Source organism: Lutjanus erythropterus, chromosome 5, assembly GCF_056507025.1.
Source record: "Lutjanus erythropterus isolate fLutEry1 chromosome 5, fLutEry1.hap2, whole genome shotgun sequence".
In the NCBI taxonomy this organism is placed as follows: Eukaryota; Metazoa; Chordata; class Actinopteri; order Lutjaniformes; family Lutjanidae; genus Lutjanus; species Lutjanus erythropterus.
The window spans coordinates 9,730,377-9,801,658 of NC_139321.1; the positions used below are offsets into that span (position 1 = coordinate 9,730,377).

Consider the following 71,282-nt stretch of genomic DNA (forward strand, 5'->3'; position numbering starts at 1 on the left):
ATCTAGTTAGCTGGTGTTTGCTAACAATAGCTATGAGATGTAACTAGCAAGCTACAGAGCAAAACACTACAGAGCAAAAATGCTAGCTAAGTAGCTAGCTAACAATTGCAGAGGATTAGCTAGTCAGCTAGTTATCTAGCATTTTGCTAACTTAGGATGTGACTGTATACTATATATGTTATTTTTCCCCCCAATGACATCTTTTAACAATCTTCACAATCTGATTTTCTTTTCAACATAGATGAGCCTAGCAATTAGCATATCTAAGTACAGGAAACAGGAAGAGATACTTGACTGAACTTCCAAAAGGGGTGGGACTTGGTAAGGGTTAAATGCTCAGTTCTAATTGGTTGATTACAACAACAAGGTTGTTGCTATGGACACAGTTTGATCTCGACTTCATCATGGTTTATTTCACAATGATGAACTGCTCGCTGTACACAATTATTGACTTTCTCTTGAAAGGAGTTATTTTTTCATTTTGATTTTTGTAATAGAAAACCGTTTCTAGAGGAAGATTCAAGTATGTTATTTCTTCAAAAGATTGTAGGTTCGCATTTTTTTTAAAATCCCACAGTTGCCTTGAGATTATAAGTTTTCTTTTTTTTTACAGTGTGATAATGTGTTCTCAAATAGGAGGCTACATGTTCATGCTAATGGTTTGATTGACATGTCAATAGGCCAATAGGCTTAGCAGGCTGAGGTTATTGGGAGGAAGCAGAGCTGTTTGTACATACCCATAATGCTCTGCTTTAGCACCTCCCCTCACTACAGCTGACAAGGCACAGCTGAACACAGATTAATAATAATAATAAAAAAAAACATACTGAAAAACCGTACACATATTTATAAGCTGAGTGAAATGTTGCTTGTTTTTTTTTTTTTTCCTGGAGCAGTTCCAGGTCAGTCTGGGTCCAGGTCTGGGTTTAGCAGGAGGCCTGAGGTCTCGGGTAGAAACGATGTAAAGCTGCTACTGCTGTGCTTTCTTCGCTAAAGCCTCGGCCTCCTGCAGAGAGAAACACAGAAAACGTTTCAGATGTTTTCAAATGCTTCAAGTGCAGTTCATTTTAATTGTGTTCCTTTGTTTTAGGTTCTCAGAAGACAAGAGGGTTCTATGTGAAAACCTCTAAAAATGATATGTATAGGTATAGGGATCCTGGTGGAACCTGGGTGGATTGAAGATGAAAAGCTTGGAATATAAAAAGGTTCTCAGCAGAACCCTCTGGGTGGGAAGGAGGAAAGGTTCTGGAGGGAATACCGGGAGAAGGTTCTGGATTAACTATTACATCATAGAAGGATCTTTTTTAGAACCTCAAATAGCAGGTTAGCAAAAAGGCTACTTTTAACCCCCCTGGGTGGGTTCTAGATGAAACCTTTGGAATATAAAAGGGTTCCTGGTAGAACCCCCTGACTGGGTTAAAGAAACAATGCTTTTGAATATAAAAAGTGTTCTCAGTAGAACACAGTAGAAAGTGGAAAGGTCCCAGAGGGAATCCCCAAAGAAGCTTCTGGTTGGAATCATAGAAGGGTTCTCTGTAGAACCTCATATAGTAGGCTAGAAAAGGGGGTATTTTTAGACAACCACAGCTGGGTTCTGGATGAAACCCTTGGAATATGACAGTGTTTTTGGGAGAACACTCTGAGAAAGTTCTTGTTGGTACCCTTAAAAGGTGGAAAGGTTCTGGATAGAATCTGGGTGGAACCATTACATGATAGGAGGGTTCTCACTAACCTTCCATAGGGAGTTCTGGGTGAAACCTTTTGCAAATGGTCCTGGGTGTACTGTTTCATATTGGGTTCTAGGTAGAACCTCCTAAAAAGGCTACCTGTCGAACCCTCATAAAGAGTTCTACCAGAGAGGGTTCTCCTATGGGGAAAAACACCATATATGGTTCTAGCTGACACCTCTTAAGTATCTTTTTTTTCTAAGAGTTTGGAGAGAAACAGAAACGAGGAGAAAATAGAAGAAAAGGGAGACTGTTATAATAAAATGGAGGATATTGGTTTATATATCCAGAGGAAAACCCCTCTGTTTCTATGGTAACTGGCACACCTCCCTGCAGTTCCTGTTGCGGCAGAGAGGAGGCGCCAGTGTGCAGGAGCAGTGACAGGAAAGGGAGAAAAGGGAGGCCTGTTCGGGTGTAAGGATATCATGAACAGATGTATTATGTAATATGTGTGTTTTCTGTATGGAAATCACACTGAGAGGATAAATATATATTTAGGCTCATAAGCCGCCGTTACAGGAAACATGGATGAGTCTGTAGGAATGCGGTTCAAAGAGAGGACAGCTATCCAGTGCGTGTTTGTGTTCATAAGCTTACCTTCGAGCCCGGGGGAGCGGTCAGACCCAGAAATGCATAAACAGCGTTGTCCTCTCTGGCATCGAAGAAGGCCTCATAGTTCTGAGAAAGAGGAGGACACACACACACACACACACACGCAGAACTTTAGATGCAGATCGATCAGAGGATGAGCTCGTCTGAATCTGAGCTCCAACCTGAGGAGTGATAATGTGGAACAGGCTTGGGCTCAGCGCCCGGGGGCAACAATCTGAGCGGTAAAGCCACATGGAGAATTCTTTGTGAGCAACAGACGAGGTTGTGTTATTTGTCCAGGGACAGGCCTCCTCGGCAGTCAATCTGATAGGAGGGTATTGTCTTTGAGAATGTAACCCAGAGTAAACAAGCTGCCGTTTACTGCACCCTCTCTCATTCTTGATCCCTCGCTCCTTCTTGTTCCTTTGTTTTCCCTCATTTCTCTCTCCCACACACACACACACACACACACAAACAGCTGCGAGTATCCTGGGAAATGCTGTTCTCTTTGTCTGTGACATTCAATACAGCCCATCCTGCATGTGCAACTTCACTTCCAGCCGTCCATTAGCCGCACAGCGTGACACATCAGAGCGCCCGGGCTAAAGGTCTTTCTAATGGGAGTAAATTAGCATCTGCTAACACAGTGCAGAAGGCTGGGCCACATGCTAGAGCATCTCTGAGCAGAGCTGCAGCCAAGATGTGACAAGTACTGCAACCCCTCCCCTCTAGAAAAAAAGGTTACTCAAAAAAAAGACTGTGTGAATTCATGATTGATCACGGTCAGTTCTTTAAGGTCTATCTAACATGACGTTTAAAGGAATAGTGTGACATTTTGACAAATACACTTACTGACTTGTGCAGAGAGTTAGATGAGACGATCAATAGCGGTCTTATATCTGTCCGTTAAACATTAAACCAGAGCAAGGTGACGGTTAAATTAATCTAAGTTAAGCACAAAGACTGTAAGCAAGAGGAAACAGTTAGTCTGGTTCTGTCTGCTCTGTATATCGTGTTTCTTTCATCTTTACAAAAAACCAAAGTGAAAAAGTTGCCGTTTTACATGGGATTATGTGTCACCTTTAAACAGAGCCAGCCGAGCTGCTTTACCAGCTTCTGGCTCCGGTTCAGGCTCAGAATGACAATCTGGCAATTCTGGCAAATGCCAGATGGGTTGGCTCGCTTAGTGGGCTGCAAGGTCACCACCCGCAACGTGGGAAAAAACTTGTGGGAAAAAAACATGTGTCCTGCCCATCTGATTGGGGGGTTACATGGTCCCAAAATTGTCAGCAGGGTACCTAAACTGTGAGGCAGGAGGTGGAAGTGGTGCTGACAGACGTCTTCTCCTCGCATCCCTTCGAGCTGATCCGCCCAGCCATGTAATGTCAGAGGTAGGAAATAATCAAATGAAATGACGCCAGAAAGAGCAGAGTTCAAGTCGAGAGCACAGATGAAACGGATAAAGGGCTGAAAAAATGAAAAACTGGAGCAGAAAAGTTCAGAAAGAAAATCTGAAAAATCTTGAGGCTGATCAACACATTAATTAAAATCAAAAATAATGTCACCAATGACAGAATTCAGCTGGTGTCCAAAAACTGATTGCTGTCTGCTTTAAAGATACTGTAGTTAAACTGCTAAAGTTGCATTGGTTATAAACTTGGGCACAGAGCGGGTAAAATAATGCAGATCATTGCATCAGTCAGCATTTCTTTATGTTATAAAGAATATGTTTACAGGGGGGATGGGGCCGATCCAAACGAAAATACCTGTTCCAGTTTCATATAATATGGGGACTCTCGTTTCCTGAACGTTAGAGGCAGTGAAACAAGCTAACATGTTAGCAAACAGTTTCAGTTTCTTTTATAAAATCAGGCAGATATAGAGAAACATTAGCATTCTGGTTTGTAAATTCAATACTCCCTCTTTTAGCTCTGTTTAGTTCTCACTCCACCAACTCACAGAGGATGTATCTGAGCTCTTTAGCTGCTGATTACTCCACTATGTTCACCAGCTAGTTGCTAACTGTGTCTGTCTACACCAGAGGCCTGCAAACTGCAGCTCTGGAGCCGCATGTGGCTCTTTTTCCCCTCTCCAGTCTTATTATTTTAAGAACTATTTTTGTCATTTTAATTTTCACTTTTATTAAATTATATTAAATTGTAAAAATGTGTAGCCTATACACCAAGTGGATTTTTTTTAAAAAAATATTTCACTGACTATAATGTGCGTCATAGCCTGTATCTACAGCTCAATGTCATTTCTTCAAAATTTTGCCGGTGGCTAGTCCTGAGTTTCAGTGAGGCTAGATGGATGTCCGAAAAAAGAAAAATCTCTGCAGTAAATAGAGAATTAAATAGTCGCTGCAGCAGATAGATTTTTTTTTCTCCTTTTTTGGCCAAGAATGGCTCTTTTGATAGCAAAGGTTGCTGACCCCTGGTCTGCACACTGGTGCTGAGCAATTAGTGGACAGTGAGTTTTTTTTGTTGAAATCATTCTGCTCTTGAAAACGAAGCTAATGAGAGCCGTGAGAGTGAAACAAAACAGCAAAGTTGGGCGCCCTAAAACCAAAACAATGACCTGACATTTCTGTGGAGCTGACTGGAACTGCAGAGTTGCATGATAATTCCCGATAATTAAAATAAAAGTATTAATTTTTGCAGCTTTAAACATATTTAGCCTAAAAGTCTACCATGCATTAGGCTTGTCACATGATAGGAGGTGTTACAGGTGTTACACGGTTTAACAAGTGGTGGGAAAATTTCCTCACTGTGGCCTCTTTACCATGCATGATTTGTGTGTACCGAGGACCTGAGCTGTATGTCCTCACTGGGAGCTGCAGCTATCAGAGTAGTACTGTAACTGCATGAACATGTGCCAATTACTCTGAGTATCTGTGTGCATGTGTGTCTCACCCCGCAATATTTGCTTTCATTGAATATCTGTGGGGGGAGAGGATTCCCCGTGGCCGGCCTGGACTCCTCCGGAATGTTCTCTCTCATCCACTTCCTGTTGGCCTCGTTGGCTGCGATGTCACACTCCTCGAATTCGATCTTATTGGCCGCCAGGAAGCCCATCACATCCTGCTGCTGCTTCTTAATCTGCGTGCGGGGGGGAGACGAGAGAGGACGACAGAGGGGAAGTTGTCAGTTAGATGTGTTAACTTCAGCCTTATGAGGAAACATAAGGGCCTCGGTTCACCATACTGTCATCAGTCTGCCGCAAAAATAAGGACGCTTTTTCTCTGCTGTGAGAAATAACACTACAGAGATCGCTGGCCGCTCTGTTACTAAGTTACCACTCGTTTGCTGACGAGTGAATGAAGTGACAAAAGAGTATTGAAGAGGGTGAAGGCTAAGCAGGGACACATTGTGTTTTGTCTGCAAGTATGCCAGATAGTGAAGAAGACAGGACTCCCATTCTCCTTATATTTAAACAGATTTCACTTTTAGGGAACCATTTCTAACACATTTCTCACATGCTGCATTCTTTCATTGTGACAAACTGTCAAAGCCAATAATATTTATACAATGAGCAAAAAAAGACTGCGCTGGCAGTCCCCAAATGAGAGCTGCTGTCGTTCTCGCTATCTGGGATTTTCATGCAGATGTGATTATTTTTGAAAGGTGCTTTATTTTCACAAAGGGCTGTTCTGTTGCATTGGCACAAAATCATATTTAACGCCTTAACGTTTGTGACACTTTTAGAATAGTTCATCCTGCTCGATGCAAAACAACAAGCTTTTCATCTGAGAGGATGCAAATAACCGTCTCTACAACTCAACAGGAAATAAAAGTGAATGAATAGAGACACAGTGACAGTGCGCTACCAGGTGTGTCCTTAAAGAGATAGTTCAGGGATTCTGAAGTGTGACCTATCCATAGTCAGTGGAGTCCCAGTGAAGGAGGCTAAGCAATGTACTGCTGTGGACAGGGTCAGCAATTATATTTTAGCCACCTAAAAATAGTCTTGCCGCAAAAAATGAGTAATAGTTTAAGGGTATGCTATATTTAGAGCATTTTCACTGCTTTACCTTGCAGACCGACAAGCTTTTCCCACAGGAAACAGCTGTTATATAAGCCAAATATTGCTCTGGCCAAAGCCACCAGACTCCTTTAGCAAAAACAGCAATTTTATCTTGCAGAACCTAGAGGTTGCTGGTCTACCACTGCCTCAGTTGGTTAGTTTGTTTGTGTTTTGGTTAGGGATGCACCGATTTCAATTTTGTTGGCTGATTCAGATTTTGGCCGGTTCCAATTTTCAGTCTTTCTAAGAACTGTAATTGACAGCATTCACAAACATTTTTGCAACTTTTCTTGTAAAAATTAAATTGGATGTTCATAATAAGACACTGACTATTAAATATTCATTAAATACTATTTAAATTTTCTCCAAAGTCCTCCAGGTTACAGCCAGGCCTTATTACAGTTTTATATTAAGATTATGAATCGGGTGAACGGTGGAATGGAATCTCGCAGGATTTCGCGGGACACGATTTCCCATAATCTCCTGTGGAAGCAGATATAAACAAACCAGAGACAGACGCTGTGCAACAGTTTACTGCAGTAAAACTTTGCTGTGAGAAAAACAGATGCACAAGTTAAACGAGTCTGGATGAGAAAATGTTTGAGGAGACACATCAACACAGGTTGTTTATTCTTCAGCCAGAACAGGAGGTGAGATTTTAACTGTCTCTCTGTGAACAGCAGTCTGCTGCTGGTTAACATTAGCCTGAAGAGCTAGAGAGTTTAAGGCTGTTCTGAGACACTGTCAGCTGCTCTGTCTCATTGTAGACTGTCTGTCTTCTCTTTATCCTGTACTTGGAATCCGTCGTTGACACCATCTTCAAGCAAGCATGTGTCTGAGTGTGTGTAGCTGTCATCAGCGCTGTGGTGATATTACGGTCAGTTTGTCTGCTGCGCGCATGACGTGACCATCGTGCAGAACACGCGTATGACAATGAGCAGCTGGTCACCGGTCAGGGCATGTCATGTGAAAACCGGCCCGATTCTGAGCATTGCCGATTAATCAGTGCAAGTCTAGTTTTGGTGCAACTTCAGTGAATCTGAACTACAATGAAGTCAGCCAATAATGAGGTAAAATGTTTTTGTTTGTTTTTGCCAAAGGAGTCCGGTAGTTGTGGATCAAGTGATATTTGGCTTGCATAACTGTGGTTTCCCATCAGAAAAGGCTGTCTGACGGCAAGTTAAGCAGCGAAAACATTCTAAATATGGCGGAAATTTAAACTGATAGTGATTTCTTTTAGCCGAGCCTTTTTTTTAGGATGCTGAAATACGTTTTGCTGTTGACCCTGTCCAGAGCAGTGCATTGCTTATTTTCATACACTGGCACTCCTACTGTTTTCCCAAACTGGGGGCTTACCAACTGCCATCTACTGTAGGTAATAATTTATTGATTCTTGTTAAAATGCACTCAATCTGAATTTGATGCCTGCAACACGTTTAAAAAAATGGGACAGAGGCAAGAGATGACTGGGAACCACTTGTTTGAAACATTTCCCTGGAAAAGAGGAGAACTGGTAACAGGTGATTATATCATGATCGGGTATGAAAGGTTCATCCTCAAAAGGCAGCAAGGACGGCCCAACAGCTTAAGAACATTTCTCAACACATAACTGCAAAGAATTTAGGAATTTCACCATCTACAATCCATAATGCCATTAAAAGATTCAGAGAATCTGAGGAAATCTTTGCACATAAGGGGCAAGGCCAAAAACCAACATTGAATGCTTGTGACTTGCTTGCTGTGAATGTGGCCATACTGGTCCAGATTTTAATTTGTTTTTGGAAATGACAACCATTGTGTCCTCCGGGCTGAAGAGGAAAGGGACCATCCAGATTGTTACCAGTTCAAAAGCCAGCATCTGTTATGGGAGTCTGTTGGTGCCCGTGGCATCATGGGTAACTGTCGCATCTGTGAAGGTCCCAGTTAATGATGAAAGGTACATACAGGGTTTGGAGCAACATATGCTGCCATTCAGACTGCATCCTTTTCAGGGACGTCCCTGCTTATTTCAGCAGGACGATGCCAAGACACATTCTGCATGTGTTACAACAGAGTTCAGGTAGTAGACTGACCTCCCTGCAGTCCAGACATGTCTCCCACTAGAAACGTGTGGTGCATTATGAAGCACAAAATATGACAAAAGAGATCTGGGGCTGCTGAGCTGCTAGGTCACATATCCAGCCAGGATGAGAAAGAACTTCCCTTTCAAACCTTCAATAATTAGTGTCCTCAGTTCACAAACACTGACAGCGTGTTGTTAAAAGAAAAGGTGATGTAACACAGAAGCAAACATCATCCTGTCCAAACTTTTCTGAAACATGTTGCAGGCATCAAATTCAGAATGACTGTATATTTGCAAGACAATAAAGTTTGTAAATTTGAACATTAAATATCTTGTCTTTGTATTCTATTTGACTGAACTTAGATTCACAAATCATTGCATTCTGTTTTATTTATGCCACAACTTTTGGGGGTTTTGTACCTCATACAACCCCACTTTAAAAAAAACAATCTACCCCTTTAAGTTGTTATCACAGATTTTCGCAAATACAGTCGCACACAGCAAAATAAAGAAAGATAAATAAGATTCACAAGGGATGGAAATGTGCGCTTGTCTGTGTGTGTTGTTCCTGCTTCTGCCTCGATCTATATGTGTGTGTGTGTGTGTGTGTGTGTGTGTGTGTGTGTGTGTGTGTGTGTGTGTGATTAAGAGTATGAAATTGTGGTCCAATGAGGTCTCAGTGGGTGTGTGTAAGAGGGAGGATGGCCCTACAAGGCCAGACGGAAACAAGAGCTCCTCTGGGACTCGAGAGGAGGTAACTGGTCAAACACAAGCCAAATAAGGCCTGCTGCATGGAGACACACACACACACACACACACACACACACACACACACATCCAGCCTCAGCTGCACACACACACACGCACATTCACACACCTACAATCAAACTAAGCCAACTTCATAGTAAAAAACAATACAAGCTTCTGTGGACAGTTATCAGTTTGTTGTCTTTCTGTCAGTCCAGACACCTCTACGTGAGATCTCCTCCCAGGGCCGACCAGACAGGTGGATTATTGAGCAGCCATCTGCTGGAACAACACTGAGGCATGGAAATGAGGGAGCGGACAATGCTGGCAGATTAGCCGTGGTGCAGTTTGAATCATTTAATGGCAGTTGCACTCCCGGGGCCAAAGTCCTAAAACCAGCTCTTTCCCCACCTGCTCTGGAAACCAGCGCAGGACGAAGCAACGGAGTGGAACGCACTTTAACTCACTCTGTATCTAAACACAGACCTCAATCCTCTTTCTCCCTCTGCCTCTGACTTACACTGGCTTAGTACACTTAAAGCTGGTGCTTTCCCCAAAAACTTTAACTTTATCCTTTATCCTTTTAAGTCGCTAAAATAACAAGTTTAACACAATGATCCACTTTCTCCTCTTTCCTCCTTTCTGTTGGTGCACTCTGCCCGTTCCCCCAGTAAGCCTCATTGTACTGTTGCCAAGCAAAATTAATTTGTAGGGCAAACTGGCCACATGCCATCTGCCCCTAACTCTAATTGCACAGTGACAGTTCCCAGCTTTGCCTCTTTTAGCCCTCTGCATCGCTCCCCTGTGTCTTGAGTGTAGCTCCTGATTTTAATAAGGAAGAAGACAGACTGACCCTAGTTCTGGGTGTGGTAATAAACAACCACTATTCTCCTGTTGCACTGCATTATTATACACCCCTTATCTATTTCTCTAGAAGTTTACTCCTCAGCCCTTCCGAGAAAGACAAGAGAGTGAGGGAGATTAGCCAGTGTCAGACCTGCAGGACTCAAGTTTTGCTTTCCATAATCGACGCTTACCTAAATCTCTTGCCTCGGTATGCAAATATATACTGGCATTAATGCAAAAGCAGGACAGGTTGCTTCATTGCTTCATGCTGTTTGTCTTGACTTGCATCTGGCGGTAGCTCTTAGGTGGTTTCAGCCATGCTAGCTGCGTGGCTCCTTGGATGGTAACACTGGTTGGACGGTCGACGACTTTGGACATATCTCAGAAACTGCTGAAGGGATTTCCATGGAATTTAGACCCACCATTCATGATCCAAAGAAAATGAATCTTTTGGTGAATGACTTTGCTGTTTTCCTGACCCTTCCTCAAGCACCACAATTTTCTGTTTCCTGTGCTAAGATATGCTATGTGCTTGGTGTGTCTATGTTGAAAATAAAACCAAATTTTGAGGACTAAAAGATGTTTCTGGTGGACCTGTAAAAGCAACATATATGTAGTCACATCTTATGTTAGATAATGCAAAATGCTAGCTAACTAGTTAGCTAATCCACATCAATCATTAGCTAGCTAGTTAGCTAACATTTTGAGATATCTATCTTCAAAATGTGTTTTTCTTTTCAACACAAAAGAGCCTAGCACATTACCTGTCTAAGTACAGGAAACAGGAAAGGGGAAAGCTGACTGAGGTACTAAACTTGGTTAACTGCTACTGGTGCACAGACCAAAAAAAGGGCGGGACTTAGGAGGGGTCAATTTAAATAACTTTGGTGATGCCGAGACTACTCATACAGCACCATCACCAGGTCAAGTTTTAGAGTCATTTGTGCACTGCTTTTGGTTCATGACCAAATTTTTAATGATATTCCCATCAGTCTCAGCTGTGCTTTGTGTAGCACTAAGTAGCAACAAATGCTGACATGCTGAAGTGCTAAACTAAGATGGTCAACATGATAAATTTAATGCCTGCAAAATATGTACATGATTCACATCGTCAGTGTGGGCATGTTAGCATATTAGCACATAGCTCAAAGCACCACTGCACAGCCCTCGCAGAATTGCTAACACAAGTGTAGCTCTTTCCACACAGAGATTGTGCAATAGTCATTTGTCTTGTGTAAAGAATTGTGATCACAGTGTGTGTCACCACATAGAACCTCACTGAATTCAAATGTTTACTGCTGGTTTTAGGACACTGACACAGAAACTGAATGAAACAAAAATTTGCAAACAGTATTTAGCACCAATCTGTTGTTTTTACTGCACGCTGACACAAATCTTTTTATCAGCAGTGACCCAGTCCTCTACTTATGTGTCAGCACATTCTCAAGACAGGCCATGTCCACACCCATAGAAGAACAGAAACAATCATATGATTCAGTGTGTCCACTACAGTGAGCAGTGTGAAATGACTGCAATGTGAAGTCATCAGCACACTAAAAAGTTAAAGTTTATAATCAACTTTGAACAACAATTAATATTTAATGTGCTTACTCTTTTCAATAAGATATTATAAAGGACTAGATCTAAGTTTTATAAGGCATATTTTGGTGAAATATATTTCTGCATGGATCATTAATTTGATTCCAACTAGAAGGAAAACTGCAGATGTGGAGAAAGAATCAGCAACATATGGTCTTCAGTTTATATTCCACATCATCATGATCATCATGATCACCATCATGTGAGAGCTGTGACGGAGCAGTGACATCAGATCCAGACCCGATCAATCTCTGAAAAAGGTCAGACCTCTGGCAACAGCTGCCAGACAATGCCAGTCATTGATTGGACACGCTCTGTGCACAACAGCGGAGACTGATTCGATCAGTTATGTCGACTCGTCGTTGAGGTCAATTCACTCAGATGAAAAGGAAAAGACATTTGAACTGATGCTGTAAGAACTTCTTCCAAGACTAAATGAGCTTTCTAATGCCTTTAATGGCTCCGGAATCCAACATTTAAATGCAGGAAACTCCACTTTGTGGACTAAAGGAAACATGACTCAGCCCCCAGCCCTGTGTATGTTTTGTAAGGGATGAAGGTTTCGTCTTGATTAGATCAAGTCTGATTTGTGCTGAAAACAGACGTTCGCTGGAAATTCAGCAGCAACAGTAGCCTCCACCCAATCCTGAGCTCAGTCAGCATTACAGCATTGTTACAAAAGAGCCTTACACTGCTGCTCTGGCTGGGTTCCCTCACGGCTGCCTAAAGCTGAAACAACGGCAAAAAGTGACCTGACTGACTCACTGCAACAGCCGTCCAAATCAAGCCTGACCTATAGACCCTAATGTCAAACCTGCAGTGGAAGAAGAGAGCAGAGTATCTGTTCATGCACTATTACTGATTCTTCTTGCATTTATTGTGGCAATGAGGAAATTGTACAACAGCGTGGCTGCCGAGCATAAAGTGAAATGAGGCAGTAAAAGTTCTGTAGTGCTGGTTAATGTTTTTGGCTCTTTCCACAGACTTCCTTTCAGTTGGCTTAATGTTGCACAGCCTAGATACAAAGCTACAGGTGAGTATTTACATATGAGTACTTTGAAAAACCGTCTAAAAAACATCCTCATCCACTACTTTGGTATTCAAATCTAGCTTCTATGTAAACTTAGAATCATGTAAAACAAGAATAAATAGTAATATTCTCTCTAAAGTGCTGTATTTGTACAAATATCACAGTGTATTCTTTGCTTTTTGGCACAGTTCAGGTTAAAATAAGGATATGAGAATGTAGCATGACCTAATCTTTGCAAAGCCATTGACGGTAACACTAGAAGTCTCCCTGAGGAATTCACGGCGAGTCACAACACCATTACTTCAGGTGACTCAAACACTCTGCTTCTCATTACTGGGTGGAAATATGATGATGTCACCGCTCATTCACGACCAGCACGGGTCAGGGGTCAGGGGCTAAGCTGGCAATCAGTGCTTTGCTCAAGAGCCCCACAATAACTGTGGCAGGGAGTACACCTAAAAAAAATAATACTTTTCATGGCTTATTAGTTACATAGTTTACACAGTTGTTTGTGGTGTTTTGCTAAACAGAACAGACCAGGGGGTTTCAAAGTCTGAGACTGTGGGCCTCCACACTGGCAAAGCTTGGAAAAAGCTGCCCCCTCACCACCTGTAGTTTACTTACTTACGTTCGCTCAATTCCTGAATGCCCACAGGCATAGACATTCGACAATTGAGCAAGGATAGCCTAATGTTTGTGTTTGACATACATTCAGACCACACCAAATACATAAAAAGGTCCATCCAAAGGTCTTAATAAGTTTGTGACTCTGATAAAAGGGAGAAAAACAGCCAGAGTCCCACAAACTACTGTATCTCTGCGCTATCTCTTTAAAGGGGTTGTTATTATTTGATGTTGGGATGTATAAAGTAGTTATTAATAGTCAGTGTATTACCAACGGTAGATGTGATCCCAGCTAAAAGAAGCAGAGAGGGCCACCAGCATGGAAGATAAGCAATGTACTGCTGTGGACAGGGCCAGCAACTAAACATACTTTAGCCATTTCGCCAGTTTGAATGTATGCCCCATGTAGAATATTTTCACTGCTTTACCTTGATGACAGACAGGCTTTCCCAAGAGGAAACAGCTGTAAGCCACCTATCACTCTCTTCAGACTAACCAAACTCCATTGGTGAAATCAGCAGCTATACCTCACAGCTTGTTAGCTGTTTTATCTTTTTTATGTTATTGTGTTACTTTGTTGAATCCAAACTATGCTTTTAACACACCAAAATCACACAATAAGACAAACAACCTAACAGATCAAGGCAGTGGCAGACCAGGAACTCCTGTGGTCTGAGAGGTAAAATTGATAATTTTGCCAATGGAGTTTGGTTGGCTTGGAGAGAGTGAGATCTGGCTTGTATAACTGCGACTTCCTGTCAGAAAAGGCTCTCTACCTATAAAGTAAAGCAGTGAAAATATTCTAAATACAGCAACACAATACATTTTTTGGTTGACCTTTTCTAAGTGGCTAAAAGACATTTTGTTTCTGCTCCTGACACGTTCCACGCTGGTGCCCTTCTCTGATGGTACCCTGTCAAGGCCTGCCTCCCACTTTGAATACCTCTGTCAAAGACCCTCTTCATGGCAGCCATATTGATATGAAATAGCGAGGTAAACACAGGTGTTAGTAATAATACTACTTAAGGGCCAATTCACTTTAGTGTAGCAGAGCCTTTCTGGTAAGTCAAAATGCACCCTGACTTTGTTGGACCTGAATGGAACAGAACCTTAATTAGGTATTTATGTTATATTCTTCTGAAGACTACAGCATCAAGATACCATTAATTGCACACCTATTATGTTGGACTGTAATAAAAAATACACACATCCACACTTGTATTTACAGAGGACGAGCCAACAGGCACGTACACCCAACACCATCGAGATGTTCACTTCTTCGTTATCTGTCATTTGTATACAATACTTCTCTCTGACCGACCGACCTTAATGCATTATTAAGCATCTTCTGTCAGCTCTGGTTGTTTTATATGAGACACTACAGAGTTCAGCCCATTAAACGTTATTGTCCTTGAGATGTTTACCTGTATTCATGCTTCACAGAACCATTTCTGATAACTTTCGGCCGTTACATGGATCTGATTCTGCATAAAAACCGATACGCATTAAAGCTATAAATGTGCTCTAACATGAAACAGAACTTTACATCTTTAGAGAAAACATCCGCCTGAATAATGCTGACTATATAGTAACTTGTCAAGCGCTGAATGTGATACATCCCTCCGGCTAATTTTACGCTGTCTCTCTCTCTCCCTCTCACTGACCTGCAATCGTTTCCTCAGTGGAGCAAAAGCTTTAAAATATTGCTTTTCAAAATACTCCTACTTGTCTGCCTGTTTTGGCTGTGGCTCCATTCACATGCTGAACTAGATTGGAGTGATTAATGGAGCAGCAGACACTGCCAGAAAGTGGAATGCAATCGCATTGTTTTGTCGTCACTGATGCAATCGAACTGCAAGCTTGAGGGAAGAGGGTTTCGACCGCAATTTGTCACTCAGCAGCTTTTTACTGGCCTAAATGTCGTTTTACTGGTATTGTATTAAAAATAGACTTGACACAGTGAGAGATTCTAGCATTAAAAGCGTGCAACTCAGACATTAAGAAAGTCCTATAAACTCTGTCGTGTGAAACCGTACATATCGACATACACAGCACAATGACACAAAATGTGTTCGTGGCACTTTGCTTTAGTCAGTAACACTGCTGCTTTTCCTCCAACTCTTATAAAGATGTCAAATGAAGATGATAATATGAGTACAAGACTGGGTTGCACCAACAAGGATTAATTTTTAGACCAGATTAAATCATGGTTTAACTTTAAATGTTAAGTGTATGTTTTACTTACTGTTTCTAACTTTTAAACCAGGTTAAAGGCTAACTAACTTTTTAGCTAGGTGGCACACAATCAAATGTTTTGTTCAATGTTTTGTTTTGTTCATTTTTAGGCCAGGACGATGTTACAAACAATGTAACATTTTGTTAACTTTTTAGTTCAGTAGAAACAGTGTAATGTTTTAAGGGATCCAGAGCAGCTGAAAATGAATGGTTTCCCCCCTCCTTACAAATCTGAGTAAGCAAGCGTCTCCATACTGCTTTAACTCTATTTAATTCTGGTATCTGTAACCTTGGATTAACTAAACTTAAATTAGTTTTTAATTGGGTAACAACATTTTAAATCTGGATTTACAAAACCTAGGTTTGCTAAACTCTGATTAGAGCGAATCTTACATTAAATTATTCTGTCTTGGTGCAACCCAGTCTCAGTCTGTCTTTGCAGCCTTTAAGAAGACATAAGCATGTCCACGTCTAGTACACTCAACTCCAAGACAGATCAATGAGAGGTAATGCATTTTCCCAGACAGGCTCCAACACAGTGACGGCATCACTGGCTCTAAACTGTGAACACTCTCTGACTTTACAGGAAGCTCCTGTCCTGTAAGACTGCTGCTGAGCTTGTGCAAATGTCATTTACTATATGGGCAATAAAGTCACTCGACTCTCTGCTGTCCAACTGAAAAGAGGCTCTGCTACCCTTGATCACTTCCTCTGTGTGTGAGCTGTGAAAGCAGGCTGCTCAATGAGGGTAAATCATCCTCAAGGTGATCTTAATCTAATGGGATGACAAGGCACTTTAATTTCTACAGTAACAACAAGGAAATATGGTCTTTTTAAGCACTTTACTAGATTTACAGACTAGTATTTATGTGCCATTTCCATTAGACACAAAGTGAATGTTAGTCACTTAAAAAAGGTACACTGGGTCATCATAAGGTAACAATTTGTCCCCAAATAAAAAATACATATTTTTCCACTAGCCTGTAGTGCTATTTATCCATCTAGACTTTTTTGGAGTTGCAGAGTTTTATCAGTATTGGTATCTGCCTTCTCTCCAAAATAATGGGACTAAATGGCACTCGGCTTGTGGTGCTGAAAGCACAAAAAAAAAAAAAACATGCATTTGAAAAATTCGAAACCAGTGTCTCTTTCCAAAAATCACGACCCGGTTACTCAAGATAATCCACAGACCTTGTTGTGAGATGTAGGAACTACTGTATTTCTGCAGTAGAATCTACCGGAACTACTTTCTTTTGACTAGAATCAAGTGTTGACTATTTATTTTTGACTCTGGGGTGAACTGTCCCTTTAAGTAATTCCAACTCAGTCATTATTGAGTCAATCCCACGAGACGTTTATAGTTAGACCGACTCAATTAGTTTGGTAAAACCAACATGATTTGCTTTGTCCGCTACAAGCTTAATTAAGTTGAACTTCATTTTAATTGAAAAGTTTGCGTCTAATATTCAACATCAGTGATCTTGCTGAGAATCTTACAGCAGCTGAATGCAGCTAAATGACTTATTTCATTACAAGAATGGGGTGCTAAAGCCACAATTCAAGCTTCAGTGCATATTTACAGTGGATATTTGTATATTCCCACAAATCCAGACCTCTAACAAGTCCTAAACAGAGCATAAAGTGTTCCTGGGCTGCAGCTGCAGGTCTAAAAGGGGGCCCTGGAGAATTGCATCACCATCATTCCTCTGCACTCTGGAAGAAACTGGCAAGAGTGGAGCTCAAGGTCCTCTTGTCTGCAGGGCAGTGAAGGCAACACTTTCTAGAGCAAGTCAGATCTGCCCCCCCCCCCCCCCCAGACTCTGTGAACCACCCATATCCTGGCATCAGGTGACAGAACGGACCATTTTAGGTGCATTTATGGATTTTTTTTTAACTGCACGCCTTTCCTGTTGAGCCTGCTTTCAGCTGCAACAACACTCAACTGTCACATCAGGAAATACTGACAAACCACAGCTGAGAGAGAAGTGTGCCCTGCTACAAACTTCCTCTCTGTCTTCTTGACACAGTGACAAAGTTAAACAAGGCAGGGAGACAGAAAGACAGAAAAAAGACATTGAGGGACCCCATCTGGCATCCAAAGTCTTGAGGAGGACAGAGGAGCATGCTTACTGATGAGTCAGACCCACTCCAGACTGAGAGGATGACAGCCTGGACATCAGTTGGTGAGTTCAATAAAAGTTCAACTGCCCGTCTAATGCCTGACAAGCAGCTGGATGCTGCACGCGGATCCAGCTCGAAACCTCACATTATTAAAAAGCCATGCTGTTGTTTTATCTCTTACCGAAGTGGATCCGGAGGACGATGCTATGTACACTTTGATCACCATGATTAGATCCCTGATGCTGAGTCCGGTAAGCAGCGGTTGGCTGGTTGATTGCACGGCTCCTCCTTGCAGACACTTTGCAGGCGAGACGAAAAAAAACACCCAACAACAACAACAACAACAACAAACTTCCCCGGTTTGAAATGCTGTGTGTCTGTCTGTTGAAGGCAGCGCAGACTATCTGCGCAAATGCTCCAGTTCTCAGCTCTGGATGGAGCTTTGCATTCCTCCTCCGCCTCTACTCTCTGCCTCCCCGCCCATTCTGGTCTCCCTCTCCCCTCTGTGTGCGTGTGTGTGTGTGGAGAGAGAGAGAGTGCACACACACACACACACACGGAGACACGTACACGCACGCACACGAGAGGGAACAGGCCTATCAGGACTGCAAGACAACAGGGTTATATTGTCTGAATATTTCAGCTGCGACCCCATTGTCTGCAAGCCAGACCGTTGACACATATGAGCCAGACATGTGCTATTGTTCTTTAAACGCAGCACACGTGCACAGATGCAGGTGTTCAAACTAAACGTGAGTATAATGACTGAATGATGACGGGGGTGAATTTAAAAATATATATATATATTTAAAAATGCTGTGATTTTTCAACACTTGGTGGCTGCTTTTGTGTATCTGAAGCGCCGGCTTGTGCAGCCTCATTATTACACGGGCTTTGTGGGCCCCCTGCAGGCGTCTGGGGCAGATGACGCTAAGGCTTTCTCCCTGAAACGAATTTAGGAAAGCCGACTGACAAACAAAAAAAAAAAAAAAATGTGTCGGAGAGGAGTGGGCGCCATATTGGACTCAAACACGAAGTGAAATTATGGTGAATTTTCTCCGTGCTGGCCGCTGCAGATGTGAGCGCCGGCTTTTTTAGGCGAGCGTGGAGGATGCACGGCTCTACACCGGGGCATGTCGCCCTCATGTCGGCTGTCTAACGGTGCATTCACGTTGCCCGCACGGCCTCCTCCTCACTGTGATTAAACACACCCGCATGAGGGGCGACATGTCCTCGAATGCAACCCCCTTTCATTCTTGCAGGCTTCCTCCCATCTCTCTCCCTGCAAAGAAGGAGCCATTCGCGCAGGCAGACCCCCAGATCATCACCGGCTCCAAAAATTCCAAGTGTTCTGCAGCCCCGAATGGCGTCACCTGATTGGCCGAGAGCCTATCAATCATGACTTTAGCCGCACCCCTCCCCCCATTCAACCACTCGCCTCTCTGTTCCAGTGTGTTTACTACACTGCCGAGCATAAGGGAGACACTCGTCTTCACATGCACTGAACCCACCAAGAAAAACAGTTTTTAGTTGTATTTGTAAGAAAACCTCCAAGAGCTCAACATGCCCAAGAGAAAGGTACGTATTCTGAAAAAAACAAAAATAGTTTGAGGGGGATATCAGCTATTAATGCAATGCAAACGATTGTGAAGACATCCCTCTGAGACATTACTTAATTATAACGCTATGTATAACGGTTTTTTCGTGCTGGTAATTTTTTGCCTATTTTCTGTATATAATATACATTTTTTATGTGTTAGAATTAATATTTTCCTGCTCGCACACGGCCTATAAAACGCGTTTTCCTCCGAGTGCCGCTGTCCTTTGGAGAGTCAGAAGTCTCTTTCGGTCTCCATGCAGTTAAAGCACAAGCAGCAGCCATGCTTTGCAGCTCTTGTCCACCTTCGTCGCCGACCTACCGAGAACAAACGCTCCACGTATCGCCATTTCCCCACCGAACCGGCCGAAAACGCCACCAGAAAATGCTTTAGTGCCTTTACTTTGCATTTTGGCCGCAAAAGCAAACATTCGCCGTCGCGTTTCGATAAAATTGTATATTTTCTCTCTTTGTTCATAGTCCCAAATGGCTGCGATGGCGCGGCTCGGCCGCCTGGTGGCGCCCGCGAGCCTTAGGCAGGTCCCTCCCCCTTCTCCAAGACTCCCGCGCCAGCTTTCAAATCTGAGCTCCATGCATTGAATGAGAGAAAGAGATGGGGGAGTGAAAGGGAGAAGTGGGGCCTGGGCCCTCAAAATATGGCTCCAGAGGCCCACATGGCAGAGCTGTCGCAGCCCATTACTGAAATAATCGATTATTCCAACATTTCTGGGCTGTAATCCTTAAAAATGACCTGTATTAGAAATAATTTTTTGTTTTCGCATGAAACTAAAAAGTTTTTTCAGCAGGTCTGTAATTATTCATAATATGTGCCTGAAGCATTTAGCAACTGCTCCCTGCTAATATAAACACAATTTAAACTCCTGATAATGTTATTTTTATTTTACTCTGTTTTAACTTGTACTGTTTGTGTTTTTCAATCACAGGACAGAACAGAGGGAGGAGAGAAGGAGGAGGTAAGAAGGGCCGCCTCATACGTGTGATTAAAATGACATTTTAATCAGTATGTGAGCACATTATCAGGAGGAAAGTGATTAAGTGTTTGAATTCAAAGGTGTGTTTCCTGAATACAGTCCAGATCAAAATAACAGCCCTGTGATAACGCTCTTTGTTCTGTTTCAGCCCATGAGGAGATCAGCCCGGTTATCAGCGGTAAGAAGACACACACACAAACTCAGCCAGCTCATTTACATCAACAGATTCCGTTAAGAAAACATTTAAAACATGGCAAAATAATTAAAAGTAGTAACACACATGTAACTAACTAGATAAAGCAACACTTTGCGTTTAAAGAAGCAAAAACAGACTGAGAAATAGGTTTTCTTTATATAATACACCCACATGTGATTCCTAGCAATTTAAAACATCAAAACATGTATTTCTTTTACCTTGTGAAGCTTAAAATTAGTTAAGATTACAAATATAGTGAATTGGGTAGTAATTAAGTTGTCAGAAATACCTTAAAGCTAATATAATGGCTTATTACACAAATAAAACATGTTTTAGAAAGAGTTTAGCAAGTAAAATGTCTTACACAATACGTACTAAATACCAATAGACAGTATAATAAAAGCTCTCCGGATTATTAGTGTATTGTAGTATCTTAATATGTCCTAAATTCTGTTATTAACCTAGTTAGGAGTGTCATATTCATGTTTTAGACTTTTAGACAGTGTCTTTATTAAAAGAAGTTGTTTGTAGGGCACATTTTAAGGTTTCATTCTTAGTTCTCCTTTAAAAAGTGTCTTGTAGGAACCAAAGTCTTCCAGTATCTTCAGAAGAACGAGAAAAGTTATATGTTGGTAAAGAGAGTGGTATTGTATTCAACTGTAGCATGTTTTTAAACCCCTTTCTCCTTCTTTTTGCAGAGACCGGTCCAACCCAAGCCGGAACCAAAGGCCAAGAAGGCAGCAAAGGTAAGAGAAACTGAATGCACCACAAAGAAGAAGATGCACATCGTGTGAGTGAATGTTCAGCCTGTTAACACTCTTGTTTTGTGGCCCCTGCAGAAAGAAAAGGCTGTGAACGACAAGAAGGAGGACAAGAAGACCAAGAAGGCGAAGGAGAACGCAGAGGCAGAGGCAAACGAGGAAAACCACTCTGAGAACGGAGAGGCCAAGACCAACGAGGTGGGTAGACTGAAAAAACTAAACAGAGAAGTTTTGGTTATTTCAGCCTTCACATGTAAGGGATCGGCTTCAACGGTTCAAAGTTTTTCACCTTGTCCTGTCTTGGTTTGTCCCCGCAGGTGGAGGCAGCCCCTGAGGAGGCCAAGGAGGAGGCCAAGTCCGAGTAGCACCACTGCCCAAGCCTCCTCCTCCTCCTCTACGATCCCTCCCCCCCTCTGAACCCCCCAGCCAGCCAGCCAGCCCCCCAAGTCTCTCACATGGTTTCCCTCCAAGGCGTATTGTTAACAGAGGAATATTTTTATCAATGATTTTATAAGTATCCGTACAGATTTTTAGCACAAAAAGCAAAGCTGATTATGGAGCGCCTTGCAGATTTGCAGTGGTCATATCAAGTGTCTGCAAGCAAGATGAACACACTAAAATCTTTTTTAAATGGCATTTCATGATTGTTGAAGGCTTGTGTGGTGTAGAAAGTGCGTCCCTGCCGGATTGGCTATGTTGTGAGTTGTGTATTCCTGTGTTTTTCCCCCCCTCCCACCCGTCCCTCCTCCTCCTCCTCCCCTCTTCTTCCTCCACAGATTAGACCTTCCTCCCCCCTACAGTTCAGCCTTTATCCATGTTTTATTAACGGTTCAGCCATGTTAATGTGGGTGATTTCTTTTAGACCTCTAAATGTGCAGTGAGTTCCCTTTGCTTCTGTCTCTTGTTTTTTTTTTTTTTTTTCCATTGAAAATCGTGTTTTAAGAAAAAAAAAAGCGTGTTGAAGTGTGTTGTCCACATAAGAAAGAGGAAGATGAACATGTGAAACATTCCGGGAACAGCGATTGCCTCCTTCGACCTGTCTCCTAGACGACCCTGCGTGTACAAAAAAAAAGGAAAAAAAAAAAAACAGCTCCTGCTCCATCCACGCTGTCATGTCGGCTTTTCTAAACACTCTGTTTTTTTTAAAACGATCGAATTTGGAAACCTTCTCTGACAAATGCAGGTGTCTGGTCCCTCTCTTATGTTCTGAAATTCTCTTAATAAAAAGAAGTCCTGGGAATTTTCCTCGAATCGTTGTCTTGGGTGTCTTTCTTTAAACGTGTTTGTGATCTCAAAATACAAAATAACAGTGTTTATTATAAAATATAACAAAATTGTAACCCTGAAGTTTTTTTTAAGGTTATGTTTTTGTAAGGGATAAGACAGAGAAATGGATGTTTAAATAGACTGACAAAGAAATTTCAGCTTCCAGATTAATACCACGAGTAAGTAAAAAAAAGGGGTGGATGCTGTAAACTTTGTAAGCCTTCAAGATTCTGTATTGTCATTGTACTGCTGTAGACAACAAAAATAAAAGTACACTATAAATGAACAAATAATCTGCGGTATGTAAGTACTAGCAGCATGTATTTACTGTAAAAAAAAAAAAAAAAAAACATCTCCTCAGCCTTAAACTCCAGTTTTCATTTTGCAAGTAAATGCAACGCTGTATCACCTGGAAGTCTTGTTCTTAGCCTGCTTCTTATGCAGCCTCCATTATTAACCACACGTGAGAGCTTTTCTGTGTTCATCTGTACATGTAGATGTAAAATCAGGCCTTTAATGCACAAAAAACAGGACTCAAGACTGTTTGGCACGACCTCAAACATGTCTGTAATGTAATTTCTCTGTAGACAAATCCAGCGTTTCCGTTGAGACGGGTGCTGCAGGATACAGATTCATCCTGCTTATTTGCTTTGTCTAATTAAACTGTGGAAGTTTGTTGATTCTCCCAAAATCTCTAGGTTGGCACTTGTTAGCCGAGGACTGAAACAGACACGATTCATCCTCGCAGGTCTGCGTGTTGCTGCTGATCCATAGGTGGGGGAGGTCAGGTCAGCAAAAGGTCAGCCATGTTTGGGGACACTATTCTAGGACTCCCTGATAGGGAGTGTCTGTCTTGCGCCATCCTTACAGAGTGATTCACCCCTGTTGTGAAAATGTTTAAGTCAAGGGCATGATGAAAGGCCTCTGAGTCCTTTATGCTCCTGTTTCTAGACATCACAACACAGATTGAAGCACTCTGTATATCTTTACCCACAGAGGCCTGCACCCACTGAAGGAGCAGACAGTGTCTATCCACCCCTGCATCTTCATTCCCCCTTCAGGCTTCACACACTCTGATTTAACTCTCCATGAACTCAAGCGTGAGCGCCATGACCCACATTTACCTCAACCCTCAAACAAAATATCACCGATTTATTTAGCAACATCATATAAAGGGGGCTCCATATTTAGTTTGTGCATACAGAGCTGCATGTTGGAAGCCTGGCAGCATCGGGGCAGGCATGAGAGAATGCATGTAGTCTATTAAGCAAACAGTGGATGAATGGGCTACTTTTCCCTCAGCTTTGTGTGTGCATTTGCCTCCAGCATTGACACTGCGTGAATATGAATGTGAATGCATGTTTGCTGCGCGCTTTCAAGGCTAAACCTCACTTTGAAGCACTTTAAAATATGCAAAAGAGTGTTTTATGATTATGTGGTGCAAATGATTTTCAATGCTCTGTATAAAAAAGGGGCTTAAATAAGATTTGATTGGCTGCAGCTGACTGCAGCAGGCCTCCTTTCTTAAAGACTGACGCACATGTCAGCGTTCATTCATTTAACTATAAATTACAGCCTGCATTTTGCACAGAAAAAGACGCTTCGTTGTGCCCCCTCTGCTCTTTTGTGTGCAGCAGTTGCAGCCCCTCTGACCTGCATTGTCATGGCCGAGCACCGGGCTCCATTTTGTCGATATTTTGTTGTGTGCACAACGTTATTGCGCCGCACTTCCACTAGATGGCAGCCTTGCATTATCTTTATCCCTGCAAAGACACAGCAGCTCTGCTCATGACATCCTGGCGAGCTCTGATTAACCTTACAATTTATTAACTGCTGTGTTATTATTTTTTCCTGAGGCATGTTTCTAGAAATCATTGAATAATAGGAGACAGTTCACACATTTCATCACTTCAAACAAACACTCCAAAGTGGATCCCTGCAGGCTTTCCAAAAAAAACCTTCCTCTTTCATTCACATCTCCCATCATACTCTCTTTTTATCCTCTGTCACCATCATCTGTTTGATGCTTTTCTATTTAATCTGCATTCAACCAGACGGATTCATTTAAGAGAAGATCCTCCAGCCCGAGCTGTGAATTCAGCATCCGCCGTGTGTGAAATCTATTGATGAAGAGGACTGATGTGAGGGGGGAAACTAAAGGAAATACATTATTGATCAGACAGAAAGTTTCTGATCTCAGCCATGGTGGCCTCTCTCTTTTCCACACCACCTTCTTTCATCTGTGTGCAGTCCTTGTGATGATCCTCAGCTCCTACACCTTCATTGATCCGTTCACTCATCCTGTCTCCTGTGATCAGCCCTCTGACTCGTTAACAGCTTTTGATACTAAGATGCACAAACACACACAGCCCTCTCCTGAGGCATCCTGACATCAAAGAGCTAATTACTCCAATATTATTTTATCTTTCATCTGTGCATGTTTGCTGCTTGAACTGAATGTTTGTCTGCCTGCTTCGCTGTCTGCCGGACCATCTGCCAGTCTGCCTGCTCGTCTGCAGTTCATCCTCTTCTGTCTCTTTTCTCTCTCTAGTAGGGGAGACTGGGGACAGTTGCAACATTTTCTCTCAGTTACTATTTGGACAAGACCAACAAAATGTTTATATATTAAACTTACATCTGTCTGCTAATTATTCACGCCATTTTAAGATGGTTACATATGAAATATTTAAGTTTATTTGAATGGAAGCAGGGAATAGTTACAAAATATTGAAAATATATCTGCTTTCACTAATTATAGCTAACATATGTCACATTTCCACATTAAAATATCCAAAAATGTTACACATGTTATGTATTTAGTTGAGTTGTATACTTAATAGTAAGTAATCAATGTAGATATAAGAAATGGTTCCATTATGTGCACAGGTGCATGCGTGCATGCATGCCTCCCCTGCACAAGTCAGTGCCCCACTTGGGCCACCCCAGTCAAAAAAGTCTGGACACACACCTGCTTACCAAACCTTAACTACATTCAAGTCATGTGACTTAAGTCATGTGACATTAACCACGTGGTTTATGTTGTAAAACTATTGCGCTTTGAGTAGGTTTGGTCAACAAAACTACCTGGGTAGGGTTACAAAAAGATTGTGGTTGGGGTTCAAATAACTTAATGATGGAAGTGATGTCACTCAGGTGGAGGTGATGCGACAGAAGTCGTGTATGTAACAAAACTTGAGTCACTTAAAACTTTAAAGATACTGTAACGCATAAATTAATGTGTTCTGAGTTTGTCACTCGATGGAAATGTGTTATTAACGACCCAACCAAATTCTAATTATTAAAAAAATCACTAAGTATATAAAATTAGGCCTTAAAATCATGAAAAAATGAGCAGTTTTCTCTGCTCTGAAACACTGGGGGCATGTCTGCTCTGCTGTCTCAATGTGTAACACCCCTATGACTTAAAAATGACTTGAAACATAGACACTTATTGGATATGTCCCAACGTGTTTGAGCCACCACAAAGGAGGTTATTTTTGTTTCTTCTGTGTCAGGTTGTTAGAGCTGAAGTGATCCGAAGTGAACTGCTGGGCTGATTTGGACTGAGAGAGTCGCCGAAGGTATGTTCGTAACTGACCATTAGGGAGGGTGAGGGGAAGTCATGTCTCAGGTCCACCCAAAATGTCCTGAACACAGAAATCTTTAAATTCCTGTGTTTGTCTGACTTATCCACCCACCCCATCTGCTCCAGTGTGGACTTTCTTGCTCTTTATATTTCTCCTGTCATAATTATTCTGCTCATTAGAGGCTGCTGCTTAACAAACAGAAATATAAGTCAGAACAAGCTCCTTGCACATTCAACAGTTGCTTTTCTGGTGAAGACGGGCTGGCAGTATGAGTATCATTACTCAAGCATGTTTCTGAATAGAGGAATAAGACTTGTTACAACTGTCCCTTGTTGCAAGCGTCCCCATTCTACCCTACTCACAAGGGAGTGGTGCCGCCAGCCTTGCACATAACCCCACCCAGTGTGCACTCTCATTCTGTCCTCTCTGACTCTCTGATGGGATATGATATGTTGACTAAAATAGCCCCATTTCCTTTTTCAAACATGTGCATATATATCCTGTTCTGTCAACCCACGCATTTCCAGCCGCTGTCTCCTCCCCACACTCATCCATTCACAGCCTCTGTCCACATCACTCTGGTCAGGGACTCGCACGCAGGGTGGGGGTGAATGAGTGTGTGTGTGCGCATTGGTGTGTGTAGTACAAGGAGGAGGGGGGGTGGAAATTCTCTGCGTAAAGGATGAGGATGACCTTTTACGAGGAAGTGATTTAAATGATGTCCTGTCGTCACCAGGGATACCAGTGTGTGAATGTGGATGAGCATTTGTTGTGGAAAGAACGTCACACTTTTGCACATGCTCACACACACACACAATAGCAAGAGGAGAGCATGCACACACACGCACAAGTTGCCAACAGGTACACATTGACATTTTGTGTGAAAGAGCCTGAGTCAAATGTCCTCCCTGCAGACGGGACCTTAGTGATGCTTGAAATGAACAGATGTTTAGTGGCAAGGTTCTCTAATATGCTGCTCTGAGAGGATGTTGCTGTCTGGTTGTCTTAAATTGTTTGTGTTCGACTGTCTTGTTTGTCTGCAGGGCTGGCTGCACTCTATGGGGGTGGGATGTACGAGAGCCAGTGAATGGGAAGAGGCAGGTTGAGGAGGAAAGGAAGAGAAAGTACCGGGAGGTGAGGAAGAAGAGGGAGAGAGGAGGGGAGGCAGAGAGAGGAGAGGAGGAGAGGAAGCGTGCAGGAGAAGAAGAGCTGGATGCAGATGGGGATCTATTCTCTCCGCGCGCAGACAAGATGGAAATGAGTGGGCGTCTGTGACGTCAATCAGTGTAGACACACACACACACACACACACACACACACACACACACACACACACACACACAGACACTCCCCTCCTCTTCCAGTCCCATGCTAATACATGCTTCACTGCAAACAGCAGCAGTGCCACGGATCACAGGCATAAACATCAGCACACACAAACAGCAGCCCCCCAACCCAAAACAAACATGAGCACACACACACACACACACACACACACACACAGATCTGGGACTCATCTCTGACCTCCTGATGATGTCAAGCTCTCAGTCCTGTCATTCATAAAAAAAAAAGAAGAAGAAAACCAGTTCTGTGCCATGGGCAGAAAAATTTATCATCATGGCAGTCTTAAAAGTTTTCGCAAACATGTAGCATCATTCATAAGACAAACGGCCTAAGAGTCAGAGATATTTATGGTTATTATACCTGTCTAACCCACAGTGATGGAAGAGGCACCCAGATCTTCTAGTCTACTACTACTTTAGTATCAATACAACACTGTAAAAATACTGCATTACAAGTAAAAGTCAGTATTATCAGCTAAGTATACTTTAAAGGTCCATTACGGAAGATTTAGAGGAATCTCTTGGCGGACTACGGCAAAAATTGAATATAATATTCATATGTTTTGAGTATATTTTCATTAGTGTATAATTACCTGCAAATAAGAATTTAGAAATAAGTATTTTTGCTACCTTAAAATGAACCATTTATATCTACAGAGGGCGCAGGTTTACCTTGCGAAGCAGCTGGATTCACGAGATATCCATCTTGCCAGGCTTCAAGTCATCGGTTTATCATCTGAGGAGGGACAGCTGGCAGGTACAGGTGTGATTTTAGGTGTGACGACAGCAAGAATCATCCACGGAAGCACTGGTCTGATTGGTTGAAGTTGGTCAGTGTTAGATGTGATAGACGGACAGTTCAGCCAATCACCTGCCAAGTGCTTTTTTTGTTTTTTGAAAGAGCCTGCCCTTTTCCAAACGTTTTCTAAGGATGGTTTTGTGTAACAAACCATCTGGTGTGTCAGGTCTCCTTCCACGAGAGTCCGCCATGCTTCTGCGGCGGCACAGACAAACCAAACACATGGCTCTAGACACTATTTCCCTTTGAAGTGTACTGAGTAGAATTTGATCAAATAAAGCACTTCAAAACTGTACTTAACTACAGCTCTTGAGTAAATGTACATGATTACTTTCCATCACTGTTAAAAGCCACTGTGCTAAAGTGATATTTCAACTATTTTCTAATGCAGCTGCATAAAGTTTCGGGACTTGGGAAGGACGGATTTAAAAATAAATCAAACAAAATGGTCAAAATTGAAGTAGCAGAGGCCAAGAAATCCAGACTTATAGTTTGTTATAGTTTCCAGTGTGGATCAAGCATCAATAACACTACATTCCCCATAATGCATCAGGACAACATCTTCACTTAAGGTGTGCTCTATGGGACCTTACTTGTTGTGCCACATATTATGATGTTTGCAAATTTAAAAGATAATTTCGTTTAGTTTTGTGTGAAACTGCTCAGTGAACTACATCTCTAATCTCGCCGAATATATGTCACCAACTTGAAAATCGCTGTCGCTTGTAAAGTTGTCTTACCAGCGACTCCCGGTCCTTTTATCAACCAGGAATTGAAAGAACAAGTCAGTAGTTAACATTGGCTTTTAGAGAGAGGAAGTCTTGACATGTTGCAACTATTTTTCACCTTGTAAAATAGCTTTTTAAATTAATAAGAATCATATGTTTGATCTACCTGGTCAATGTCAACATCTTTCAAACTCCACACCTCCAGCTTTAACTCTCTGTCAAAAATGCAAAGACTCAAGCCCAAGTAGAGATATAAATATAGTGGCACACTGGCTGCTGTGTGAGCTAAAATAATTGGTAAACTTGAACACCAGCCAGCTGCATGTACAGCTGTGCTGCCTTTCTCGGTAAACTGTACTTCTCACTGTGTTGTAAATCTGCCTTTCCGTCCGCCTGATTGATCACCTCTTATGTAAGCGTGTGTCTTTGTCACATGGCTACACATTACGATCCATTATGCCACATTTAGTTTGCATAATTAATAAAGTAAGGTCTCAGTGACCCGCAGGTTCCTGAATGGATTTGATGCGTAAGAGACGAGCAGACGGGAGGCACAGACACCATTCAGGAAACACAATCGTCCCCCACTTCGTCCTGCATCACTGCACAATTTTTGGATTGATGTAAGAGGACTTAAAACACTGATGGTTAAAAAAAACTGAGCCAGATGGGCTGAAGTTGTACCTGGAATAACAAAGTAATGTGATCGACAGGTTGGATTCCTTGAGGTTTTCTGATTCAGGCTCCATGCATGGCATGTATTTAGCAAGTTCGCCTTTAAGAAATCATCCATCCATGTCACAGAGTCGTGACGACACAGACTTCTATCTAGAGAAATGAAAAACTATTTTTGAAACACTCCTCACTGCCTCCCCATTTTTTGCTGTTAAGGATGAATTAGCGGATAAAGTAAGAGTGCATCAATTTCAATGTGGGGGTGGTGTGTGTGTGTGTGTGTGTGTATTTCTGATGAGTGGGGATTGGAGGTGTGTGTGTAACTAAAGATGCAGCCACTTGCCTTGCCAATTGCTCTATTTCTTTGAGTAAAATGGTTTCTTGGCTGTTTTTCATCAAGGTTTTTATCCTCTTGTACCCTCAGCTGGAAGAGGACTGAGTCATAGCAGTCAAGCAAGCAGGTGGGTGGGAGAGTATGGGTGGGTAAGGAGGTGGGGGAGAGAAAGCTAGAGGATGTGGGTGGTACGGTTTGTGTGTGTGTGTGGGGGGGGGGGTGTAGTGAATGAAACAAAATTATGAATGAATACTATGGATCCATTTTATTACCTCAGGATGTATTATAGAAACATCCTAACATGCAGATCCTATTTTAACTGTTTGGTAACCATGGTAATTCGGGTTAGGACCTGATGTAGGCAAGAAGCCATTACAGATGAACAGTCCCTAAGTCAATGTTCCTATCCTAAATTAAGATAGCAAAAGTGTTTTACACAAACTTCTCAAAATATTAAATAAACTCTCATAACTTAACCAGTGAGCTGTCCTTACTTTCACTTTTCCACCTGTAGTGTTAGCTAACGTAGTAACTAGCTAACAGTAGCTAACACAAGTGTTAGCTAATGGCATCTGTTTTCTTTTAATTGAAGCAGAGTTGTACAACAATATGTGGAAATACAACATCAGCACTAGACAGTACACTACAAAACGGAGCACACAAAATAGAGCTAGTTGTGTCTTAATACGTTAATGTTTTAAATGAAGACTTTACCTAAAATTAACGAGGTATTCAGCAGCAGTTTAGTTTTCTTACCCGTAGCTATGATTCCAAATGAGGTATTATTTCTGGTAAAGTCTGACGGAGAAGATATTTTTGGTTCTAATCAATCATACATGTCACAGCAGAAAATACTGCTATATAGACAAGAGAAGTGTGAGCTAACAGCAGCTAACGGCAGTGTTCGCTAAAGGTAGCTAACAGCAGTTTTAGCAAACAGTAGCTAACATAGTGTTAGCTAACTTGTTCAATCCATATGGCTGATTTTTTCTTGCTTTTACACAAGGGAGGCCGAATATGGCAGAGACTGTTTGCTATCTTAGCCCACTCAATTTCTTATCCTTCAAGTTAGCACTGTTATAATTTTTCCCCAAAACAGCATCTTTGGATTTTTTTTGTACATTTCATTTTGTGTTTCAGTATATTTCAATGAGAAAAAACAAATATAAAAGTTGATAAGCAATCTTGGATTGGGTATTTAGGATTTCCTAACCTGGGATAAGATAACACATTCTCATTGCAACTTGTCACATATACCAATGATTTGTAACCACGCTTTGGTGGCCAAAAGCACAGTTTAGTTAGGTTAGGCACAAAAACCTCTTGGTTAGGTTTAGGATTAGAGATCATTTTTGGGGTTGCAATAATGAAGCGAAGGTAATAACTAAGACACATTACATACAACATGTGATGTCACTTTAGAAACTCACAACATGAAAGTCTGTGACAAAAGTCACATGACGCACATAACATTATGTGCCTCACAACTTTTAATCATGTTTTTGTTTCACATGGGACACAAACTTCAGTCTCCTCGATGAAAGTCCTGTGTTTTTTTGAGCCATTCATCCACCCGACCTCCTCCATGTGTGGACTTTTTATACAGCATCAGCAGCTCCCAACACCCTGATGCGCTCATTTTAGCCACGAACGGTACCGTCAACTTCTGTCGCTGAAAGGTGGGAATGAAAGTAGGAAGACAGAATGAAGTAAGGTGAGTTAGGATTCCTAAATTCAGTTAGGATTTGCTTCTGCAATAATTGTTATGAAAAAAAAAAATCCTCTGTTTGACTTTTCCTATCTGTGAATTTTCTGTAATTCAGCCTCTGGTGTTCATTAGTCACAGAAACAGCAATTTTGTTTTCAAAGGAGCATTAAACCCTCACAAATGATTTCTATTAGTTGTTTGCTGCTAAGTGTTTTATAATAGGAGGTTCAGTAACATGGCATTCAATAAACACTACTCTCACATGAGACTTTAAAGTGGCTGGTAATCGACAGAAAGTTACTGAGGAATTAATTTGGACGACAAGATGAAGGCGGATTCAAATAAACTGGCCGGCAGCCATAATTATCTGGATTCACACTTCAGATAGAGCCACGTGTTTCATGCCTCAAGCCTCTGCTAACCCCGACTTGATGCCTTTGTTTTCATTTATACTGCAGAGGCTGCATGTGCCCACAAACCATTCCTATTTTAACTCTGAGGTATGACAAGAAAACCGCCTTTAACTTGTTTGTTAAAACCTGTATAAGAGAGTGTGAAATGATACTGAGGAGACAGTTGAATCAAATGTATTGGCCACAGAAAGACAGATGTGTGGGTGATATATTCTCTTTTTGTCTCGGCAAGTTTGAAACTGTTTGCTGAGGGTGGACGGGTGGGCAGGCCATTAGGAAAATTGATGTGCGTGTGGCTGTGTGTATGTGCGCGTGCTCATACGTGTGTTTGTGTGTGCGCCTGCTCTAACATCACTGCTGTCGTCACTGCAGCCACCTCACAGTGACTCCCCTGTGACTGAAGTCCTGACAACCTCCCACGCTCTCCCCCTCAACTCCCCTGCTCCTGCTCCTCTCGCCTCGCTTTATCTACAACCTCACCCCTCACACTCCCCACACCCTGTCCTTTTGCTTTCCGTCTCCCCCTCAGCTTTATTTTCTCATCCATCAATCCATCCCGCCGTCCACGATCTTTCTCTTTCGTTTCAACCACCTCCTTTTTCTTTTTGCCTGTTTTCATCTCTCGCCCCCTCATTTGGTGTGTGGGTCTTCCCTGTCTTTCGTCATGCTCTCTGCGCCCACCGTGCTGCCTGTCTCTGTCTCTATGGAAACCCCGAGTGGACAAGAGTGGCTCAGAGGTCTGCGAGACGCTGATACAGACCCTATTAGACCACACACTCGCCTTCTCTCCTGGAGAGCCACATGCTTGCGACCTTGCGCACACAAGTGCAAGCCTATACTGTGTGTAAATGGATGGTACCTGCCATCACTGAAGCCCCCACCCCCCTGTGGAAAGAGATGCCCCATTTCCCCTTGTGCCCACGACTTATCGGTGGAGTGAAGTGGGAGGAAATGATGGAGGAGGCAATGAGGGAGTAAGGAGGCAGCCCTTTTGTTTCATTATACTGTAAGTCTCTTCAGTTACTCGATGGAGAAGGGGACCACCTGATGCCGCCTCTGCACATAATATTCCCATCTGAACACACACACACAGAAAGACACACACACATACTCCTCACTCTCTGGCCCCCTCCTCTCCCCTTTCAGTCTCACACCTCACGAACCATATTCTCCTCACATTTACACATTGTTGAGCCTGCTGTGTTGCGTAGACTGTGCGTCATTCGGGTCCAAACACATCCAAAGGACAGGTGATTTGCGATAAGAGGCCTCACACAGACAGAATTTCACAGCTTTGGGTCGCTCTCCTGGGCACCATCGTGATTTGACGGTCACGCTTAAGTGGATCATTGCGGAGCGCAATCATGGGGAGGATACGTAGGCTGCACAGCATGTCGATTTTTGGGAAGAAGTGGAAGGAGTGTGAATGAGAACAGAGCAAAAAAGAAGAAAAAGTGGTCTTGGAATTCTTTTTCTCCTCAGAGAAACAGTTCACCCCCAAATCTTATCTGTAGTACTGTCTGTCCATCGAGATTGTTTTGGTCTAAATTGCAGAGTTTTGGAGATACTGGCCATAGAGATGTCTGTCTTCTCTCTGATATAATGGAACTAGAAGGCACTCAGCTTGTAGTGGTCAAAACGCCAAAAAATAAATTTGAAAAACTCAACAGCAATGTCTCTTTCAGGAAATCATGACCCAAGATAATCCACAGACCTTATCGTAAGCGGTTTCATGTAGGAACTGTTTTCTTCCTGCCAAATTACATCTGGCAGTGTGGGATGCAAACATTAATGGCGAAGAAGTGGACAGAACTTCCAGGTCTTAAAATGTTTTTATAAACATTATGTGGTGCACTGTTCAGCTGTAATACAAGAACGATCGGTGCTCATAATGCCAAACTCGAAAAGGGTGAGGTGGCTACTAATTTACTGTCCATGGCTGTAACCTCTCCTCCATGAGTAGATGCACACTTCCTGCAAACACAGTTAGTGGGTGTAATTCAGTGGAAACAAAATAGTTATTCAACTGCCCACAACAAGGTCTGTGGATTATCTTGAATAACCAGGTCATGATTTGACATGGTCATGAAAGAGATATAGCAGTTGACTTTTTCAAATGTATTTTTTTGGTGCTTTGAGCACCACAAGAGTGCCATTATATTTGAGAGAAGGCAGACATCTCTGTGGCAGATATCTCCAAAACTCGGCAATTCACACGAAAACAATGTAGATGAATAAACAGTACTACAAGCGAGAGGAAAAATATGTATTTTTGGTGAACTGTACCTTTAAAGTTAAGGCTTAGCTGCTTTTGAAAGAACTCAGTTTCTCTCGGATATTAAGGTTTGTTGAGTCTCCTCTTTATTTTTTATCAAAATGTACATGAATAAACTACAACAAAGGACTACATTAAAGAAGACATCAAAACGGGCAGCAATAACAGGGGTCAACAACTGAACACACACCCAACCCAGCCCCAGGCCCACCCCATAAACACCCCCAGTGCAGTGAGATAAAGACATGCCAATGATGTCTCACATTTAGGCACTTGATTTTTCCCTACCGAACCATCTTTGGTCATAGTTGCTGTTGCACGGCTTTGAACTTAGATTCAAACAGGTTTGAGGTGGATTTGAACTTGTCTCATGTTGAATTAGAGGATGCTTATTCATGCTGAGAGGAGTCACACAAGTTTCGATGTAATTTCCTTCGGTTTAGACAGATCTGCGCCTGCCATGTTTAGAGATGACCCAAAGATGGTTATAACCTGACCACCTCCATAGAGTAAACTTTTAGCATTAAATAAATCAACACTAGATGGTACAGTACTTCACATGATTACAGAAAAGACTCCACAAGGGAAAGGAATCAAGCACTACATCTTAACACAATTTACCTGAAAACAATGTAGTGTATCCGCACACGATATACTGTAATCAATACGCTGTACAGTCTATTGCAAAGGCATTGTTGTTGGCATTTTTCTGTAGGAACTAACCAGTCTGTTTACCACTGAGTATTATCTTGGAAAGTCTTGCAAAAATAGATCAATTTCTATTAAATTAAAAGCCTTTGCTTTGACTTCAGGATGTGATATACTGTATATTTAGCTACTCATGCATGTCTAACTTGTGTGTGCATACAGTATACTGTATGTTTGTTTGCGTGTGTGCATGTATTTGTGTGTATGTGTTGTGCATGCATGTGTGTGTTCTGATGACTGTACACACTGTCCCTCAGATTTTTTTTTTTTTTTCGGAATACACCCCTTCAGTAAAGGATTAACAAAGTTACATTAAACTGTTGAAGAAGCATAGTAGTCACACAGTATTTGGCAGTGAGAGAACAGTCCTAATTTATCCATGCACAATATCAACCACAGGCAAGGTCCACATTCTGAACAAACCCATTAAGAACAACACAGTAAGAACATGAAAAGAGTGTACAAGAATTCAAGAACCTGGAAGTGTGTTTTATGTCTGTATGGGTGTGTGGTGTGCTGTGTGTGTGCATGTTTGTATGTGTGTGTGTGTGCGAATGTCAACAGCTCAGTTGGTTTCCTAGGGAGACCAAAGGGCTATGACTCATGCAGTGCATACAGCATTTTCTGGAATTTTTAACAATATCGGAAGAATTATTATTTCCCCACAAAGCCCAGATAATTAAATATAATCATGTTAGAACCTTACAGAGTACTCTGGGAGTTTACTGTAAAAACCCATTGAATCCCACCCCCACAGGTCTATTATAGACCAAACAGTTTATCCCTGGATTATATTTCCATTCTCCAGCTGTTTCTTCATGGAAAGCACCTTCCCCTTGCTCGACTGTGTGTTTTGTGTGATTACGTGTGTGTCTGTGTGTGTCTCAGACCAGTCCGGTCTGTGTGTGCAGATGCAAGGGGTACGGTTGGTAAAGGAGAGTTGATCCCCCTTGTGGTATGTAGTAGCTGCAGTAGCTGGGTTCTGCTAAATAGGGGGCACTGTGCTCGGCAAGGTATGGGGCAGGCTGGTAGAAGCATGTCACATGGTCTGTGTTGGGGATAATGTTCTGCTCTCCCAGAACCTTCAGTGCCAGCACTGTGATCATGTTCAGTGTCTGACGCCTCTCGTGTCCCATCAGACATACTGTGCTGTCGTCCACCACGCGACGCAGCGTCATCAAGTACTGGTACTTGCTTCTCTCCTCGCCGATAAAGTGGTTCTTCAAGTAGGACAGGATCTTCCTCTGCTGCTCCTGCACATCAGGGAAATCGATGAAAAAGCGCGAGCACATGTAGCGCTCAAGTGTCTTTATCTGAGTCTCACTGGCCGGCCGGTAGTCCCTGACCAACAGGTTGCTGTATTTCAACAAGCCGCCACCTCGAATCTCCTCGGGGTTCCTGGTAGCAATTAGCCGATAGCGCAGGTGATCCATGGCAGCCTCAAAATCACCGTACATGCTCTCTGCCAGAACCTCGACAGCAGGGGCTGAGCCGGATGCCTGAGGACCGCTACTCTGTTCAGGCATATCTGCGGTTACCTCAGGGACCTCTTCGTTCTCAGGCACAGAGTTGGATGCCTCATCTGCTTTTGGAGGGCCAGATTCCCCCGGGCCTCCAGACTGAGATGGAGGCAGCGCATGCGAGGTGGAGCTCGGGATTGTGATCGGAAAAGAGACAGGCTCTGCAACCCGAGGCAACGATGAGATATAATCTTGTTCCTTTTTATCCTCCAACTGTAGGAGAGGAATTCCTGGCTGTGGGGAGGACTCTTTAATCTGTTCTTCGCTGTCTGTGTTCAGTATCAAAGGCTCCATGTCTGAAGATACCTGAGGTACAAGGTCCTCTGACTCCACCGGCGGAGTGAGGCAGAGGAGGGGAGGGCTGAGGCAGAGTGGAGGAGGGCTGAGGCTAAGCATAGGAGGGGTCAGGTAGGGAGGTGAGCTGAGGCAGGAAGAGGTAGGGCTGAAACTCAGGGGTGGAGAGCTTAAGCTGGTAGCGGGGCTGACGGTGCTCAGCATTGGAGATGGGAGGCAGTGAGACGGAGGGGTCAGACACGGGGGAGGGCTGAGACTGGGTGGTGAGGGACTGAAGCAGGGAGGGGAAAGACTGAGTACGGGAGGGGTGAGACAGGAAATAGGAGGGGTGACGCAATGGGAAGAGGAGGGCGAACTTAGTGTGGTCTCTTGTGGGCTGCTGTTTGGCTGATTCAAGTCTGTCTTTTTGGTCCGTAGTTCTCTGTTTTCATCGTCGTCACTGAGCTCAACTTCTGAGGTATGTGGCGGTTCTTGGGTGTCTAAGCTGGATGTATCAGTGTGTGAAACTGACATGTCCACTGAGTCAAGAGGCTCTGATTGTTTGGGGGCGGGGACAGTTTCTCTAGGGGACTCTGGGGACTGGCTTTGCTCATCAACAGCCTCATGTGTCGACGATGTCTCTTTCAGGCTCTGAATACTTGTCTCACATGAACTCTCTGTGATTAGCTGAGAGGATGATGGCTCTTGAGGTAAAGCAGACACAGGATCAAGAGCGGAGGTGGAGATTATATGAGGGGCTGGATCAGGAGCTGAGGTAAGGTCTAGGCTTGAAGGTAGGTTGGGTTCAGGTGCAGGGTTTGACGCTGGGAAATTGGTCGTTGGGGTGGTTGCAGTGTCTAAACTGGGAGCTGTTGGTGTTGGGTCAAAGGCTATCTCAGGTTCAGGGCTAGGGCAGGGGTTTGGATCTAGACAGGGCGCTATGACAGGTTCGCTTTCAGAGACTGGACTGGGATAATGATTGGGGGCAACCTTCCGACACATCCTCCGCGGAGGTTTAGGAGAGGAGTGTTTGAGCACCACCATGTGAGATAGTCTCTCTGAGGCCTTACAAGTGGGTGAAGAGGAGGTCTTTTTGTCAGAAACAAGGCTGGGTGGTGCAGGTAAAATATCCTGAGTATCTGGAGGGCCGACGGCATCAAGTGTGTTCAGCGTTTTATCTGAGTTGTGTAGTGTGCTGTGAATCTCCAGTGTATCCTGTGTGTTGTGAGGTGTAAGAGATATGGAAGAGGTGGGGCAGGAACAATCAATACCCTGTGTGTCTTCTATGTTTTTTGCTTCTGATGCTAAAATCTCTTCTGTCACTTCACCTTTTTCCGTGTCGTTTTCCCTCTCTGCTTGCTCGCCTGTCTCTGTTTCAACTTTTCTTTCATCTGCTAACTGTGTCTCTATCTTTGCATGTGAAGATGTGCTGGAGTCTGGAGCTGACACGTGTGTTTTATCTTTCTCATTGCCTCTCTGATCCTCACTGAAACACTTAGAGAAGTCTGTACTGAGCTGCTCTCCTGCCAGGTTTAAAGACCCCGTCTGGTTTGAGGTTTCTGGTGGCTCGGACTGTCCCAACTTCTCTGCGAGATTGTTCCGTTCATCAGGAGTTTTTGCACGGTCAGATTGTTCTTTCTGGGGAGAAAGTTCCTTGTGATTTAAATGTGCTGGTTGTTGTTTGCCATCACAGGGCTGGGTTTGCTCTGACTGCTCTACCTTTGTTGAGCATTTGGATTTGTCAGAGAGCTCTGACTCATGTCTGAGTTCAGTCTGAGTTGCTGGTTCAGCTTCCTCAGAAGTTTGTTTCTTTTCTGACAAAAGGTTTAGAGATGTTGGGTCAAAGGAGTCTGTCTCTAATTTTTCTCTGTGTTCTGACACTTCTTTCAACTCTGCAGGTGCTTTCTCCTCAACTTTGGAGTGTTTTGTCTGGTTTGAATGTTCGGTTTGTTGTGAGAGTTCTGTCTGGGACTCCTTTTCATGCACCTCATCTCCCTGTTGTGTCTGGCTGATGTGAGCCTCCTCTTTGCTGGACAAGTCTCTAGCAGTCGACTCCTCTGTTTCTGTAGCAGTGGCCTGTTGGAGCAGAGAGGGAGAGTCTTTACTCTGATTCTCTGCAGGCTGGTCTTTAAGATCAACAGTATTATTTTTGTGCTGTGACTCCTGCTGCATGTAGGACTCCAGCAGACGATCCAGGATTATCTGGAAGGAGTCGACGCTGAACTCAAACTGCCGCCTCAGCACACTCACAAATTTGAGCTCCAGGTTTTTGCCACTGTTGTTTGACAGTGAGATGAGGCTCCAGCGGTCGTGCTCATTGAAGACCTTGACCATTTTCTGGACGTAGGCCTCCTTCATTGTAGCGCTGCTGATCCGCTCCCTGTTGACCCCGGCAGGTAGGCAGTCCAGCAGGCAGCCCAGCACTGACTCTTTGATCACCTGGGAGGACAAGAGGTCAACAACATGACAGCTACAACTAATGACTGCAATCTGAATGCATTTCTGCTTGTATCATTGAACTGAATATTGTGATGCTCTTGCGGTTTAGTTTCTGTATAATGCAATTAAAACATATTAAAACCATTAATATTGATTCAGTCTCATGGTAAAATTATGCACAATAAAATTAGGGGTAGGATTACGATATCATTATTATCTATATATCATCTCTAAAGTAAATACTGCAACACCCTAGAGAAAGTAAAGATACAGCATTGCAGATAATATGGCAGAATGAATGTTTTTTTAATGTCAAATCAGGTTTCATCATGTAAGGCACTTAGGAAATTTGTTTTGGCAAGTGATGTATGAATAATATTATGTATACATTATAGGGATGTAATGATACCAGAAACTCGCTAATACCACGAAGTCCATGACAAGATATTTTATACTACAGCTATAATGTCTGTTTGATGAGTTTAGGGCTGCAACTAATGATTATTTTCATTGTCAATTAATCTGTTGATTATTTTCTCAATTAATTGATTAGTTGTTTGGTCTATAAAATGTCAGAAAACTGTGAAAATGTTGATCAGTGTTTCCCAAAGTCCAAGAAGGTGTCCTAAAATGTCTTGTTTTGTCCAGAGCCAAGAGATATTCAGTATACTGTCATAGAAGAGTAAAAACAGAAGAAAATATTCACATTTAAGAAGCTGGAATCAGAGAATTTTGTCTTTTTTTTCTTAAAAACATACTCAAACTGATTAATTGATCATAAAATTTGTTGATTATTCATTAATTTAATAGTTGTTCCAAAATATTTAATCGATTATTTGTTGCAGATCTAGTTGAGTTGTGCACTTATATTATCCCAAATGTTTCCAACAATGGTCAAGCCCATAGAAATCAGGTAACAGTGTGTTTCTGTGCATTTTGAAAAGACGATTAGCAAAAATGTCCTTTATTAAATAATAAATCTGATGTGTGCAGCATTTTTTGTTTGCATAAAATTTGTTTTTCCTTTTAACTTAAAGTACATCTGCTTTCCTTCTTTGATAAAACAAAATAAAATAAAAGTAGCCAGGCATGACCTACACGTGCAAAAAATGGTCATGAATTGTCTTCAGTAATGAATCTTTGAATTAGCATAACAAAAACAAGGCAGCAGTCAGTAGAAGTCTTTTTATAAAAGAAAATAGAAAAATTTTCCATGTAATATCAAGATAGATATCGTCACAGTCTGTGACAGTACTGAGACATTTTTTTATTGCGATATTCGATATATTGTTACATCACTATAATTATGATATTAATGCAGTTGACTGAAAATCACAATCATACCTGGAACTCCTCCTGACTGGGCAGCTCCACTCCAAAGATGATGTCCAGGTCCTTGTAGCTTGTTCCGTTGTCTCGGACGAGGACGTGGCTAGCCGTGGAGCCGTTCAGACGGACATCTCTCACTGTGATCCCCTGCTTCTGCAGCCTGGCCCGCACAGCTATGATGATGTCTCGGGGTCGCAGCTCCAGCGTGGGAAAGTTCCCGCGGCCGTGGATTGGAACCACCTCTGACAAGACCTGATGGAGGACCTCCACCTGCTCAGCATTCAGGCTGTGGAACCGCTGGCTGGATTTGGTTTCAGACATGCTGCTGCCCTGAAGTGGGAGGGACAGGAGGATGACAATGAGAGCTTATTACAACTCCCAAACAAAATGTGCTATGTGTTTAACTCTCTCTTTCTCACACGCACACACTTAGCACTCACCCACACTCATATGCACACTCCCTGCCAGTCTGCTGTCTGCAAGTCACAGCTTGGCTGACAGCTTTTCCACAATGCTAATGTAACTGCTGTGTTGACAAGCTGACACATGGAGCGATCCACATAGATGTGCTTTGCATAAATATTCTTCCACTGCTCAACCAGATCACAACAAATTAACAGGAATGTGTTTGAATGGAATCACAGAATCTGAAACACATTACAGTATTTACCACCCAAGACTTTTATCACATCAATTAGACCCTTTATTTACACTCTGAGTCAGATACAATATCCAGTTCAGTTCTTTTGAAAGCATCACAATAATAATGGTAAAAAATATACTCAGTTATTTTGTATAATAACAACAACAACAACAATAATAATAATAATTATTATTATAATTATAATAGCAGCATGTAAAGGCAGAGTAAGTCTTTGTTTATTGATTGTTTCCACCAGAGGAGCAAGGGTTAAGCTGAATGAGTCATCACCAGCAGACTGCATTAATCACACCAACGTCACTAATTAAAGACACACATCTGTTTTTGTGTCCGTGTGTGCAGCACATGATGTGTATACATTACAAACAATGACTCCCACACACATTCATGTGAGTGCGCACAAGCTTCTGCAGGACACCTTTTGCAAACTGTAGCACAAATTGGAACAAAGTGGGATTTAATATCTGCCAATTATTCCTGTTTGGCTCTCACATGTGTAATCCTCCTGGCACCCAGCCTCTGCATCCAGACTCTATCAATCAATCTATACAAACAAGACGTATTTTTTAAATAAACCAAACAACATTTGCCTAACCGAATCAGCCAGAGGAGTCTCTCTTATGTGACTGATTGTGTGATTGTTGGCACACATAAAAGTGTTTCAGGGAGTGAGTGCTTGCGTTTGAGTGTGCAACTGTGGTTCATAGCAGCCCATTATGATCTATTGTTTGCTTTAATCAATAGATGTCACTCAGTGCTACAGCTGAATGCTGCTGATTGCTATGATTTGTCAATACTAGAAGGGTAAACATTGGGATACTAATGAGCAGTAATGGGATGCTTTCTGGTAGTGGTTTGTCAGACATCTGAGGGCTATAGTCTGTGACAACCACAAACAATCTGTTATAGGGAGTGTTTATATATCTTGTAATTTATGTCACACACATTTCATCTGATACTGAAGGACAACACTTTACCCTACAGCATCTGTAAACCCGCACATTCGAAAAGAACTGAGTAAGCTTACCAGAAGGCAAAAAAAGTTGAGTCTGAGAAAACAAAGCTCCTAAAAAACTGCATCTGCCTGAGATCCGGTTTAACAAGGTGAGCTTCAAACTGCAGAAAAATAGCAATCATACATCCAGAGGCGATAAACACAGCTCCGGATGGTGACACTGATCATATACACAAAGAAACAATGTGTTGAGGAGGCAGAGAGGCACTGCAGGACTGTTTTCCAGCGAGCCCCTGTGTCTCCCCCTCCCCTTTCGCACTCTTCTGCAAACTTGCAGCCTGAGTGACTCATCCAGGCGTATCGGCTCAGCTCGCACATAATCTATGGCCATTGAAAAAGGCAACAAATCAGAGGGTCTCGTATACAAGGTAGATATTTATTTATCATTATACAGCACAGGGTTGTATATTAAGATTAAGTTATAGTTTTCTTTTTGCTACTCACAATAAACTGTATGCAATAAACATTTATACTGTAGATTGGTTGAATACAATGGACTTAATCATAAACAAACAACAATGCTTTGTAAACTTAGGTTGCTTTCTCTATAAAATAAAGTAGTACATGCAGTGATTCTGTCCTGTGGATAAAAAAATTCTAAAGCCAAAGTAGCCCTATGTTTACAGAGTCTTTTAAATTATATAGTGATCTTTTATGTATCTAAATTAAGACTGGGTGATATGGACAAAATCAAATATCATGATTTTTTTTTACCAAATGCACAGATATAGATATTTTTACAATACTGTAAAGATAATGATGAGTGCTTTCACAAAATATTAACACAATGAGACTTTAAATAAATAATGAGTGATGTGGATATACTGACTAAGTTGGTAATGGTAAATAATAGAACAGCTAGAACAGTCTGGAAGATCAGATTCATCACTTTATTGTAATGCAGCCTTTAAAACCAGGAAAAGACAGCACTTATGCCATATCAAGATATTCAAAATCTTAGATGATATCTTGTATCATATTATGATATTCATATAATACTCTAAATATCCATTTTCTCTTGCGTCAGTTATGATAATCATACAACTACAGTCGCATGAACTATGGTTAAACAACTTAGTATTTCTTTTATTACCATGAAAAATGTAATTACAATGTCTGCTAACCAGATATTTTGCATAAAATATCCTAAACTCTCCCTGACAATACTTTTGTGAAAAATAATGAGAGTTGTTCCCCCATAAAATAAACACCAACTGGGGTTTTTTACTTTCCTGTTTCACAGTCCATCAATACTTAAAATGTGCTGGAACTGCTCCAGAGCCCTGCTGAATTTCACTCTGCCCTGCTGGTCTTCACTCTAATCACCTAATCACGCACTTACTCACTCCTGAGATACCAGGTGAGGCTAATTAACCGCAATTAAGTGCCTGGCAGGATAAAGGGCAGATGTACTTCTGAGTGCCGGGATTTAAAAAAAAAAAAACACATTACAAATCGGTGTGTGTGTGTTTCACGCAGCCACAAAAAAAGTGAATTAACTTTACAGCCAGGCTTCTTACCTGTTGCTGTGGTATTTGACGGAGCGACTGGCTCCAGGCTTGACAGACGAACAAAACCTTGAGTATCCAGCGAGCTTCGGGTCCGGAGTGTCTCTTCTTCGTTGGTTTGTTTTGCTTCTCAAGTCCCTACCCGCTCCGGTGCGGCTCGCTGCTGATGCTGCTCTGTCCTCTGTAAGGCATGTGAGGCAGGAGTCTGTGCGCGAGTTCATCCGGGCGCTGTCCAGGAGCTCGCGTGGTGCTGAAATGAAGACTGAAATGAGTCCTCGCGCTCTTGTTTTCTCCTCCGGCCGCCCGGAGCGTAACGCAGTTTCCATAGCGACCTGCCGTCATTCACTTATGACTGGGGAGTGTGTGTGCGCGCGTGTGTGTGTGTGTGTGTGTGTGCGTGCGCACGCGCGTGTGTACAGCAGTCTACGGTCACAGCAGTGAAGGTGGAGTGGTGTGTTGTGGTGGTGATGGCTCAGGGGGTGTTAACAGGTGTAATATAGTTCTAAATATGTGCCTCCGTGTTTTAAAAATAAAAGTTTACGAGCTAAATTAAGAAGAGAGAGAGAGAGAGAGAAGGAAGCCCTGGTTAAAGCCTGTTCATTGTACTGCCTGAATGACCGACTTTACAACCGAAGTTATAAAAGCCGGCTGGATGGAGGAGCACTTTATTGTGTGCTTGCTCTGGTGTTTTAGTCGTATAAATGGAGGATCAAATGGACTAGAATCCCTCAAGTATTCCCCATGGCGGTGCTGAGGTTGAAGCCAGGATGTTTGGGTAATGAAGCCACTGTGGCTCAAATCTCAGGGAGACAGCCATTAAAGTGGCCATATAATGCTTTCCATTTCCTTTAATATGTTATATTAACCTGAAACGCCGGATGGCTTTTTTACACAGAACCATCTGGGAAGTCATCCTTAGAAACTGTTTGGAAAAGGGCGGGCACTCCAAAAAACCACATGGTATGGACCATCTGTCTTCAACCAGCCAGATCAAACTCTTGCGAAAACATATTTTTCATCTCCTCTTTCAATAAAGAAATACACTCTCCAGTTCTGATATAACTGGTGCTATCGCAGTATCTACGCTAACCTCTTCTGCAGCCGCCATTGTTTGTTCAAGATGAGTCAGTTCCATTGATGCTTACCACTGTGATCACACCTAAAACCACACTCCGTAGCTGTCAAGTCGTCCCTCCTCAGGCGCTGACTGGCAGGAAAGATGAATTTCGCGCGTGATCTTGAGAATACAGCTGCCTGACAGCATAAATGGTACACAGCTTTTTGTTTTAAACAGGTCTCAAAGTTACGAAGACCAAAGTCCATGTCAAAGGGATTTACTCATGCCTACAGGAAACCGTTATCCAGGCTTTGTTCCGTTATTTGGTGACATCACTATGTCACACATTTGCATTACTGCTGCGTTCGGTGGAACTCGTGAACATGACATGAGACAGGCGTTCAAATGGGTTCATCTCGTAAGCACGACACCATTTGAATGCACCATATGTACAGATACTTTGGAATACGCGATATGTCAATTCTGCCACTAGGGGTCTCTCTAGCATTAAAACAATAACAAACGCATAGTTTGGTGACGCTGTGAATTGGTGTGGGATCACAGGAGTTGTCATCCTCACTTTTAAACAACCACTGTAGCTGATGAAAATCTAAATGTTCACAGACTAAGTAATATTAGTTTCATTCACGTGCACCATTATACTTTCGCTTTCTTTGACATATCCAGTGAATCATATGTTTCAGTGGAATTTATAGCAACTAGCTAGCAACGGCTAGCAGTTAACCCGAATAAATTACAGATTTGTCTGCGTTTGAACACTGTTGGAAACATTTGGGATAATATAACGATAAGTACACGATATATAACACATGGCTAGCATTTTTTTTTTAATTTTAATGTGTAAATGTTACAGCTTTAAGAAAACAGAGGGTGTGGTGCTGCAGCTATGGCCAAAATGGGGTGGGGGGTATTTTTAAACATGAAAGCATGTAAACCTATTCTAGTAGAAGCCCAAAATAAAAATGATTTTGAAAATGGGCACTTTGAGCCGCCAGAGAACATGAAGGGTAGTTTATAGAAAAATTTATGAAACACTTCTCATTCACTTCTTCACTCTCCCTCACGCACACATCATTATATCTAGTGCTGTGTCCATACAGACTATCAGCAGATACAGTATGAGTCATCCATGCTGCTCCCTCCCCCTGACCCAGCCGTTAATCCCCCCACCCCCCCAACAACCCCAGCCCCCTTCGGCTGGCCGGTGCACGCACACACCGGAATCCTTTTTTCTCTCTCTGGACAGCCGATGATCCTGTTTCTCCTCATGCTGCATTTTCTTGCCGTCTCTTTCATCTCTTCAACGCCTAGCCTGAATCCCTTTATGTTCCCGTCAGGTCACAAACCCGTCCAGACTACCTTTCTCTCCACGCAGACCTCTACCAAACAAAAAAAAAAAAACGGTAGATGTTTTATTCTCGTTAATGCATCATAAATAAAGTGAAGGAAACATGACTGAAAGCGTTAAGTCAAACAGCGAGTGGCTCAGTAGAAAAGGTCAATTTACTCCTTCACCAAAAAAGCACAAATGACGTCACTAGACGTGTACCACAACCCACCGATACCGGGTACAAACTATTTTTAGCCCGCATGGAACTTGTCTGCTTTGGACACGCGCGCTCGTCCACTCCTCGAACAGGCGTGACGTAAAAGGCGCGAGCACGCCATGTAAAATCGTGACCGTTTGACGACGGTGAAAGGCAGTCAGAAGTGGCTTGTATCCAAAGACGAGTCAAGTCAAGATAATTCATGTCTCTCGGTCTAGCCACATGTGTATTAGTCCAGCAGTCACTCCAGCCAGTCGATTTGCTCGTCCAACTGGGACGGCAAATCAAAACGAACATGGACCAGTCTGTCTAATATTATGTTACTCATTCATAATCAACCAATAGGCTAGAATTACAATGATTACAATATAGTTAAAACTCATGTGTCATATTGCGCATGCGTATTGCGAGCATATAATTTTCAACGTTTTGTAAGCGGTTGAGAAAGTTTGTCTTACCCGAATGAATTGCAAAAGCTCCCCTGGAGGATAATATTTTCCAAAAATTACGGACCAGTCGTTTTGACTGCGAGAGAACTAAAAAAAAAACTACGATTCGTGTTTTTATTTCCTCGAAGCAAATGCGGAAGTAAGCTGACGTAAGTCCTCTCGCCTCGCTACAGTGACGAATGTGCGCTAGCTTGCTACAAATCAAAACAAACATTTGTGAGTGGCTCTAGATGCTACTTTGTAGCCATGTGCTACCAGAGTAAGTGTTATTTGTCTCAGAAAGAGACTTTCATCATGTCGAGTATGGAGAGTATCCTTTTCTATGAAGTATAACATGTATAACGGCACAGTTACCTAGCGATAGCAGTAGCTGGTCAATTTAAGATGGGTTTGTTAGCTAATCTTGGCATGCATTAGCTTGTTGTAACTTCTGCCCAGTCATTCCATGATAAAAGAAAATAATAATAGCTAGTAATGGCTAGCTAGCACATCTGACCAACTTGATTACTCCTTGGTTAAATCTTCACTTGTTTAGGAAAAATAATTTCTCTTGCTCATACTGAGTTGGCCTGAGTTAGCACAGTGTTATTGGGTGCTTCAGGTTGTAGACAGCTTATATTTTACAATTTCAGTTTCTTACCATAATTAAAGTGAATCATGCCTTGACTACCCGTACAGAACACTTGTTCAACCTCAAGTTTGCTGCCAAGGAGCTACAGCGCAACTCCAAGAAATGTGACAAAGAGGAAAAGACAGAAAAGGCAAAAGTGAAGCAGGTTGGCTTGTTACATTGTGAATTTAATAGAGACTCGGGAGTGGGTGAATCAATATTATACCAATATCATGATATGAAACTAGAGGTCTTAGATTTTGGAAATCATTATATCTTGATATGGCGTAAATGTTGTCTTTTTCCTTACAGTAATTTTCTAAACTTACCATACTGTTCTAGCTGTTCTATGATTTGTTTTACCTACTTAGTCATTATATCCACATTACTGATCATTATTTATTAAAATTCTCATTGTGTTAAGCTTATATTTTGTGAAAGTACTAATAGCCATCACCACAATAGCACCACAATATCAATATTAAGCTATTTGGTCAAAAATATTGTAAAAGTTACACTTTGGATCGGTCCTCAAAGCATCGATACTACAGATATGAAGGTCTGATTTGAGCGTTGATACTAGCATCAATAGGATCGATACCAAACAATGGATCCATCACATGTTAGATGACATCCTGGGCACATGAACATTATCCTTAGTGCTTTATTATTTTAAACTGTGCTGCTGTTGTGTTCATGAATGCAGTGATCATTCATATAATAAACATTTATTTATTTACCATTAAAGTGGTTTAAAAATGCACATAATTAAGTAATTAACAGAGAAAAGTAAAAACAAATGCCCCATGTGTTATTATGAAATGATTTGCTGCCTTACATGATAATACGTTGGCTGCTTTTAACAATAAAAAGTATTAATTTTGTTATTGATATTGGTGATCCTGGCACAGGTATTGGACTAAAATTCAAATTTTGTCATTATCATTCACCCCCTACAAGAGACCGGGATTCAGGAACAGGCTGGGCTATAGTGCAGCTATAGACTGTATAATGTTTGTGTATGTATTCATCTTTCCCTTGCTTCTCAGGCTATCCAGAAGGGGAATATGGAGGCAGCCAGGATCCATGCAGAGAACGCCATCCGTCAGAAGCATCAGTCCATCAACTTCTTGAGGATGAGTGCACGTGTGGATGCGGTGGCGTCAAGGGTCCAGACTGCTGTCACCATGAACCAGGTCAGGACTGGAGGTCAATGGTTTGTAGATGACTTGCTTTGCTTTCTGATGCTACTTAAAGCAGGTAAATGACAGCCCTTGAAAAGCGAACCTAACATATTCACTGCAATTATTTTCTGCCTTTGTTGGATCGCAATAGTAGAAAGTGATTAACAGAAATGAGGGCAAGAGATGGGCCACAAAGGCTACGTTCACACTGCAGGAAAAAGTGGCAGAGATCAGATTTTTCTTTTTGCTCATATGTACTCATATTTTTCATTCCAGTGTGAACAGCACAAATCACATGGAATCTGATCTTTTCAAAACTGATTTGGGACACTGTCATATGTTTTCTTAAATCAGATACAGTTTTTTCTCTGTAGTGCGACCTCGGTGTGGACAGTCTACTTTACCTGATCAGATGTAGTTAAAAGCAGCCCTTGACATCCTGAAAATTTTAGGATGAAAACTCTTTCTGTGTTGCCATTCACGTCACGATCCCACCACTCCTGGCTCCAACTCCGCAGCCACATACACCTCCGTACAGAAGTAGCAGCCATTGCTCCAGAAAAAGCCATTTAAAGCCAATTAAAATTTTGGCTCTCTTTCCCCTCATCCTCGTTATCATCTGCTCACAAATTTGCTGGCTTCCACTGAACATCGACTTATAAATGAAACTACAAATCCTGACTTCAGTGACCTTCATGTTTACTTCTGTCTGCTGTGTGTCAAGTCTTTGTTCTCTTGTGCACGGAGGTGAATTTACACTGAAATCTGATATGGAACACATTTTAAGTCTGTGTAAAGAAAAAGGGGAGTTTTTCTTCTCACCACATTACACATGTGAGAACATAGTTGCTGAAAAGATGTAAAAAAAAATGAGAACTTTGGAGTACTGAATTCTAGAGTTAGAACGGGTGACTTTTCAGGTGGTCCTTAAACATGGCTTGGTGGTGTGCTGCAGCCATGGTCCCTTAATACTATATGAGCCCCATAAAGCGACACACAAACTCTCTTAGTCCAAAACACCAGCAGTTCACCTCAGCTCACTTCAGTTCTGACAACCCAACAAAGAAGAAAATCGATGCCATCTTGTCACCGTCCTCTGGCTCTGGTGGCTCAAACATGTCTGGACATGTCCTATAAAGCTGCTAGACAGAGCGTCCATGTTTCAGGTCGGTTTCAGGTCATGGTGATGTGTGACACTGAGACAGCAGTGCAGACACGCCCCCAGTGTTTCATAAGAGCAGAAAAAAATTAAATTACATTTAATTTAATTTTATGTACTTGGCAATTTTTTTTTGTCATTCAAATTCAGCTGGATGGTTAATAACACATTTCTGTGGTGTGACAAACTCAGAATGCACATTTATTGGTGCTTCACAGTATCTTTAAAAGATAATATGAACAGCCAAAAAAATAAACAAACAAACAACAACAACAACAAAAAAACAGATCTGAGTACTAAATCATAATCGAGAGCAGTGAACAGCCTAAGGCCCCAGTTCAATTTGGAGATGGTGACGTTGTTCTCCATGGTCAGCGTCATAGTGAGTGTTAGTTAATGTTATTTTTAAATTTTATTACATTACAAGAATACAATTGTGTTACCAAAATTGAAAAGCCCTTTGCGATTCCTTGCATATGTTGGCTCTATTGTCCAGAGGGAGTGTAGCTTACTGAACATCTACATTTGAATGTATTGTCTCTTCCATCATAACTCTGCAGGCTAATAACAGGAATGACAGACACCATATCTCCACTACAGATCATTAATACAATCATGATTACAATTCAAAATAAAATCCAGCTCTATGCATTTAGCCTTACAAGTTCATACAACATGTTTTCTTTTCCTGCACTTCAGCTGCAATGAAAAAGTTGAAACTAAAAAGCAACCAAGGTAACTGAGATGAGGCTCCTGTGCATCGTTTTGGCTGCTGAGCAGAGGCATATTACACAGCTGCCTTTATGAAAACAATAAAATACAGGCTTGTATAGCATAACAGTGCATCATGTTTCAGCGTGCAATTTATGAACCAGTGAGTTTCTCCACACACATGCCTATATGCAGACTATAAAAGCATGCATATGCTTTTCATATCACATAGACTCAGGGGAAGTATTTCAGAACGTGTGTCAGATAGTCGTTTTTTCTAACGAGACTTTCAAGGCTAAGAAGTCTCTCCACAGGCGCTCTGGATGGTGTTGTAGTATTGATTCAAAGAAAGATTTCATTATGGGGAATTTGTTCAATACATCCATCTTGGGATCCGACTTAAGGTCGCCTACTCTACTATTTCAGTGTCTGCTGAGACTGTTGGCTGTGTCTGTCCTCTGTCTAAATGCAAAAAAGTCACCCTCAGAGTCTCATCAGGTGACAGGTGCAGGCAATAATAATGATAATAATTTTAATTATATTTAATAATTGTAATTTAATAAATGTGTTATATTTTTAACAGGAACATATTGCTTATTTGAAAATGCAACTAAGGGTGTTTTCACACCTGTAGTTCAGTTTACTTGGTCCAGACAAGAAGGAAAAAAAAAGACATTGTTGTATTTAAGTTCTGATCCAGTTTGTGTTTGCATTGTCTTTTTAGAAATGAACCAAGAAGAGTGAACATGAAGTTTTACAGATAAATTCTGGTGATTTATGATTTATGCCGCACTTAATTGCTTTGATGTGTATATTTAAGAGCTCACAAAGAAAATAACCAATTCTAAGCATTATTTAGCAAACCAGTGCTTAATTACAAATGACAAACACATAGAGACAAGACGAAAAGGAGTCGTCTTGTAGCCTACAATGCACCGTGCACCTTTGTGTTCTGGCCACCATGCTGGCCTGCATTAGCTTGTATGTGTGTAGAGACAGCACGCTGCATCTGGCAGCCCAACTGGGTATCTTTATATATTTGCAGAAATTTTGTGAAGAGAAGAAAAGAATAATCAGAAAACACTGGGGTTTTTCTTTCCCCTCTATCAGAGAGAGAGAGGGAAGGAGGGCAGGAGCGCATCTGCCCATCACCCAATGTTTTTTCATTAGTGTGACATACAGTTGTATTTCTGTGGGCTCACTGTCACACACTTTTTAATCAGACAAAGCACCCGGAGTAGGATACAAGCACAGCAGTTTGAACAGCTTTTGACCTGTTAATCATCTAAAACATCTGTGCTGAAGTACATACACACCTGTTATTAAATGAATTTCATAACTATGTACTTGTCTTACACAGATCATTTATACAGTCGCCTCCTGAGCAGATATCTGAAGAATGACTGTGACTGTATTCACTGATAGAGATGTAGAAATCACATGGCTTTTACCTGATAGTTGTTATTCTGGTATAAATATGTTAAACTGCTGTCAGAGATAAGGGCATGCTTATTTATCAGATATTTCACTGTGCATGTAATTTTGTGTAGTGTACATTTTGAGCATTTTGAAAACGTCTTATTTCAGAAGGTGGACAGCTGCAGAGTGTAACCATTTTCAGGGTAGAAAAGTCTTTCCTTGAGATTCACTCTGTCAAAAGTCCCACACGAAGGAGAGAGAGGGAGAGAGAGCAAGCAAAAAATAAAGCTAGCAGACATGCAAACAAAAAGCCGCCAATTACGTAATGTCATTAGATGTGCTTCAGACTTAAGGCTTTTAGCTTTTCGCTCTTATGAGAGTGACAGCCTCTTTAAATTGCTTTAATTCAGGCTCACTGCAGGACAGGCATTATTTCATAGAATAGAACTTAATAGTGTCTATAGAAATGGAAGCACAGTATGAGAGGTATCACTGAAAAACACCTCTTGAAGCCTGTGTGTGTTGTTGTAACACTTCTGTCTGTTTCATAAAATATTACCACAATAGCATTAATAATAAACCCATTAACTATAATTTGGCCAACTATTGGTAGGTTGGTCTTGAAGAGATTAATTCTCAATCAGGATCACTGAAATATCAGGTATGCTTTTATGATGAGGTAGTCATGACAATATCTGGTTAAAAAGATAAAAGTGACACCTAGTGGACAGAAAAGGATACAGCACTTAAATCTTTGCAATGTCAAGAGTCATCTCCCTGTCTGACTTCAAATGCCCTGATCTTGGTTTATATCTCAGCAAATTAGACCAATAAAAAGGGAGAAGACTACAGAGACCATAACACTGAATTTTATGTGTTTTTCCCCAGGTATCTAAATCCATGTCTGGAGTGGTGAAGTCTATGGATGCCACACTGAAAAGTATGAACCTGGAGAAGGTAAAAAGCTAACACGAGCGAAGACAGACACATGCACAAGCAAAGAGAAACAAAATGTGTTATTATTACATGTTGTTTTTAGGTATTTTTCTATGTGTCTTTCTCTGCAGATCTCTGCATTGATGGACAAGTTTGAAAACCAGTTTGAGACTCTTGATGTGCAGACAGCTCAGATGGAAGACACAATGGGCAACACCACCACTCTGACAACACCTCAGGTAATAACAACTGTCCTCTTACAACCAGGAGAAACTGTGCTCCAGTGGCTACTTAGGAAGACAGTGTTAAGGGAATGATTCGGGTGATTTGAAGTGGGGTTGTATGAGGTACTTATCTGTAGTCAGTGTATTGCTGACAGTAGATGGCAGTTGGCACGCTTCCAGTTTAGAGAAATGGACAGAAGTACTGAGACGAAAGCTAAGCAATGTGATACTGTGGGCCAGGTCAGCTGCAAAATTTATTTTAACCACCTAAAAAATCTATTTCAGTTTAAGGCTGCATCCATAACTTCATACTAACATGCTTTTTAGTATGCTAAAACAGCATGTGAGGTTTTTCAGTTTGTCAGAAACCTTATTATGAAACCAATAGTATGTGAGGTGCAGACTATTCATGCAGAAATATTACAGTATGCAAGCACTGGACACTATGCCGGCATAAATATCCCAGAATGCAATGCAGTAGTGATGACAGCAACAGGGTGGACGGTGATCCAGGCAGCTCTGGTGTAACGTCAAAACACTTTCATTCACACGGTTACACATCCCTAACCTGCAAGGAGGCTCTCAGGAAGTGAGCCATGTGTCCAAAAAGATAAATGCTACTGTTTATTTACACAAAGTATGTTGAATGATAGTACACATTTTAGGTATATAGTGCATAGTATGTGATAAAGGACACATATCGCTCTCTACAAACCAACCAAACTCCTTTTCTAAAATCAGTCATTCCACCTCACAGAACACAGGAGTTTCTGGTCTACTTCTGCCTCCATCTGTTTGTTTTTTTGGTGTGTTATTGTGTGACTTCTGTGTTTTAAAGGGTCACAGAGTCACATAATAACACAAACTAACAAATCGAGGCAGCGGACGACCAGCAACTCCGTCACTTCTGCAAGGTAAAATCACTGTTGTAAATTGCTTAGCTTCTCTGTCAGTACTCCTCACTGCTTCTCCAAACTGGGGGCGTGCCGGCCTCCATCTATTGCAGTTTACACACTGACCACTGATAAATACCTCATACAACCTGACTTGAAAAAACAGAACTATCCCGTTAACCCCAGTCATAAGAATCTAATGAATCCCCTAAAGGCATGTATTTTTTTTTTAAATCATTATTTGCTTGGTTTGTCCACAGAATGAAGTGGATACGCTGCTGCATGAGATGGCTGATGAAGCAGGGTGAGTATGGTAAACATAAATACAGCAATTACTACAGCAAAAGCACTGATAAATATAAATGCAGGGAATTAAAAAAAAACATGCTGCACCTACTTGTTAAAACAGACAGATTCATCTTTAAATATAAACAAGACACAGAGCATAAATTGTACTAAAAGCTTTATTTAAATGACTTTCATTTGGAAAAACTTGGAACAAACCTCTTTCACTGTTTACAAGGTTTTCTTGTAAATACAAAAAGCCCATTAAGGTTAATGCTACAGTTTAAAAGAAGCTGTGTTGTGAGGTCAGAGCCACTTTAATATTCCCCCTTTCGTTGATTTTCATTAAGAATTAAACAGCCAAGTTGAAATTGTGGTGAATCTGTTCCTGTGTTTGTTCCTTTTATTCAGGTTGGATCTTAACCTGGAGCTCCCTTCAGGCCAGACTTCCTCACTGGCTTCATCTGTGGCATCAGGAGAGCAGGTAACACATCCACTCTTATTATTATGCCGTCGCTATTTTTGGTGTTTTACCTCTCAGAAACAGAATTCACACATCACTTTTATTGCCTTTGACAGTCTCATTGGCACACATGAAGTAGTGTCACCCAAGTGGAAATTGGAAGTGATACTCGACTCAAACACTCCTCAGCTCCTGTACGATTGAGAGGTGGCTCTTATTGTTTGGAACGGCGGCTGTGGTCAGACAAAACGAAAATATTAAAACCTCCAGAGAAACTTCTGAAAACTGCAGCTCGGTACATTTCTCCACAGGTCTGTCTGTACGCTCAACATGCAGAAAACAGTAATTGTTTCACAAAAAACGGCTCAAAGAGACAGCCTCTGGTGGAGCTTTGAAACGTCATAGAGGGTGATGGCGTGGCACAGGAGCGGTATATTTAGCCTTTTTCACCTAAACAATTACTGTGTGGAACATTGGGATCACACGGATCGACAGTGGAAAGGTGGCTTATGTGGCAGGAAGCGTTTGAGTCGTTCCTGAAGATGTTTGGATGCGTTTTCCATTATGACGACTCGCCAGTGGAATCTATTGTAAGCAGCATAATTCAAGCTGACCACAGCCACTGTTTATGAAAAGCATAACTACAAACTTTATGCCTTCACCTCTACTTTTAGTGCAATTTCTCAAGCTGCTGCATTGACAAATGTTATTTTTCTGACTTAAAGCACCATCTAAACTGTTTTTCTTGTGTTTTGCAAGCTCATAGCTATAACTTGTTCCTTTTTTTTAATTCAACTCCACTTTAAATGCCTTTATCAGGCTACGTGAGTATGTTTTACCTTTAAGACTCATGTTTTAATCCCTTTCTTCATAATCTGTGATGTGAAAACCACACAGAAAATACCTGCTTCAGGTATAAAATCCCAGCAGCGCAATGGAGAGTCTTGAGCTGTCACCTGCACTCTGTCTCTAACAGTCTTCTCCACTTCCATCATGGTTATTTTTGTGGTTTTTGATGATTTTTAGACTCAGTTTGTAAAGTTCACACCCTGCCATGCTGTTGCATTGCTCTGATGCACCAAAAAAACAAGAGCTAAAACTTTTTTTACCAGCCACTTGTTTCACTTACTCCTATAAGTTAACCACCAGCTCATGCTTCTATCTGTTTTACCTTACTAATAATGCACACTGACTGACAAACCAACACAAAACCACACAACTTGAAGAATCTCAGTGGACTGAGTGTTCTCCGACTGACTGATGATTCGGATCATAAACTTCCAGTGTGCAGCCCTACTAAACTGACTCACTTTGAGAGGAAAATATTTGTCTTAAGCTATTGGACTGTTTATACGACCAGTACAATTGTATCTTTGGCTTGACCTCGCCCTCACTGTTTTACCTGTTTTTTGTTGTTTGTTGTTGTTGTTATCAGGATGAGCTCTCCCAGAGACTGTCCAGACTGCGAGGCGAGGTCTCATAATGATGCAGAAAGTGTCAAGATCGGGAGGAGGGGGAAGAGCAGGGGAAGCAAGAAGAGACAAGGAGAGAAAAAGAGGACAATAAACAAAAAAAGGTGACATATGCCTGCAAGCTCTGTGCCCTCCTCTGTGTTCCAGGTTTGTTCTTTTGTGAGACATAAAGGAGAGGAAAAAAATGGATATTTACATTCTCATCCTAACTGTATCCCGAGCAGTCTGTCCATATCAACGTTCATTTGCACATTCATATTTAACACTTTTCAATTATTTATTAGCTGAGCAACTGGACACTACTGTGCTGATATGATTCTTTATTTTTTTTTTTTTAGGAATAATTTGGAATATTTGATGTGAGGTACTCATTGACAGTCAGTGTATTACCTGGAGTAGATGCTGGTTGGCACATACCCAGTTAGGAGAAGTAGAGCAGTGCTGTAGTTTCATTATCAGGTTCTTTGTATGCTACATTTAGAATATTTACACCACTTTACCTTGTTGTCAGGCAACCTATTTGACAGGAAAACACTGTTATATAAACCAAATATCATTGTCTCCAAAGCACCCGTGGGTAAAATCAGTAATTTTACCTCGTAGAACACGTTGCTGGTCTACCGCTGCCTCGATCTGTTAGTTTGTTTGTGTTATTGTGTGACTTCAGTTCATTAACTGTGAGGTAAAATCACTGATTTCGCCTATGGAGTTTGATTGGTTCGATACTTGGCTTGTATAATGGCGGTTTCCCATCAGAATAGGCTGTCTGACAGCAAAGTAAAGCTGTGAAAATATTCTAAATATAGCTAACACTTAAACTGATATTAAAATTTTTAGGTGGACCTTTTTTTAGTGGCCAAAACACCTTTTGCAGCTGACCATAACCCCCAGCAGGTCATTGCTCAGTTTCCATCCAAACCAGTGGCACGCCGACCTCCATCTATTTTAGTGAATACACTGACTATTGAAAAGTACCTCATACAACCCCACATCAAATAATCCAAACTATCCCTTTAAGGTGGCACACCTTGGACATATTCCTGAATGGCATTGTTGGAAAGAAAATGTGTTATTTAATAGCTAATACCTCATTCCAATATACACTATGTATAAAATGCAAAGAGCAATATATTTATTATTTATTTATTTATTTACTTATTTATTTGTGTATGTCTGTCTTTATTTATTGACTGACTGGTTATTGCTAAGAGCATACTTGTACTATAAATGTGACGCATGACTGAGTATTGTTGCCTTGTCCGTTTCTGTTTTGGCTGTTTTGTGCTGAAACTCAAACTTGTTTTACTTTTTTAGGGATGTAACAATACCAAAAACTTGATACTATGGTATTTAATAAAACCGCTGGCTTAAAAAAACCCTTTATAAAATAATAAATCTGTTTTGCACAGGATTTTATGCTCGTATACATTTCTTTCACCTTAAAGTGCTTCTGCTTTCCTTCAATGCAAAATAGCTGAAAAAAGAATTTCAATGCAGCTTCTTTTATTAAATTGTTGAGTTTTGAATCAAATTCAAATTCTATTGTATTCTCTTTTTCTCTATTATTTTTTTAAAAAACTAAACAAAGTTTTGCTGACCTATGATTTCTAGCTGAGATAAATTACTTTCCTTCATAAAATAAACTTAAAATTAAATGGTTGCAACTGAAAATATTAAACTATTAACCATTATTGACTTTCCCTTCAGTGAGTTTATTTGAGTGTTTCTACAACTCAAAGATTAAATTCTATCTATAGCAGAAAAGTAAATTATCCCGTCCACACAAAATATTATTAGTTGGTAATTTTTTTTCAAAACTTTGAGTTGGGCTCAAATCTCAAAACTTTATTGTAGAAAGTTGCCTTGAAATTTTGCATTTACTCTATTTTTGCATTTTTACAGTGTTATTTAATAAAATAAAATAGTAGCTACTAGTCATGACCAAAGCGTGTATAAACAGTTGACATGAATTATCTGTGGCAATAAATATTTGAATTATGTATATACAATTGCAAAACAAAATCAACGCAGAAGTGAGCAGCAGTCCTTTTATACAATAAATAAAAAAATAAAATAAAATAATTAACCGTGTAATACGGTGGTAGATGTTGCCACAGTCCAGTACGGTTTTGAGACATATTTTCATTGCGGTATTGTTACATCCCTACTTTTCATGTTTACCCAAAAATAGGGCTTGTTGTAAATATTTGCCTTGAGTGAAAGCTGGATTGTTCTTGATTTTCTGCATGTAGCAGTAACCACCACTGGCTCACCACACACTTATATGCAAAGTCATTAAAAGAGTTTTTAACGTGTTTTACTCGTCACATTTTTTTGGCTCGGTTTATTGCCGTGTTTTGGGGCAAAGTATGCATCCCTGCATACCTCTGTGTCCCTCCTTTTTCCATCTCACCCCTCCTCTGTCTCTCCTCCAACAGGGAACAGATGAGAGGTCAAAGGTGTCACCTGTAGAGGAAGCGGCCTTCTGCCGCTCGCATGCCAGTGCCTCATTACACACGCACACACATCGTATCCCAGGGGGTAGACGAGACTCAGCTGGGAGCCATTACAGGTGCTGTCCACGCACACACAGATATCTATACATGAACACACCCGCAGCCCCGTGGCTGATGGGCGTCTTCCAGAGTGACACTCGGCCACCTCTGACCCTTTTTGTGTCCTTCCTAATCATCATCAGCACTCACTTAACTACATTCACAATCATCATCAGCGCCCCGAGACTGACACAAGTCTCTATTTGGCCTATTACGCACGTACTTCTTCAAATCCTCAGACGTTAGACTTCTCCCAGAAAACACCGACCCCAGTGATCCAGCAGCTGTCAGTCATTTCCGCCGGGAATCAGATCACCTGAAATTAAAATTCCACATCCCTCTGCTGTCAGAGCCACAAAATCTGTTTGGTAAGTTTTGTTTTAGATCTATTTTTAAACTTCACTGGTCATCTCTTCAGTTGTGATTAAAGCCGGGGGAGTCTTTCATGACCTATTTTTCTCTTCGCTTTGTGCATCTCAACATCTGCGCAGGGGATGCTTCTTCCAGATGTGCTGGAGACAGCTCCTGTATGAAACCTGTGTTTGTGTATACGTGTGTGTGTGTGTGTGTCAGGTGTTGATACTGAGTGAATTTCTTCCTCACTCCTAGAGGAGTGGTACTTGCTGACAGGCAGGGATCCGGTGGGCCGGTGGTCCCGTCCCTGTGGCCGACCTGTCTGCTCCTGCGCGGGGAGCTGCTGAAAACCACACACACACACGCTGGCTCAGGGAAAAAAAGCTCTAATTACAACGAGGGGGATTCACACACAGGATATGAAACAGTCCAGACAGTTAGTCATGAGCTGGGATTCAGCAGGGAAAGATGCGTGTTGCTAAAGTCCAGTGTTTTATCTCCAGAATGATTTTTTTTTTTTTTTTTTCCCAGGATTCACACGCTGTAAATGCAAAATCAGAATCCACATTTATAATTTATAATAACAAGCATAAACAACTGCAAAATAAAAATAAAAAAACAAAGGAAATATTGGGCGATATGACACATTAGTTGCATACTGCACACACTGGTACATTAAATTAATTTATACATTTACCCATACATAGACATATATACATACATTCCTGGGCATACATGTTGATTACAACAGTGTTTCCAAAACTTTTTAAAAAAATGACCAAACCAATTCACAGTAGTCCTTATCCATATATCTTGGGAGTGTTAAACATATACATGTTAATTTTTTATAAATGAGAAATAAATGTGTTTAGTTTAACTTATCAGCCATCTCATTGATTTTATTTCCTCTCATCAGGAAAACAATATAGGATATTTTAGCCTACTTCATAAATGAGATAAAATAAGTGTAATAAGCCCCCCCCCATCAGTAAAACAATATGCACATTTTAAATGCTTTATAAAAAGGTGTACTGCAGATATAAATCTTAAATATGCAGAATTTCTTTCCTAGTCTTTTAGTTATTTGGCGAGCCAAATAAAATCTCCTGTGATCCAGCTGTGGGTCCTGACTCAGTCTCTGGGAATGACTGGATTACAGGCAGTGGTCAGTTCCTCAGTTTGAGTTATATAGAGAATAAAGTTTAATGGTAAAACACTCTCCAGCTTCCAGCTTCACACTTCATATCATTTACTGCTCTTATTTAGCCTTGTATCATATGTGTATTAGTCAAATAAAGTAAGACGACATAGCAAGTTGTGATCGGCATTGTTGCATTTTTTAAAGTTTAGACTGAATGATTAATCCATTAATCAAAAAATAATATTTGACAGATTGATTGACAAATTAAAATATTACAATAAACCCGTCTTGTGTTTAAAGGGGCAAATTCTTTGAAAATTCCCATTTTCCTTGACATTAATACCGAATTATATGCTTTTTTTCAAGTGAAACTTGATTTAAAAAAAACAATGGATTTTTAAAAATAATTGATAAAAAATTACTGATGACAAAATATAGCATTATCAGATGTCTTTATGTGAAGTTACAGTTCACAAAAATCTTTGCTATGTTTTATAGAATAAGCTTAAACTGATAATAATCCTCTAAAAGTGAGAAAATCGTTGAATTGGGAATCTGGATTTTTCTTGGTCGATATAACAGCTGATAATCACTTGCTTCTCATGGCCAATAGCAATATGGTAACTGAAAATGACACATTTTTGTATTTTAAAAAGAGTTTTATATATCCTGTAGTTTACTCACACCTGAGGGTAAGAAAGGCTCAGCTGCAGAGAGCAAAGGTTTAATATTCTTGCTTGTTTTTGTTGTGTATTATCTTTGTGCTATAGATTTTTAAACCGTTTTATGGTCAGAGATGAACCCTTTTTGTTACAGTGGCTCATCAGTTGTGGAGTTTGCGGTAACATCTGTTTAAGGTGGAGGCTGAGATGGAAACGTTTCTTACATTGAGGTAGCGGCGGCTCTTTTTATTACTCTTTTCCTCTCCCTGTCTTCTCTCCGCTCCTCAGCCTCCCATTTGAAATATTCTATTACTGTGCGTGAAGGGTCAGGTCAAACACAGGAAGCCGAGCTGATTGGTTCTACTCGGATATCGATGGGCATGTGTGACCAATCGCTGCTGCCCAGGGCTTTCCCCAGTCTCCATCTGCTGCTGCTGCTGCTGCTGCTGCTGCTGATAAGTGTGTGTCTAATCGTTCCAGCCCGAGGCTCTCCCCAGTTTCCACTCACCTCTTGACCATTGCTTCCTGTCAGATGTGTTAACGCTGCTTTTAATCAGTTTTACTGTCTCGTGCACACACATACACACACGCGCCGATACAGCTGGCCCTATCCATCCCTGCTCTGCAGAGCACGCTTCATTAAGATTTCACCTCACCCCAGCACCCAGCCTGATATCTCTTACAGTCAAACAAGCCGTGAACACGGACATGTAGCCCTGTCTCTGACTCTTTATTGAGGCTGTCTGCCAGTCTGTGTGTCTACACATATGATCGCAGGATGGAATGTGTGCCACGCTTCATTATTACATTAGAGTTCATCACCTCACACTGGCAACTGTTGCCTCAGGCTAAATCAAACAAGTGGAGAGTTCTCGTTCACCTCATGGCATGTGCTTCAAAACTTCCTGGCTTCCCCGAGTGCTGTTTTTAGCAAGCTTGCAGCACGGCTAAAGAGTTGCCTCAACAACTACTGGACTGATTGTGATAAGATTTGGTTCAGACGTTTATGTTCCTCTCAGGATGAACTGTAATAGATCTGTTAACAATTTATCCCACACCATCATCAGGTTTGTTTTAATTTTCTCAAATAAATTATCCATAATACACCCAAGAAACCTGCAAAACTAATAACATCCCCATCAGCTTCAGCTGTACTTTGTGTTTTGTGCTGCTTAGCAAATATTAGCTTTCTAACACATAAAACTGAGATGGTGATCATGGTAAACACATGGGGTTAACATCACATTGTTGTTATGTGCATGTTAGCATGCTGATGTTAGCATGTAGCACAAAATGCTAAAGTGTAGCTTCACAGACCTGCTAGCATGGCTGTAGAGTCTTGTTTATCTGTTGTGTACATTTATTCAAAATAATTAAGTATTTAATCTTTAACATGTGATATTTTGGTTTATTTTTCTTGGGCACAGTTCACATTAAGGTTGTCAGAAGTTTCAGTAACATACACAATACGATAGGCCTATCCCTTAATTATACATAAAAATAGAAAAGAGGATTGAAGCCCTCATTTTAGACGTTCAGTTCAGCCTTTATTGTCCCACCTGACATTTGGCTTACACCATAACAAAACCAGACAGTTTTTGATAACTTTTTCTGGACCAGCACTGTGTTTAGGTTGCTAAAGTGAAATTTCGATAGTAAATCTTATCAATTGAAGCAATAAATTCTTCAGTGCATGCTTTATTGCAGAGCTGTGCCAGCAGTGCCTAAATGTACCAGAATGCATTGTGCATGAGCTTGTGACGCCCGCACCCATGTTGCCGCGTATCACCAGCCTCGACTATAGCTATTACTTTGTTCAGGACTCTCTAAAAACTTTTAATGTTTCACCCAGGGGTGGTGCCTGTCGTGCTGAGTCACATAGCGTGTGTTTCTGATGCACGGGACAAGAAGGGAACCCCAGACCTGTGAAACATCATTCGAAAGTGATCATTTGACCCAAACATGTCTACTAGCAACTTCAAAAAGAAATCTTAATAGATATCAAAAGTAGGGCTGTTTATTGGCCAGAAACTGGTGATACGATACATATCCCAATAGAGGGGTTACAATTCAGTATAATGTGACCATCAGCAAGGTGATATTATGCTATTTTTTAAATATATTTTGGGGGCTTTTTATGCCTTTGATGTGATAGAACAGCTGAAGTGGGGAGAGAGAGGGGCAGAGAGTGGCACACACACTACCGACTGAGGCACCAGGCCACGTTATGCTATTTTTTTTTCCAACTAATTTTAGGAAAACTGTCATAGTATAAAGAACGCAGCGCCATATACACAAAATCTGAATTTAAAGTTTACTTTGTCATGCAATCATAAAATTAAAGCTAGAAAACGACACTGCAGTCTAACTTTAGGGGTTTAAACACAACAAAAAATAAACGTCTGCAACTAATTGCATGTATTACAATATCATGATACAGTTTTTTGGAGAATCAAAACAGTAACACAAATGACAAAAATACGATAATCAAGTGTTTCGATATTTTCTCACACCCCAAAACAAAAGAGGTATGTCTTTATATTGTTTTTTTATACTAGTATTGCATCAAAGTTTAAAATTGGGGTATCTTGAAAACTCTAGTACACTTGTGTTGAAATGCAATTCAAAGTAGAATTAATCCACGTTAAATCACTCATGGCTGTATTTGCTTTCTTGTTGTAATCTCCAAACATTCACCCAGATGTTTCAGATTCAGATTTCAGATTTAACGTGCTGTAGGTGCAGTGTGTCCCACTTGACTGGTTGTGTAAATTGACTCTGGGTGAGGCAATGAAGCTCTGTAGTTGTTGACAAGTTGACTGTCTCCTGATAATGAAACAGGAAGAGAGCAGTTCATTAATAGGATTCATACCTCTGAAATTACATTATTATTATACTGGATGGGATTGTTAGGAGTGTGTGTGTGTGTGTGTGTGTGTGTGTGTGTGTGTGTGTGTGTGTGTGTGTGTGTGTGTGTGTGTGTGTGTGTGTGTGTAGGTGTGTGAATGTGTGTGTGGTGCATATGGTAAAACACTCTGCAGGTCTGCTGTTAGTCACACTCCCGCGTCTCAAATTGAATTAGCGTTGACAGCGCACAGCGCCGGCCGCGTGTGTGTGCACTAGGGGCACTAGCTGTTGGCAAGCTGTCTGTGTGTGTGTGTGTGTGTGTGTGTGTGTGTGTGTGTGTGTGTGTGTGTGTGTGTGTGTTTGTGTGCGTGTGCGTGTGTGTGTGTGTGTGTGTGTGTGTGTGAAACAGAAGAGAAAGAGGGCCTTCCCTCCCTGAAATCAATTAAGCGAGTATAGGTTTGTAGTTGTGGGGGCGAGGGGGGCACATCCTGTAGAGGGCAGCGCAGACAGACAGCACCATCTGGGGCAGCGGGCGGGTCGACCCCGGGTTGAGACATGAAAGAAGCGGGGCAGGGATAAGAGGAGAGGAGAGTACAGGCCGGCGCTAAATCACTCTTCTCTCTCCACCCCATACCCTCACCCCAGCCCCTCGTCTGCCATCCGATACATCAGCCACGGAGCATCATTCTCACTCAATCGCACTCCGTCTCCTTCCTTATTCTGCCCTCTCTGTGCTGTATCAGTCCCAGGAGTGATAACCTGTCATACACAGGAAGCAGAAAGAGGTAGGAACGATCCATCCCTCTGTCAGAGATAGGGCCAAAGAGAAAAAGAATATCTCACATCTCTTGTTCCAAAAGGCTTGATTTATAGGTCCATATTAAATAAAACCAATGCCAGAGAGTGCCTCTTATTCCCTCTGCCTCTCATACACACACACACACATGCACCTGTAGAATCCCCCTCAGGTCCGTCAGACAGGGGAAGGAATTAGCGTGCGCACACACGCTCTTTTAGGGGGAGGGGGAGGGTGGTCCGGCGTGATGGACAGCCAGGGTCAGAGTGTGCGTTGTGTTTGTTGGTCCTGAGCTGAGTGCTGACAGGCCTCATCCAGCCTCCCTGCACTCACACACACACACACACACACACACACACACACACACAGCTCCACTGATGACAAAAGAAATGGCTTAACAAGAAATTGAATTGCCTTTTAAGTTAAACTTATCATAATCGGAAGAAGTAATCACATCTTTTCATCCAATGAAAAAGAATGTAAAGAGCGTGCGTGTATTATCTGCAAAAGTTAGAGATGCATGATATTGGACTTTTGCAGATATCTGATATGCTGATATTTTCAAACTCATTTTGGCCAGTTGCCAATACTGATAAGCGCACATATTTTTTACACCAAAGTGCAGATAACATGAAGTTTCCCCAGCAGTGGTGTTAATATATAATTATGCATACTCTTAACGTGATAAGGATGAAGGAGGATGAAGCAGCCCGAAAGAGAAAATTACATCATGGGAGTGAAATGGCTGAACAGTAACCAGGTAAAGTCAATCGACTTAAATGTACTTCAAGTAAAAGTAGTAATGTTGCTGTAAAATGTTCCCTGTCAGTGTTATTATATCTGGTGTTTTTGGATTAATATTATTGCTTCATTAATGTTACTGCTGTAGAGGTTTAAGGTTGAGCTCATTTTAAATACTTTATAGGCCACTGTTGGTTTCTTTAATCTACAGAAATGTGTCATATGCTATAAGATCATCACAGGTTTGTGGCATGGCCATCCTGTGAGAACCACAAATCTATAACAAGTCAGGAAACAACATTTTTTTCAGCTTTGTTGTTAAAAAAAAAAAAAGTGCAGTATTTGCCGCTGGGATGTAGTGGAGTAGAAGTATGAAGTTGAATAAAATGGAAATACTCAAGTAAAGTACAAGTACTTCAGATAAGTATACAACTACACTGATTACAACTCTGAACTCAAGCAAGAGGGAACATAACTAATTGACACTGAGTGATTATTGATTAAATATTGATTAATATATTCTCAGACGCGGCACGGCGGTGCAGTGGTTAGCACTGCCTCCTCACAGCAAGAAGGTCCTGAGTTTGAATCGCGCAGCTGGCTGGTGCAGGGCCTTTCTGTGCGGAGTTTGCATGTTCTCCTCGTGTCTGCGTGGGTTCTCTCCGGGTTCTCCGGCTTCCTCCCACAGTCCAAAGACCTGCATGCTGGGTGACTCTAAATTGCCCGTAGGTGTGAGTGTGAGTGGTTGTCTGTCTCTGTGCACACTGATGAGAATGAGTGTTTTTCTGATGACAATAAGTATACTTCTGTCACTGTTTCATTATTATATTATTGGATCATTATTATTGATGCATTTCCTCATTGTAACTGATTTACATATTTTTGGAAGGTTTAACCTTAAACCAGTGAACCAATCATGTTGTTTTGTATGTAAAATAACTTGCAACTCTAACTGTGAAATAAATACAGTGGAGTACAAGAGTGTAATATTTGCCTCTAAAGTGTAGTGAAGCACACAGTACATTAATTAATTGAAAATACATAATTACTGTAAGCACACAGCGGTGCTTTGTTTTGACTCGATGCACATGCCTGTAATTACTGAACAAGCAGCATCACTGAGTGTTCACTTCACAGACATCATGGAGGAAAGGTGAAAACAGACCAGTGAGGTGTGAGGCAAAGTGCTGTTTGGGTCATTAACACGTTCTCTCATACTGGCAGGAGTGTGAGGCCCAGAGGAAACCCCAAAACACACACAGAGACACACACACACACACAGACACAGCATGCAGGCCAGGTGCCGGACCACATGTTAAAGCAGTTTGTCCTCCACTCATCTAACCTCTGCTCCTGTAAGACAGAGGCCTGTCAGGGAGCACATGCCTGCGCAATGCCCCAGTGACCCGTGTCTGCACATACTTGTGGCCAGCAGTAGGCACACACACACACACACACACAGTCTGCTGGTTCTGTCAGCACTCCTGTGATCTAGTGCTGCAAGACCTCCAATCACAACAGAAGAAGATCTTAGAGTCTGGACCCGTGTTTAAAATGAACTGGTCGATGTTTCCAGCACGTTTCCAGAGGATGTCTAAAAGGAGAATTTCGCTATGCGGTGGACAAAATGTAGTTTGAGCGTCGTATGCCTGCTTGATAGGGCAGCAGAAGAGAGCTTAATAACTGTTAAACTGCCCTTGCTTTTCACATTACTCACTCAGTGTAATTCAATTTCAGCCACAGCTGGTTTCACTTTCAACTTTACAGCTGAGCTCAGTCATGTTCCATAATCTGACCTGATAAATAACCAGCTTTTATTGAGTTTGCAGAGAAAATAGCGTCCAGTATAAACCTTCACAAGAGACTCGCATGAGCCAAATACGAGCGAAGGCTGGAGGGCACGAAGCTGACTGGGCAGAGCACCGTGTGTGTGCATGTGTAGGTGTGTATGGCGGCTATTATTAGGAGATAACTGACGTATGCATGTTTGTGTGGCGTGTGTGTGTGTGTGTGTGTGTGTGTGTGTGTGTGCGCTGTGTATGTTAATCTAATGAAGGCAGAGTATATTTACACGCCCTGACTCTCTGCCGAGCTTCTCTCCTGTTTCAGGATGCCATTTCACATGATTGGAAACAAATGACTTCAGGGTCAAATTTCTCTCCCTTTACTGCCTGTCAATCACGCTGGAACGGCCCAGAAACTTCCCTCCTCGTGTTGTTACAACGTCGAATCGGCACAGTTTTCCATGTTGATTCAGCCACCGCCTTCAAGAGGATTATGTTGACACATTATCAAGCAAATTAACGATGCTGCGGGGCGGATGGCGTGGTTAATCATCGACGGGCTGATAAAAGGTTAACTCAACACTTTCAACCAACTTTAGGGTCTAACAAGTTCTTAAACAAAGTGACATTTCATAAGCAAAGAAAGACCATTATGAAAAAAAGTTTAAAGCTATAATGTGTAACATTTCTGCATTAAAATGTCTTAAACTCTCAACATATGTTACATATTTTATTGAGTTGTGTACTTGCAGTATTCAAAATGTTTCTACCAATGTTTAAACCCTGAGAATCAGGAAACAGATTTATTTATATATATTATTTATATATAACACATTTATATATTGTGCATTTTAAATATAATATATGTACATACGCTTATATATAAATAACTCGTTCCAAACTGGACTTTTTAACCTATTACAAAATACAACTCATCTAAAGGAATAGTTGGGGAAATACAGTTATTTGCTTTCTTGCTGAGAGTTAGATGAGAAGTTTGATTCTCATACCATGAAGCTACAGCCAAGAGCCTGTTAGCTTAGCCTAACATAAGAACTGGAAAAGGGGGACACTAGCCTAGCTCTTTGCAACAGCACCTCTAAAGTTCATTTATTATATTGAAGACATTATATCTAATTTGTTTAATTTGTACAAAAACGAAAGTGTAGAAATGACAGATACAGATTAAACAAATAAGGTATAACTTGTTAATCAGGGAGCTTTAGATGTGCTTGAAGGTTGATTTTTTTTAGACAGAGTGAGGGTAGTTTTCCCCTTTTCCAGTCTTTTGCTAAGTTATAACATAACTTACATGAAGCTATCACCAACAGCCAGTTAGGTTATAAGCTAATGCCTGGGGCAGACCAGGGGTCTTTGATGTTGTTCAGGCCATGGACCCTTTAGCTGATAGAGAGACAGAGCAGAGACCCCCTGCTACATATACTGCATTAAATGTTTTCAGGTTTTCTTGTCTTCGTTTGCGCTTACCTGTGTAAGGTGTGTTTATCTCACCCTCTGCACTTTCATCAGTGTTTTCTGTCAGTCTCTTCACGTGAAGTTACAAAACAATCCACTGTGCCTCACAAGAGTGTCTGTACACTTGGGATAATAATACAGCTAACAGGCTGATTTGTTTCAATAATACATAGCTAACTAATTCTTATGGTAGCTAGCTCACATGAGTATTATAGCCTGTCGTGCATGTTGAGGAGCTCTTGAGGTCACGGACCCTCTGTTAAAGACCTAAGAGTTTTGTCAATCTTCAGCAAGAAAGTTATAAACGACATTTCTCATAATGTCAAACAATTTCTTTTACTAAAAAGGCTGTTGTAAATTTAGCACCTATTATATTGTCCTTATTGTTTCATCAAGCACCATTTATACTGTTGCATAGTGTATGAATCTACACAAACACCCTAATCCAAAGCTGACCTTCCAAACTTAATGTTATTTACTGCTTGTAATATAGCTCAGAGGTATTAAAACACTAATAAATGACAGAGGCTCACATCTTATTCTATGTAATGTGTGTTTGTGTATCTGTCTGTTGGAGAGCAGCAGGTGCAGAGTTCAGCTCTGCTGGTATGAAAGCAATTTGTCTAATTGAAAGATCAGGAATTAGTTGGGAGTTTGAAATGATTGTCCTACATAGCCAAACATGGAAATGACAGACAGTATCAAATAACCAGCACAGATTAAGTCTGTCTGCAGACAAAGGGCAGGCTGTTTGATAGCAGCGCACCTGACCGCGCGCTCAAACACGGGCCATCCCCTGCCCGAGTCCCTCAATTAACTCCTTCCTGCTATTTCCACGTCCAGCGCGCATTAGCTCACTGCCATGCTCGGCCATGACAAGTAAATTGCTGTTTGGTTATGACCGTTTGTCGGGAAACAGGCCATTTCCCCCGCTTTGCCTAAACCGCTGTTCTCTGCTGAGGAGGAGGGAGGGATGGTGCAGGGTTTTGAGTCTGAGCTAAAGGCAGGAATTATCACATCAGCGGCTGAACGGGCGTGCCCCCTTTGGTATAAGGACAAAAAAACACAGCGTTGCGTTGGCGCGCAGTAGTGAGAGGGTTTCATTCGGCACAGCAGAGTTCACTTTTCTGAAAACCTTCCACATGTTTCCGAAAGTCAAGTCTGCACACAGCAGTATTGATTTACTGTTGATCCTGGAACAATGTTTCAGCGACTACAATAATGATGACACGGCTGCTTTCGCACTTTTTAGAGGGCAGGGAGCCTTATTCCAATCATGTTATACACTGCGCATAATAAAGGCCTGTACAGAATAACTCTTTCGCCTCCATACGTCTCTGATTAGTCCAGTTATTGGTAATAAAGTACAGGACTGGAAATTGGCCGCCTGAATCCTGGCAGCTGTTGTTCTTCCCCTAAAATCACAGAGAGCCCTGATGAGCTCATGTTATTAGTCAAGGGTGGCCAAGCCTGACACCGAGATTCAGATGAGTTTAGAGCTCGAAAAAACACAAAACACGCTTTTGTTTAATTCGTTATTCAAAATCACCCCCTGTTGCACAATAGCAAGTGTGTGTTTCTGTTGTACAGTGAAAACCTCTCAGTGATCACATCTGTCCGGGTCAAACTGGTCACTATAAGCGGATGTTTAGTTTTTCTTTATTTCTCCTGCATATTATCATCTAATTGGCTTTTGTATATTTACTACAGGAATGAAACGGAGAGCTTGCTATTTTTCCCTCACCAACAGGTTTGGGCTGGCATCGTTTAAAAATTTGCAGTACTGGTACTGATATTTGTACCTCGGCTTTGATACCGGTTCCTGAATGATACTTTTTTCCAATACCAAATCCATTTTAGCAAAAAGAAAATTACATTACACCTTACAGTACAATTTAACTTCACTTTAAACGTTGAAGCTGTTCAAAAACCTGCAAGCAGCTGTTTTTACTCTGTGTGCTTTATTCAACCCGGCTAACTGGAGAAAAAAACTGTACAGTATTGGACTGAAAAATACAAATAACTGTCAGAACTCTTTAGGTTTCAAAATTTGGTACTGAAAGACAGAGCATTTTTCAATTCTCATAGTATTGAAGCAACTGAGTCGGTGCCATAAAAGTATCAAGGTTCGGTACCCAGCCCTGTTCAAGGGTGTGACTGAGCTTTAACCACAGGTGCTTTTCCTGTTTTTGGTCTCCATCACTAGTAAACTTTTTCTTGTTGTTTGACTACAAGTTTCACTGCTGCATCTCACTGGCTTGTTTTTGCCCTAAACTTTAAGGAGACTGTGTTTTTCAATTAGAGAAAAATTACTTTCTTTTTCCCAACATGACTTCAGTGTGTGCAGAGTAAAGATCAGACTACTTGACTACTTCATAAGCAAATTATTTAAAGAAGCGATATGTAACAACTACATGTCCAAAACTGAGTACTGCAGTCCAAATAGTGAGTTGGAGCATATATATTAAAATAGCTGAAATGAAATTTAACATAATCTATGGTTAAAGCGAGTTGTCTCCCCCCTCAGACTTGAGGAAGCTCAGGCAGGCTGCAGGAGCACAAGACAAGTCCAACATTGTAATTTGACAATAACAAGCAGCAAGTCCTATGCTGTAAGTTAATCAGCTGTGTACAAGTTAAGCCTGTTATCTCGAAAAACAAAAGCCCACTGCTCTGAAAGTACACACTCTGGAGTTGGAGTTCAGTGACTGCCTGCTAGAATCCATTAATATATTGTTATTATCCCCTATAAGCATGTACTCCT

General features: G+C 41.5%; 4 protein-coding genes across 5 annotated transcripts; 2 read left to right on the forward strand and 2 right to left on the reverse strand.

Moving 5' to 3' along the window:
• Positions 1 to 595: 595 nt before the first annotated feature.
• On the reverse strand, positions 596 to 18,067 carry sh3bgrl (SH3 domain binding glutamate-rich protein like). Its single transcript, XM_084718716.1, has 4 exons — positions 17,787 to 18,067; positions 5,231 to 5,416; positions 2,325 to 2,405; positions 596 to 1,006 (listed from the first exon to the last, which is right to left on the reverse strand). Exons 1-4 carry the CDS (start codon positions 17,829 to 17,831, stop codon positions 971 to 973), a joined length of 348 nt encoding a protein of 115 aa, XP_084574842.1. The 5' UTR covers positions 17,832 to 18,067; the 3' UTR covers positions 596 to 970.
• A 966-nt stretch (positions 18,068 to 19,033) lies between these two features.
• Positions 19,034 to 22,402, forward strand: hmgn6 (high mobility group nucleosome binding domain 6). The gene is made up of 6 exons (XM_084718717.1): positions 19,034 to 19,183; positions 20,147 to 20,176; positions 20,343 to 20,372; positions 21,089 to 21,136; positions 21,230 to 21,349; positions 21,469 to 22,402. Exons 1-6 carry the CDS (start codon positions 19,169 to 19,171, stop codon positions 21,514 to 21,516), a joined length of 291 nt encoding a protein of 96 aa, XP_084574843.1. The 5' UTR covers positions 19,034 to 19,168; the 3' UTR covers positions 21,517 to 22,402.
• Positions 22,403 to 34,342: 11,940 nt separating this feature from the next.
• Positions 34,343 to 44,079, reverse strand: tent5d (terminal nucleotidyltransferase 5D). Its single transcript, XM_084718718.1, has 3 exons — positions 43,745 to 44,079; positions 40,564 to 40,878; positions 34,343 to 39,219 (listed from the first exon to the last, which is right to left on the reverse strand). The coding sequence occupies exons 2-3, from the start codon at positions 40,867 to 40,869 to the stop codon at positions 35,872 to 35,874; spliced, it is 3,654 nt and encodes a 1,217-aa protein (XP_084574844.1). The 5' UTR covers positions 40,870 to 40,878; positions 43,745 to 44,079; the 3' UTR covers positions 34,343 to 35,871.
• A 2,731-nt stretch (positions 44,080 to 46,810) lies between these two features.
• Positions 46,811 to 59,405, forward strand: LOC146326446 (charged multivesicular body protein 1b-like). 2 transcript variants are annotated; one of them, XR_014770602.1, is made up of 9 exons: positions 46,811 to 47,116; positions 47,485 to 47,582; positions 48,466 to 48,612; positions 52,778 to 52,846; positions 52,957 to 53,064; positions 54,203 to 54,246; positions 54,639 to 54,711; positions 56,126 to 56,266; positions 58,601 to 59,405. XR_014770602.1 is itself a non-coding variant. In XM_084718720.1 (8 exons), exons 1-8 carry the CDS (start codon positions 47,053 to 47,055, stop codon positions 56,171 to 56,173), a joined length of 651 nt encoding a protein of 216 aa, XP_084574846.1. In that variant the 5' UTR covers positions 46,811 to 47,052; the 3' UTR covers positions 56,174 to 56,692. The 2 variants fall into 2 exon arrangements, 1 of the variants encoding a protein (XP_084574846.1); XM_084718720.1 differs by lacking the exon at positions 58,601 to 59,405 and having other exon boundaries at positions 56,126 to 56,692.
• Positions 59,406 to 71,282: the final 11,877 nt, after the last annotated feature.

Bases quoted from the DNA above. Each gene is read 5' to 3' on its own strand.
- sh3bgrl (XM_084718716.1), bottom strand. From the start codon at position 17,831: ATGGTGATCAAAGTGTACATAGCATCGTCCTCCGGATCCACTTCG. The intron at 2,406-5,230 runs GTGAGACACACA...CCTCTTTCTCAG, and splicing joins ATGAAAGCAAATATTGCGGG to AACTATGAGGCCTTCTTCGA. The intron at 1,007-2,324 runs GTAAGCTTATGA...TTCTCTCTGCAG, and splicing joins CCGCTCCCCCGGGCTCGAAG to GAGGCCGAGGCTTTAGCGAA.
- LOC146326446 (XM_084718720.1), top strand. From the start codon at position 47,053: ATGTGCTACCAGAGTAAGTGTTATTTGTCTCAGAAAGAGACTTTCATC. The intron at 48,613-52,777 runs GTCAGGACTGGA...GTTTTTCCCCAG, and splicing joins CTGCTGTCACCATGAACCAG to GTATCTAAATCCATGTCTGG. The intron at 54,247-54,638 runs GTGAGTATGGTA...CCTTTTATTCAG, and splicing joins GAGATGGCTGATGAAGCAGG to GTTGGATCTTAACCTGGAGC.
- tent5d (XM_084718718.1), bottom strand. From the start codon at position 40,869: ATGTCTGAAACCAAATCCAGCCAGCGGTTCCACAGCCTGAATGCTGAG. The intron at 39,220-40,563 runs GTATGATTGTGA...TTGTCCTCCCAG, and splicing joins CCAGTCAGGAGGAGTTCCAG to GTGATCAAAGAGTCAGTGCT.
- hmgn6 (XM_084718717.1), top strand. The intron at 20,373-21,088 runs GTAAGAAGACAC...TTCTTTTTGCAG, and splicing joins GATCAGCCCGGTTATCAGCG to AGACCGGTCCAACCCAAGCC. The intron at 21,137-21,229 runs GTAAGAGAAACT...TGGCCCCTGCAG, and splicing joins AGGCCAAGAAGGCAGCAAAG to AAAGAAAAGGCTGTGAACGA.